General features: G+C 38.3%; 1 pseudogene; it reads left to right on the top strand.

Annotated features, from left to right (window-relative positions):
• Positions 1-24,392: 24,392 nt before the first annotated feature.
• LOC110311320 (NHP2-like protein 1 pseudogene) lies at positions 24,393-45,051 on the top strand (annotated as a pseudogene).
• Positions 45,052-72,089: the final 27,038 nt, after the last annotated feature.

Below are 72,089 nucleotides of genomic sequence, written 5' to 3'. Positions count from 1 at the left end.
GGTTTTATGTGAAGTTCCTTGATCCACTTAGACTTGACCTTAGTACAAGGAGATAGGAATGGATTGATTCACATTCTTCTACATGTTAACAACCAGTTGTGCCAGCACCATTTGTTGAAAATGCTGTCTTTCTTCCACTGGATGTTTTTAGCTCCCTTGTCGAAGATCAAGTGACCGTAGGTGTGTGGGTTCATTTCTGGGTCTTCAATTCTATTCCATTGGTCTATTTGTCTGTCACTATACCAGTACCATGCAGTTTTTATCACAATTGCTCTGTAGTAGAGCTTTAGGTCCGGCATGGTGATTCCACTTAACTATTAATAACAATGAATTTATGAAATTCTTAGGCAAATGGATGTATCTGGAGGATATCTTCCTGAGTGAGGTAACACAATCACAAAAGAACACACATGATATGCACTCAACTGATAAGTGGAAATTAGCCCAGATGCTCAGAATACCCAAGATACAATTTGCAAATCACATGAAACTCAAGAAGAAGGAAGAACAAAGTGTAGATACTTTGATCCTTCTTAGAAGTGGGAACAAAATACCCATGGAAGGTGTTACAGAGACAAAGTGTGGAGCAGAGACTGAAGAAATGACCATCCAGACACTGCCCCACAGGAGATCCATCCCATATACAACCACCAAAAACCCAGACACTATTGAGGAGGCCAATAAGAACTTGCTGACAGGAATCTGATATATGTGTCTCCTGAGAGGATCTGCCAGTGTCTGACAAATACAGAAGTGGATGCTCACAGCCATCCAGTGGACAGAGCACAGGGTCCTCAATGAAGGAGCTAGAGCAAGTACCCAAGGAGCTGAAGGGGTTTGCAGCCCCATAGGAACAACAATATGAACTAACCAGTACCTGCAGAGCTCACTGGGACTAAACCACCAACCAAAGAAAACACATGGTAGGACTCATGACTCCAGCTGCATATGTAGCAGAGGATGACATAGTCGGTCATAAATGTGAGGAGAGCCCTTGGTCCTCTGAATGTTCTATGCCCCAGTATAGGGGAATGCCAGGGCCATTAATTGGGAGTGTGTGGGTTTGGGAGCAAGGGGAGGGAGAGGGGATAGGGAGTTTTCTGAGGGGAAACTAGGAAAGGGAATAACATTTGAAATGTAAATAATGAAAATATCTAATAATTTTTAAAAAAAACACAGTATAAACAACAACTTGATATTTAGGAAAACTGTCATAATAGTGATTAAAAATTGGCCTATTAGATTTTTTTGTTCTTGTTATATCCTGATTTCCCAGAAGGACAAATGGCAACTTAGTTTGGTTGATCCTGTGGCTCTTTAGTGTGAGTGGCTCCTTGTGGATGTGTAACATGCTTTCCAGGGAGCTAGCTCCGAAGCTGGGTCTAAAATAATGGCCTCATATTGTTGTGCAATATTTAATAACTCTATTAGTTCTATTATGACCCAGCCAGCTCTCCCACAATCCAGTCAGAGTCTTACCCCTTTACTTAATCAGCTTTACCATAATTATTGGGTGATTACCTCTAAGCTATTTTTCTACACTAGACAGGTTATTTCTCAGCTCTGCTCTCCAAGTTACTTGCTGTTTGAGTCTTGGCCAGGTTATTTCTGCTCCCTCGGTCTATCCTCAGGATGCTTTTCTCTCCCTGCTCCTGCTCAGTCGCATCTAACGGTCAATCCCATCTCCTTTCCTCTCTGTCTTCTTCCTCTTTCTCTCTCCTCTCTTCTCTGTCATGGTCACTGTCTATCAAAGCCAGCTCTGTAATTGAAGCCCTTCCTGCCTCTATTCTCCCCAGTAACTTGCCTGTCAGCAACTTTAATTGAACCAGTCAGAGAAAATTGGTGAGCAAAGTTTATGCAACATCATTTGATGGACATGAGAATGTACTCACTGGAACTTCACCCAACACTTAGAGACCGGTAATTATCATTTGAATACACAGCAGCACCAGACCAACTCCGAATATTATATGATTTTTATTTATCAGCCATTTCTCACACAAACAGCCTCTGTTTATAATGTCCACATAACTGGTCCATCAGTGTTCAACCTCTTCCTTGATGTGAGCTACTAAGAAAGGCCAATCATAGTCTTTTGTCTGGGGTTGTTGATGCTGCTTAAAAAGACAGGGTCTCTATGCTTCTCTAGATAATGTCTAAGAACCCAAATAAGCTAGAGGCTTTCATGAGCTGTCATGATACCACAGGCAGTGACGTGTCTGAGGCAAGAGTCAAGGAGAGGCTTGATATAATTCTGAGGTTTCGTCCCTGAAAGCAATCCTATGCCATTTTGAATATCTGAATACACTCAAATTATCTTAAAACAATCATTTCATTGGAAGCTATTAGCCACATTTCAAGTGATCATAGTGAACTCGAATTATTCTATAGGATAAGTCAATATTGATGTTATCACATCTTGTATTTCTTCAATGTCATAATGGTCGAAACAGACAGAGCTCTAATTTCATCTGCATACATTTTTTGTTTAATTTCAAATAATGGAAACAATATTTAAGTTCTATCTCTGCTCTTTCAGATTAACAAGCAGAAACAAGTCTTCAGACTTTCCCCATAACCAGGGTCAAAAGAGAATCTATTTTTTTCCCATTTTCCCAATTTCTTCTCATGACCTTTCCTGACAAGAATCCACCTAATCATCTCCTCCAGCTACATTCACACAAACACACAAATGTGCACATACTTACAGGAAAAAGATAGCTGGCACAGGGGTAGGGAAGAGTTGCCACAGGAATAATCTTTGCTATTAACAATGACAAAATGTAAACATCAACATAGTCAAAGCATATTTTTCATCATTAGCTGCCAGCATTACATTTGGTGAAGGAGCTGAGCCTCATTTTGATTAGCACAGAGGAGTCTAGGCAGCCTAGAGCTCTGTGAAAATCTGCCAAGTTGCCAACTATAAGTGTAATTAGCTGAGGTGCCCAGGGGCAGTTCTAGAAGTTGGGAGTCTAGTGACAGGACCCTGTCCTCCTAAAAATTACATTTCATATAAATGGCCTTCAGATCCTTGGATAAGTCCCTCCTACACTGCAGATGACACATGAATCTCAAAGGGGCAGAAAGGACCATTTTAAGACTTCTAAGTACCCACAAGGAGACCTATCATCAGTTGTAGGTCAGTACAAAACATTCATTCAAACAGTTTGTTGTTTTGATAGCTAGTTTTTCAGACAGGATTTCCAAAGGCAGACCTATTTGGCTCAGAGGCATTTCCTCAGGCTGCTAGAGGGCATAGTCAAGTCAAATCAGATCCCAATGCAGAGATTTGAATAATGTGGTTTTGCCAAAAGTTTAATTCTCACTATGTTGATTTTCTTCAGAAGTCACAGCCAAACATATATTGTATAATTTAATCCACAGGCACCTCTCTGATGTTGATATTACTATTTATTTTACAAATACAATAATAATAATATAGTTATTATTACATGTAGTTATTATTATTATTATATAAAAGTTCTGAGGGATTAAATGACTTATCTAGGCCATATACTGAAAACTTAAAATGTATTGGAACCCAGATTTCAGATTAAAGATCGTTTGTTTAGTTACATTACCTAGAACTTTGTCTCCCTACAGATCTTCATAATTCTTAATGCATGTTCGTATAACTAGTTTCTGCAAAAGTGAACATGGCTTTCAATGGCAGGGTCCTAGAGATGTGAATAGGAAGGGGGAGAAAACCCTCACAAAACATCAGAACTGTGTGATTAACAGGCAGCAGGTGTACAGGCTAAAAGTGTGCAACTCACATCCATTGTCATCTCAGCGAATGGATTGGTCCCAAAGTTGCTGAAGGGGGAAATTTGATCATCTTTGCTTCCCCAGAAGACTGATAAATTGAAGTCAGACCGCTATTGTTCCAGATACAGCCGAATCTTCTGCAGGATTTTTATCAGCAGCAGCATTATGTAGCATATGGGAGCGATTTGGCTGAAAGGAGTCTCCAACTGTCACTGGAACATCCGCCCAACATGAAAGGAAAATAATAATATGTAATAATGGTGCTTCCTTATCGAAAGAGCAGCTTCCTTCTGAGAGATTCTGTGGTTTACTGTACTACATCCTTACAACATCCTGTTACTCAAGCAGCAAGCCAATTGGCTACAATCTTGTTTACTGGCTGATTCCAGTAGCATTTTAATATCTTTCATAGCTCTTGCCTTATCCCCAATATAAACCCAACGCCCCATTCTGTTTCCGATTCTTCCTTTCTCTTTATTTAATGATTGACTTTTACCCATTCTTCTTCATCCTTCTGTCCTCTCTCTCTCTCTCTCTCTCTCTCTCTCTCTCTCTCTCTCTCTCTCTCTCTAATTATTAATTTTTTTCCTCATCTTATTCTATAAATGTCTGGAAAAGAAATTAGGATCTATACAGCAATCATATCTACACCTCAATTAGTTTGACCTACATTTCCAAAGCAATAGTCAAATTATGTGTTGTTTCATTAATTCACTCTGTTAGTCATATTTGTTGTATTCACTGAATGTGTGTGGGGATTCAAAGCTGCATCTCACATAGACCTTTCCTGCAAACATGGAAGACAAATAACTAATAGTAATACAAAATGTTGTCATTAAACATAGGAAGCATGCTTGTGCTTGAAGCTTTCAGACTTGACTCCAAGTTCTTCTTTCTGAGTTACATAGAATGGAAGAGGGACTCATTGGTGCAAAGAAGAAACAAAGCAGAAATCTAAAATGAAACATCAAGATTCCTTTGAGTCTTTGAGCCGGGGAACTGATGAATTGGTCAACATCAGTTTTAATCTCTTTAGTTAAAAACATTAGAGGACAGAGGGACAAAGATTGTTAGTGTAAGATTGTTAGTGTAAGTGTAATGGTGAAGGATTGCAACAGTAATTAATTCAGTGAGCAAACCATGTAAGAAGAGATTGTTTTGGGGGCTGGGTAAATACCTCAGTGGGTAAAGCATCTGGTGGTTAAGCATAAAGATCTGAGTTTGAATCCACAGCCATGAACAAAGCTGGGCATGCTGGTTCACAACAGTTCTAGTATTCCAATGGTGAGATGAGACAGAGTCAAGAGGCTCTCCAGAAGACAAAGGGAGAGCTAGCCCAGTAGAGAAAAAACAGTGAGAACCAAGATCTAAGATGGACCTCTGGCTTTTACTAGCATCTCATGGTGGTGTGAGCACCTGTACTCTCACATGCACATAAAAACGTATATTCTACAGGAACATACATCCTACACACACACACACACGTTATAGTCTGCTTTCCTTATCTCTGACCTACTTATCTACATTTTAAAATGGGACTCCCAGAGATACAAGAGCTGCAGTGATATTGCCCTCATAGTATTCTAGCAATACAAGGAATTCCTAAAGTAATGATGCTTGCAAAGGAATGTCTATGATGATTTTGTACAGTGCTTAACATTTAGTAACAGAGAATTTTTCCTTCTAAATCAATAACAGGGAAAAGTAAAACTAAACTATTCCACTAGCATCAACAGAACAATTCAGTCCTGAGTATGCGACTCTATTCTTCTGGGAAACCAGGAGCAATGACACTGAGCTGAGGTTGTCACCTAAGTGTAAAATTAATTAATTAATTGGTTAATTAATTAATTAATCAATAAAAATAAATTTAAGATGTACCATAGACAAGATTGTGAGACTGTGATATATATTATCTTCTCTATTAAATATATAATTTTCTCCCATTTTATCTCCATAGTATCTAAGATGTCATATATGGTGTTTTATGAAAAATGAATAAACAATTAATGAGATACCCTCTTCAAACTTCCAAAACCAAAATAAGAATTATTTATTTACAGTGTTATGAAAATACTATTAATTAGATAAACTATAACCAGAAAACCAACAGAAATTATATAGCAAAAGTTTAATACCTATATGTTGCTCCCCCAAATGTATTGGTTAATAATGGTTTATATCAACATTATAATTACATTATAACATTATATAATTAACATTTTTCACGAATTTTAGACACGAATACTTACATCATTTCTAACCTTTTTCTCTCTACTCAAATTCTTCCTGTGCCTCTCTACATGCCTTGCATTTGTGATCTCTCCTTTAATTGGTATTTTTACATACACATTTATATATATTATATATTCTTATATGTTATACGCATATTTAAATGCAACCTACTGAGTCCCTTTAATCTTGCTCACATGAAAATGTGTTCAGAATAGCCTATCAAGGGATTCATTCCAGGAGAAGACTTTTCCCATTTTTTTAAGATTTATTTTTATCATAAAATAAATACTATGTGTGTTTGTCTGTATGAGTATGTCATAGATATGGGGATACCATCAAGGTCCATCTTTTAAGATCCTCATTGTAAGTTATCTCATGTGAGTGCTTGAAATTGATCTCAAATAGTGTGGAGGAGCAATACACACCACTGAGCTACTACCTCTTGGATCTGTGATTCGCTCTCACTCTTTGCAAGCTTATTCAGGTTTTCTGATTAATTGTTTCAGCAAATATCACCCATGTTCCCCCATTATTCACAGGAGAGTTCTCTTTCCTATGTGTGAGTCCCACCACATGAGTGGATTAGAGGAACAGGAAGCCCTGTGTTGTGAAGCTAAACAGAGTCTCTACTAGTCTGACTTCACTGCTGCTTCTGTCTTCAGTCACTCTCATCAGTTTTAGCGAGGAGGTAGAAGAAGAGAAAAGGATGTTTTTATTTCTCTCTTCTTTTACAACTTAGAATCACAGTGCCTAGAACACAACGTGCTAAGTAAGTGTTACATGTAGAATGTAAACCATGAATGAAACATCGTTTTCAAATGTTCCTCGTACTTCGGACAGGAGTTTGTGGTCCAGGTGGAAAGAGGAGCATGTGTCATGTCTGCCCACATCCCACTTGACAGAACTGTCACTGATTTTATGTTGGCTTCAGGACTTTGTTTCTCAAAATGATGAAGAGGTATAGGCACTGCCAGGTTTTCAAACACAGAAATGACTGAGATGAAAGTGAGGAATTCAACTGGCCATGCTTAACAAAGAATGAGCGTTAGAACTGCAGACAAGGGAGTCTGATAAAGTATTGCAAGAACACGGACAGAATAACAAAATGCTAAACAAGTTAGCAGGATAAACTTAGCTGACCATACAATGCATATGAACTGATTTGTTGAGTGAGCAGAAAAGCACCTTGTCAGATTGTGGACTTTCTTTTTTTTCTTTTTTTTTTTTAAAGATTTATTTATTATATGTAAGCACACTGTAGCTGTCTTCAGACACTCCAGAAGAGGGCGCCAGATCTCGTTACAGATGGTTGTGAGCCACCATGTGGTTGCTGGGATTTGAACTCTGGACCTTCGGAAGAGCAGTCGGGTGCTCTTACCCACTGAGCCATCTCACCAGCCCGTGGACTTTATTTTATACACATTTACACATAAGTATATATTTACATTTGGGTGGTCATTTTCTTAAATGATGGCATGTTTTGTCATTTTCTCTAATGGATTCTGGCAATAAATATTTATTTGTGAAGAAAGACTACTGAGTGCTGCGTCTGTAGGAAGTTGGGGGAAAGCTCAAGGGGCTTTGAAGTCAATGCATGATGCCAAATTAAGCATCAAAAGAGGGAAAATGCATTGTAAACTGCCTCCCCTTTATTTGTTTTGTTGCTGTTAACAACTGTCAACAAGTGAGATACAAATACAATCCTTGAATAAATAATTCCATCTTGGCTGCCCAACTGGTTTATATAATATGTGAATTGGAGGAGTCTCTAAAGATCTTATTTTGAATCTGTAGAAAAGAAAAAACAATGTGCCTGGGGAAGCAACTGGTAACCATTTAATCAGATCATGGAGATTAACCCGTGTCACCCTCTGGTATGTGTTACAGCAAATAACCAGTCATCAGGAAGTCTGAGATACACAATGAAGAGTTCATCAATGGAACAAAGGATGCCATCAGTTCTTAGAAAAACACTTACCTGCACTTTAAACCCTTTTCATCCTTCCAGGGTTATGGGTAACAGACATGTAGAAGTGACTGAGAACATTCAAGCCCCTTCCCTGGTGGTTACAGCCACCAGAAGAAACTACAAGGTGACTGGCATTTCAGTCTCTCACAGAGTCCAGTCTTTCCATATCCCACTAGAAATAATTATCATAGAATTCCAGAGGATATCTGGCATCCTGCTCTATCATTCCACATCCTGCTACCTTTGAGACGAGGTCTTTCACTGACCCTGAAGCTTGATTGGTAGCCAACAAGCCTCAGTGACACTTCTGTCTCAACATTTCATAGAGATGGAGTTACAGGTACATATACTGTTTTATACCTGACTCTGCATTGCTGGCAAGATCCAAACTCAGGTCTTCATAAAGGTCCAACAATTGATGTTACTTGTCCTGCCATGTCTCTAGCTACAGAGAAAGTGTTTGGTTTTTTTCTTAATTTTGCTTCATTTTCTTCAAAGAAACAAGTTCCCATGCCCCGGTATTTTACACATAATTGATAGGCATACTGTCAGACACTCATGCTGTCTCTAGGAAACAAAAAACAATTTATACAAATTTTTCATTAACTTCCCAAAAGTTATAGAATAATCTGCATTTTGAAGTGCTCTATCAAATGACTACCTTGTATCCTACATATGCATAAGGTAGAATCAGAAGTGTTTAAATACATGTTTAATATGCATATTAGTACAGGAATAAATGCAAAAGGGAACAGACGAGCTCTTAAACATATACGACAGCCCCAGAGAATATTTGAAAACTGTGATTCACTCTGCATTAAGCACTCTTTGCCGGAAGCATGTTAGATTAAATGCTTGTAATGATCTCAGTTTGAGAATCAGGAAACTGAGGCAAGAAGAGATAAGGAACTCAATAAGGGCCACACTGAGGAACTCCACTCCCTTAACCGTTTGACTTCTCCTGAGCAAAGAGCACAGAGAATTCTGCCTTAGGCACTCCATGCATAGTTTGTGGGCAGGGTGACAAAATATGACTGAAATAAGCCAAGGAATTAGGAAAGAGCAATAAGCTAGGGTCAGGATGTAACAAAATGGGGTGACAGGATTTATGAAACTCATGATTTCAGTCCGTAAGGTGATAGCAGTCCATTATTGGTGGGAATAAGAGGCTGGATAATGGATAAATAACAGACAGAGCCAAAACCAGGAGCATCTATTTTGAAATATGAGTGATTTTCTTGCTAATCATTAACAAGACTCAATTTTGGCTGAAGTGCCAAAATTTCTGCCCATAGCCTGATTTCAATAGTTGCCATCAAGGGTTTCTCTCACATTAATGATCTGTTTCCTTGGTGGAATTTTTCTGATATACTGTTTTATACCTGAATTTCTGATATTCTCAAGACTTCTCTCAAACTGGGCTCCATTAGTGCATATTTCTATGAAGCCAATTAACTCAGCTCATATCATGACATACTTGGTCAAATTCCAATGTAACTATTGATGCCTATAGATGTATAATCACCTGTGTACATTTTCACTTTTAATGAGGCTACTGATCTTGCAGAGAATGAGAGAAGGTAATGGGGAGCTCTCTAGCACTCTCTCTCTCTCTCTCTCTCTCTCTCTCTCTCTCTCTCTCTCACACACACACACACACGAAAACATTTCACATATTAAATATTTTATAAATTTAAACTATATACATTAGTTTCATGCTCTTTTTAATTAATTAATTTTTACTAACTTTTTAAATTTTTAATATTTTTATTACATATTTTCCACAATTACATTTCCAATGCTATCCCAAAAGTCCCCCATAGCGCCCCCCATTCCCTACCCACCCATTACCATTCTTTTGGCCCTGGCATTCCCCTATATTGGGGCATATAAAGTTTGCAAGTCCAATGGGCCTCTCTTTCCAGTGATGGCCGACTAGGCCATCTTTCGATACATATGCAGCTAGAGACAAGAGCTCCTGGGTACTGGTTAGTTCATCATGTTGTTCCAACTATAGGGTTGCAGATCCCTTTAGCTCCTTGGGTACTTTCTCTAGCTTCTCCATTGGGAGCCCTGTGATACATCCAATAGCTGACTGTGAGCATCCACTCCTGTGTTTGCTAGGCCCCGGCATCTTCTCACAAGAGACATCTATATATGGGTCCTTTCAGCAAAATCTTGCTAATGTATGCAATGGTGTCAGCGTTTAGAAGCTGATTATGGGATGGATCCCTGGATACGGCAGTCTCTAGATGGTCCATCCTTTCATCACAGCTCCAAACTTTGTCTCTGTAACTCCTTCCATGGGTGTTTTGTTCCTAATTCTAAGAAGGGGCACAGTGTCCACACTTTGGTCATCATTCTTCTTGAGTTTCATGCGTTTAGCAAATTGTATCTTATATCTTGGGTATCCTAAGTTTTGGGCTAATATCCACTTATCAGTGAATACATATTGTGTGAGTTCCTTTGTGATAGTGTTACCTCACTCAAGATGATGCCCTCCAGGTCCATCCATTTGGCCAGGAATTTCATAAATTCATTCTTTTTAATAGCTGAGTAGTACTCCATTGTGTAAATGTACCATAATTTCTGTATCCATTCCTCTGTTGAGGGACATCTGGGTTCTTTCCAGCTTCTGGCTATTATAAATAGGGCTGCTATGAACATAGTGGAGCATGTGTCCTTTTTACCGGTTGGGACATCTTCTGGATATATGCCCAGGAGGGGTATTGCTGGATCCTCCGGTAGTACTATGTCGAATTTTCTGAGGAACCGCCAGACAGATTTCCAGAGTGGTTGTACAAGCTTGCAATCCCACCAACAATGGAGGAGTGTTCCTCTTTCTCCACATCCTCACCAGCATCTGCTGTCACCTGAATTTTTGATCTTAGCCATTCTGACTGGTGTGAGGTGGAATCTCAGGGTTGTTTTGATTTGCATTTCCCTGATGATTAAGGATGTTGAACATTTTTTCAGGTGCTTCTCTGCCATTCGGTATTCCTCAGGTGAGAATTCCTTGTTCAGTTCTGAGCCCCATTTTTTAATGGGTTTATTTGACTTTCTGGAGTCCACCTTCTTCAGTTCTTTATATATATTGGATATTAGTCCCTTATCTGATTTAGGATAGGTAAAGATCCTTTCCCAATCTGTTGGTGGTTTTTTTGTCTTATTGATGGTTTCTTTTGTCTTGCAGAAGCTTTGCAGTTTCATGAGGTCCCACTTGTCAATTCTAGATCTTACAGCATAAGCCATTGCTGTTCTATTCAAGAATTTTTCCCCTGTGCCCATATCTTCAAGGCTTTTCCCCACTTTCTCCTCTATAAGTTTCAGTGTCTCTGGTTTTATGTGAAGTTCCTTGATCCACTTAGACTTGACCTTAGTACAAGGAGATAGGAATGGATCGATTCGCATTCTTCTACATGTTAACAACCAGTTGTGCCAGCACCATTTGTTGAAAATGCTGTCTTTCTTCCACTGGATGTTTTTAGCTCCCTTGTGGAAGATCAAGTGACCGTAGGTGTGTGGGTTCATTTCTGGGTCTTCAATTCTATTCCATTGGTCCATTTGTCTGTCACTATACCAGTACCATGTAGTTTTTATCACAATTGCTCTGTAGTAAAGCTTTAGGTCCAGCATGGTGATTCCACCAGAGGTTCTTTTATCCTTGAGAAGAGTTTTTGCTATCCTAGGTTTTTTTGTTATTCCAGATGAATTTGCAGATTGCACCTTCTAATTCGTTGAAGAATTGAGTTGGAATTTTGATGGGGATTGCATTAAATCTGTAGATTGCTTTTGGCAAGATAGCCATTTTTACAATGTTGATCCTGCCAATCCATGAGCATGGGAGATCTTTCCATCTTCTGAGATCTTCTATAATTTCTTTCTTCAGAGACTTGAAGTTTTTATTATACAGATCTTTCACTTCCTTAGTTAGAGTCACGCCAAGATATTTTATATTATTTGTGACTATTGAGAAGGGTGTTGTTTCCCTAATTTCTTTCTCGGCCTGTTTATTCTTTGTGTAGAGAAAGGCCATTGATTTGTTGAGTTAATTTTATATCCAGCTACTTCACCGAAGCTGTTTATCAGGTTTAGGAGATCTCTGGTGGAATTTTTAGGGTCACTTATATATACTATCATATCATCTGCAAAAAGCGATATTTTGACTTCATCTTTTCCAATTTGTATCCCTTTGATCTCCTTTTGTTGTCGAATTGCTCTGGCTAGGACTTCAAGTACAATGTTGAATAGGTATGGAGAAAGTGGACAGCCTTGTCTAGTCCCTGATTTTAGAGGGATTGCTTCAAGCTTCTCACCATTTACTTTGATGTTGGCTACTGGTTTGCTGTAGATTGCTTTTATCATGTTTAGGTATGGGCCTTGAATTCCTGATCTTTCCAAGACTTTTATCATGAATGGGTGTTGGATCTTGTCAAATGCTTTTTCCGCATCTAACGAGATGACCATGTGGTTTTTGTCTTTGAGTTTGTTTATATACTGGATTACGTTGATGGATTTCCGTATATTGAACCATCCCTGCATCCCTGGGATGAAACCTACTTGGTCAGGATGGATGATTGTTTTGATGTGTTCTTGGATTCGGTTAGCAAGAACTTTATTGAGGATTTTTGCATCAATATTCATAAGGGATATTGGTCTGAAGTTTTCTATCTTTGTTGGGTCTTTTTGTGGTTTAGGTATCAGAGTAATTGTGGCTTCATAGAATGAGTTGGGTAGAGTACCTTCTGTTTCTATTTTGTGGAATAGTTTGTGAAGAACTGGGATTAGATCTTCTTTGAAGGTCTGATAGAACTCTGCACTAAACCCATCTGGTCCTGGGCTTTTTTTGGTTGGGAGACTATTAATGACTGCTTCTATTTCTTTGGGGGATATAGGGCTGTTTAGATCATTAACCTGATCTTGATTCAACTTTGGTACCTGGTATCTGTCTAGGAACTTCTCCATTTCATCCAGGTTCTCCAGTTTTGTTGAGTACAGCCTTTGGTAGAAGGATCTGATGGTGTTTTGGATGTCTTCAGGATCTGTTGTTATGTCTCCTTTTTCATTTCTGATTTTGTTAATTAGGATGCTTTCCCTGTGCCCTCTAGTGAGTCTGGCTAAGGGTTTATCTATCTTGTTGATTTTCTCAAAGAACCAGCTCCTTGATTGGTTGATTCTTTGAATAGTTCTTCTTGTTTCCACTTGGTTGATTTCGCCCCTGAGTTTGATTATTTCCTGCCGTCTACTCCTCTTGGGTGAATTTGCTTCTTTTGTTCTAGTGCTTTTAGGTGTGTTGTCAAGCTGCTAATGTGTGCTCTCTCTCTTGTTTCTTTTTGGAGGCACTCAGAGCTATGAGTTTTCCTCTTAGAAATGCTTTCATTGCGTCCCATAAGTTTGGGTATGTTGTGGCTTCATTTTCATTGAACTCTAAAAAGTCCTTAATTTCTTTCTTTATTCCTTCCTTGACCAAGGTATCATTGAGAAGAGTGTTGTTCAGTTTCCACGTGAAGGTTGGCTTTCTATTATTTATTTTGTTATTGAAGATCAGCTTTAGTCCATGGTGATCTGATAGGATGCATGGGACAATTTCAATATTTTTGTATCTGTTGAGGCCTGTTTTGTGACCCATTATGTGGTCAATTTTGGAGAAGGTACCATGAGGTGCTGAGAAGAAGGTATATCCTTTTGTTTTAGGATAGAATGTTCTGTAGATATCTGCCAGATCCATTTGATTCATAACTTCTGTTAGTTTCACTGTTTCCCTGTTTAGTTTCTGTTTCCATGATCTGTCCATTGGTGAAAGTGGTGTGTTGAAGTCTCCCACTATTATTGTATGAGGTGCAATGTGTGCTTTGAGATTTACTAAAGTTTCTTTAATGAATGTGGCTGCCTTTGTATTTGGAGCATAGATATTCAGGATTGATAGTTCCTCTTGGATGATTTTACCTTTGATGAGTATGAAGTGCCCCTCCCTGTCTTTTTTGATGACTTTGGGTTGGAAGTCAATCTTATCAGATATTAGAATGGCTACTCCAGCTTGTTTCTTCATACCATTTGCTTGGAAAATTGTTTTCCAGCCTTTCATTCTGAGGTAGTGTCTATCTTTTTCTCTGAGATGAGTTTCCTGTAAGCAGCAAAATGTTGGGTCTTGTTTGTGTAGTCAGTTTGTTAGTCTATGTCTTTTTATCAGGGAGTTGAGTCCATTGATATTAAGAGATATTAAGGAAAAGTAATTGTTGTTTCCTGTTATTTTTGTTGTTAAAATTGGCATTCTGTTCTTGTGGCTGTCTTCTTTTAGGTTTGTTGAGGGATTACCTTCTTGTTGTTTCTAGGGTGTGGTTCCCGTCCTTGTATTGTTTTTTTCCTGTTATTATCCATTGAAGTGCTGGATTCATGGAGATATAATGTGTGAATTTGGTTTTGTCGTGGAATACTTTGGTTTCTCCATCTATGTTAATTGAGAGTTTGGCTGGGTATAGTAGCCTGGGCTGGAATTTGTGTTCTTTTAGTGTCTGTATAACATCCGTCCAGGATCTTCTGGCTTTCATAGTCTCTGGTGAAAAATCTGGTGTAATTCTGATAGGCTTGCCTTTATATGTTACTTGGCCTTTTTCTCTTACTGCTTTTAGTATTCTATCTTTATTTAGTGCATTTGTTGTTCTGATTATTATGTGTCGGGAGGTATTTCTTTTCTGGTCCAGTCTATTTGGAGTTCTGTAGGCTTCTTGTATGTTCATGGGCATCTCTTTCTTTAGGTTTGGGAAGTTTTCTTCTATAATTTTGTTGAAGATGTTTGCTGGTCCTTTGAGTTGAAAATCTTCATTCTCATCCACTCCTATTATCCGTAGGTTTGGTCTTCTCATTTTGTCCTGTATTTCTTGGATGTTTTGAGTTAGGATCTTTTTGCGTTTTACATTTTCCTTGATTGTTGTGCCGATGTTCTCTATGGAATCTTCTGCACCTGAGATTCTCTCTTCCATCTCTTGTATTCTGTTGCTGATGCTCGGATCTATGGTTCCAAATTTCTTTCCCAGGGTTTCTATCTCCAGTGTTGCCTCTTTTTGGGTTTTCTTTATTGTGTCTACTTCCCTCTTTTGGTCTAGTATGGTTTTGTTCATTTCCATCATTTGTTTGGATGTGTTTTCCTGTTTTTCTTTAAGGACTTCTACCTGTTTGATTGTGTTACCCTGTTTTTCTTTAAGGACTTCTACCTGTTTGATTGTGTTATCCTGTTTTTCTTTAAGGACTTGTAACTCTTTAGCCATGTTCTCCTGTAATTCTTTAAGTGAGTTATTAAAGTCCTTCTTGATGTCCTCTACCATCATCATGAGATATGCTTTTAGATCCGTGTCTAGCTTTTCTGGTGTGTTGGGGTGCCCTGGACTGGGCGAAGTGGGAGTGCTGGGTTCTGATGATGGTGAGTGGTCTTGGTTTCTGTTAGTAAGATTATTACGTTTACCTTTCGCCATCTGGTAATCTCTGGGGTTAGTTGTTATCATTGTCACTGTTTAAAGATTGGAGCAGACTCTGTGTTCCACTCACCCGAAGTCTCAAAATCCTGTGGTGGGTGTCGTGGGTAGCTGGAGGGTGTCAGCCGACCCTGTGCTCTAGCTACCCCGGTGCTGGTCAGGCCGGAAGAGGCCTGTGGCCCTACTCAGGTCCAATTTCTGCCTCCCCAACCAAAGCAGTCTCAGGTCCCACGTGATTGGACTGGAGCAGAAGCTGTGTTCCACTCACCAGAAGTCTGAAAATCCTTTGGCGGGGGTCGTGGGTAGCTGGAGGGTGTCAGCCGACCCTGTGCTCTAGCTACCCCTGTGCTGGTCAGGCCGGAAGAGGCCTGTGGCCCTACTCAGGCCGGTTTTCTGCTTCCCTAACTAATGCAGTCTCACGTCCCGCGCGCAATTGGATTGGAGCAGAAGCTGTGTTCCACTCACCAGAAGTCTTAAGATCCTGTGGAGGGTGTTGTGGGTAGTTGGTGAGTGTCAGCCGACCCTGCGCCCTAGCTACCCCGGTGCTGTTCTGACCGGAAGAGGCTTGTAGCCCTACTCCTAATTTTTACTAACTTTTAAAATTTTTAAGCTTTCTTAGTATGGTGGAAAAATAGATAGATAGATACCTACTACATGTACAAAGATACCTACATTCATAACCATTCACTAGGAAGCACTGATATGAAGATAAGCATTTCAGGGGAAATATCAGGAAGTGAACACAGAAGGAAAGAAAAACAGAGAACTAAATATTACACAATGAGTTAAGTAGAGCTGTCATTTGGTCTCATAAAATCTACAGGTGGCCACATTACTTAGGGATTGCTTTTCTGCATTGCTGAAAATTGATGTAAGGAACCTGGATACAATCATGTTTCCTAGTTTTGTTCATGTTGATAAGGTCACAAGCATCATTCCTCCTACAAGGGGAAATGGTCACAGGTGACTTGTCATCTAAATAAGTTAAGGACTTTCTTCTAATGGCATGCTTAGGTCCCATATGAATAACTTATTTGTGCCTAAAAGGGGATCTGAGTGACACATCAGAGAATATGCCACATACAGAGACAATAACCTTGTAATACAGATAAATAACACACTAGAGCATATACATCTGTAGTACTTACATATGTATGCATCTATAGTATATATTTAAAATATTAAATTTATTAACATTAAATATATTAAATTTGTATGTATATCTAGATTAGAAGATAACAAAACATTTGGTGCTCTACCCTATCTACATATTATTTATTCAACCATTGAAAATTGTCTTTTGGGTGTAGGTGCATATGCATGTTTGTATATATGTATAAGAGCTACATGTATAAGGTGGTTCATGGTGTGCCTATATGAGCATGCATAGAGAGCCCACAGAGCAATCATGATTGTATTTTCTCAGGCACTGACCACTTTTGTCCTTTGTATTTGTAAGTCACAGTCTCTCAAAGACCTGGGATTTGTCAAGAAGATCAAGATGTTCAGCCACATAGCCCCAGGATCTGTCTGATTCTGCCTTGCTGGTGCTCATGGCCACAAATCTGTATTTTATTTGTTTTGTTTTAAACATAGATTCTGAGGAACAAACCCAGGTTCTCAAAAGGCACAAACTTACAACCCAAGTTCTTTCCCAAGCTCCAAAAGATTATCTATTTTAAGGAAAAAAACAAATTATTTTTTATATTTAAGTTGATTTGAAAAAAATTAAAATTGTACATATTAGGAAATACCATTTACTGATAAATACATTTGTATGTTGCATAATGCTTAAATAAAAGTAGATATAATTGTTTCCTTGAATATTTGTTAGTTTACTGTGGCAAAAAGCGTTTAAAATATGTTTTCTCTAGCATTTTTAATTTTCTTTCCAATTCAACTTCTCTTGATTATTTTTGGTAAAAGAACAGAATCTGTGAAGTTATACAAGCTCATCTTATTGGCAATCGGTCAACAGTCTTGGCCACTTTGCCAATGAACTTCGCCTAAAGTTTTTTACACAGAAGTTATTCCAAAACTGTGTTCATTATGAAAAAATTAATTAAGAAAATCAAGACATTGCTCTGACGCATTGGGTATTAATCAATCTCACTAATCATTCCTGCAAGTTGACTTATTATAGTCATGTGTGTGCAGGATATTTTTTATTCTTTATTGATTTGTTCTTTGCCAATTATGTAATGCCAGAGCATTCTCTCCTGTGCATCGTCTTATCTTCCTTCATCATAGATAACAACCTGCTCTGAGTCCCTGTCTCAGTTTCATGACTTGTAGGCTTGTTTTGTGACTCACTTACTTTGACCAGGCCCATCTGTGTGACCACTGGATTGGAGCAATTCACTGGAACTAGTGGGTTCTGAATCCATCAGTAGCAAATAGTCCAGCAGTGTCAGGTTGGGATCTCCTGAGCCATTCATTCACCAATGCCTGGATACTAAGAGTCCCATCCTTGTCTAAACCCAATGCCTTCATTAGAACTTGTTGACAGCTCATGGTTGCAATTGACTGGGTATTGACAAGATGATGGAATCTCACATCCCTTCTCCCTATATTCTGGCTCTGGCATTCCTTCAATGCCTCCTCTACTTGTGCAACCTTGAATTTCTATACTTACCACCATTCACTAGAAAGAGGCTTCTCCAATTAACCCCATGAGTAACATTTGTCAATGCATGTAACCACAAGTATCTAAAGGGCAGTTTGATGCTATGTCAACTTAGAAAAACCAAACAGTGTTCAACTTACCTTAGGACTTAATGACCCCCAACCACAGAGTTTTGAAAAGATTTACATTATTAGACATAATTTTCCTCCCGTAGAATGGGTGTCAAATACAATCAGAAATCAATTGTTCACTCACCAATAATAGTACTGTTGGTATTAAACAGTTGGGTACATCATCCTGTCACATCGGTCTCATAGTTCAGAGGATTTCCAACTAGATAAAATCAATAATGTCTTTGTCCCACAGAACCCTCCATAGCACCTTCTGAGATTATAAAAGCCAGGTGGCTAAAAAGAAACTTAGAAAGATTAGTTTTTAATAACATGATTTAATATAAGTTTGAAATCTTTAATTTACTAAAGGTCCTGAAAATTATAGTTCACTTATCACATCTGGAAGATAATTACTGCTAATATTAAATTGTTAAGAGTATTTCTTAATTTAGTTAAACACATCTTGTTATTTTAATTCTTTAAATTTGTGGGAATAATGTTACCTTTCTGATGAGCATATTAGTATAAGAAGTTTTAATAAACTCACAAAGATAAAAGACAGAAGAAAACATACAGGTGTTTTAATAGAAAATTGTCAATCCAGTCAGACTTGTCAAGAATCTACTTTAATTATAGAAACTGTGATGTGAAATGTGTGTGTGTGTGTGTGTGTATACACATATGTGTGTGTATGAACACATAAATGCAAGTTTAAAGGGGCATTACCATTGAAAAATATTTTAAGTGTGTTATATCCATTATATAATTTTCTAAGCTGATTTTTTACCAGTTCTTATGGTCCCTTGTATTAGGATTTCATATGAGTTTCATGTATACAATCAAAATAACATTCCTTATCTTAAAAAGATTTTTATATCGAATTAACTTATTCCCCAGAGATAAAGCTATATCTCAAATGCACAATAAGAGATAAAGTCTTGTTATAATTGAAAACACAGAGACTTTTAGCTAATTTCCAGTATTCTTTCTATACCTTTGGCCATGGATTCAAATAAACATGGACTCACAAATATAGATCACAAACACCAAATCTCTTTTGTAGCAGGTCAGTTTATTATTGAACAAAAGAAAAAATTCTGACATCTGTCACCAAACAGAAAAAGTTTCTACCTAGAAAAGAAAATAAAATAGTCAAGGTAAAAAAAAAAAAAAAAAATTCACAAACACTGCAGTATAAGGGAGAGAGGACACCAAGAAAACTAGGCCCTCTAAATCAACATGATCAAATTTCATATGAACTCACAGAAACTGAGGCCATATGCACAGAGCCTACACTAGTCTGCACCAGGTCCTTTGATATGTATTATGGTTTCTAGTTTAGTGATTTTATGGGACTCCTGAGTATGCGAACTAATGGAACTCTGATTCGTGGGCCTTCTTGGGTTTTTATTTTCTTCTGTTTGTCCAATTTCAATGGTTTCTGTTTTGTTTTGTATTATTGTGTGTTATTTTATTATCCCTTAGATGTCTGTTTGTTTTGTAATAAGAAACAGAAAGGGAGTGGATCTGGATTAGAAAGAAGTTGGGTGTACTGGTTAGTTCATATTGTTGTTCCACCTATATGGTTGCAGGCCCCTTCAGCTCCTTGGGTGTTTTCTCTAGAAAGAAGTTGGGGAGAAACTCAGAAGAATAGAGACAGGGGAAGCTGTAATGAAGTATAGTATGTGAAAATTTCAATTAAGAAATAAAAATATGTAGGCAAGTACAGTGATGCATGCCTGCTCATTTTGCCAATACCTGGGAAGCTGAAGCATAAGAATTGAGAGTTCTAATCCAGCTTGAGCTACAGGCTGCATTTGAAGCCAGAAAAGCCTATATCTCCAAGGAAAAGAAGAGGAGACACAGAGAGAGAGAGAGACAGAGACAGAGACAGAGACAGAGACAGAGACAGAGACAGAGACAGAGAGACAGGGACTGAGACAAAGTTGGAGATGGAGACCGAGAAAGAAAGAGAGAGAATGGAAGAAAGGGAGGGAGGGAGTAAGAAAGAAAAAAGAATGAAATTTATAAGTGATTTCTAAAAAAACCCAAATGAACAGAAGTACAAGATCAGGTAAATTAGGGAGCATCAGAAAATCAGCAGGCTAGAGGGGTGGTGCTCACTCACTCCTGTAATCCTAGCACTTGGAAGGCTGAGGCAGAAAGGATTCCTGTGAGCTGAGTAAAGCCTGGACTACACAATGAGTTCAAAGGCAGCCTGGGCTAATGAGTGACATGTTCCTTCAATACCAAGAAGTACATTTAAAAGTTTAGCAAGGATAAAGTTCCATTGTCATTTAGAGTCTTCTGCTGTAGCCAAGAAGACATTTTGGCTTCTTGGAGCACAGGTGTCATCCAGGAGTGATATAACTGTAGCCAAAGTATAGTGGATATATGCCCATCGACCAAAATACAATTTATCAATAGTCAAAATGTGAGTTAGAATGGATATATGAAATATTTATCCATTTATATCAATTAAGGAACTGGGAAGGCAGAAAGTCTGATTTGCATTATATTTATAGCAAATTAAAAGTAAATGCCTTAGCCCAGAAGTCTCTTCCCAAGAGAATGCATTCGTCTTGCTAGGTTCAGCATCAGAGCCGGTTGCTCATTCTCTTTGTTCATCCTAATGAAAGTGTTGGCACAGAGATCCACCATTCCCATGCTCGGCCACCCAGATCATCTTCTCAGCTCAGTAAACTCAGTCTTGCTGGGCTACCTTCCTGGCTTGTTGCACTTATTTCCTGAAACAAGTGCCATTGCTTTTGTGAGTACTTTGGTGCCCTCTTCAGTTCTATGTCTCTATGGATGTGCAGACTTCTGTCTTTGCAGATTATATAAATTTCAGAGAATGCACAGGACACTGTGTAGAGCACTGATCTTCTCTTTGATGGTTAGTTCTTTTATATAAAAAGAAAAAATAAACTGCCTAAACTCAATATTTGATGGGCTAAGAAGAAAATGTATTCAAGTGTCTTCGTAGAAGAAACAAAGATTCATGAGCATCTTTCATCTAGAGTCTACACAGATGGGAAAATACCCACACATGTTGACTTGTCTCCCTCCTTCAGTCTTACAAACCAGAGCATCACTTGACCACTACAAAGAGAGAATATAGAAGCTCTAGATGTTTCAAGAATTATATTCTTTTAAATCAAAAAACACATCTCACACTAATTTTGAAATTCTTTTCTGATGTAAAGTTTCTGACACAGCATGCTATGGTTGATTGTGCCAATGGATTTCCCCCCTTTAGGAAAAAAAACTGCAAAGCAATAATTACCTAATTAAGATTTGCATAATTATGATTACTAAATTCCAAGAGAACTGTTGTAGTAACAGTATAACAACTTATCTAAGGCCAATTAGCTTGTATTTCCTTTCTGACTTAATTTATTTTAATTCAGAGGAGCTATAAACAGGATGTGTCTAGTTGGTGATTTAATTAGGTACAATATATTAAGAGATTAGAAATTGTTATGATGCAGACAACCTCAATGTCCTTCAAAGTGGTATTTTTATTCCTTATTTCCAAAATAGTTAGAATTGGCAATATTTTCAAAGCTATGTTCATATCCTAAGTTAAGATCAATATTCCATAGAGCTATAGTTCTAGGCTGTTATTTCCATGATGGAGAAAAGAACAGGATAAATGCATTTTTAGTAAGATGAAAACAGATTAATGCCTTTGATTGTTTATACTGGAAACACAGGCATGCTAACTTGATTCTCCATTTATTTTCTGAAATGAACAAATTCATTCAAGGATGTAGAAAGAACATCAAAATGGAGGTTTGAGATAGATTTTGTTCAGGCTTTGATTTGTGTGGTTTAAAAACACCTCAGGACTGTGCATGATATTGACAAGAAGAAGGTGATGTTAAATCTTTCAATGTATTCACAATCTAAACAAAAGGTGCTGAGATAATTCAAAAGGAAGGAAATCCTCTGGGAACCATTGCACCAAGACCAACCATAATGATGAGAATTTGTACTACAACTTATACTACAGAGCTATAGTAATGAAAACAGTATGGTATTATAATAAAACTGGCAGATTGCTCCATAGAATTAAAGTCCATGACATAACTCCATGCACTATTGAACATCTGATTAAAAAGGGAAAGGTAGACAGAAATACATCTGGGAAAAAGGCAGAATGTTCAACAAGTGGTGCTAGCCAAATCAAATGGCTATAATATAGAAGAATACAAATAAACTCATGATTATTACCTTGTACAAGACTCAACTTCAAATAGGAGAGGACCTCCCCTTAAGGCCAGGTACACTGAATCCAACAGAAAAGAAAGTAACGAATACTCTTGAATCATTGCCACAGAAAAATACTGATCAAAACACAAAAATGCAGGCACTAATATCAATAGGAAATAAATTGGACCTCTGAAACTGAAAAGCTTCTTCATGGCAAAAGAAAAAGTGGCATTCTACAGAATAGGAAAAGATCTTTCCCAACTACACAACTGATAACATTTTAATATCTAAAATATATAAAGAACTTTATATTACTGAACATCAATAAAACAAATCATTTAATTTATAAATGGTGTGCAAAATTAAGCAGAGTCTTCAAATGGAAGTCAAATAGCTGAGGAGCACTTAAACAAATATTCAATGTCCTCTGTTATCAGGGAAATGCAAACTAAAACTGCTTTGAAATTTCGTATTACACCAGTCAGAATGGCCAAGGTCAATAAAAGAAATTACAGTTCATGTTGTCAGGGATTCAAAGTAGGGAACACTCATCCATTGCTGGTGGGTGTGCAAACTTGTACAACTATGGGAATCAGTGTGGCAGTTCCTCAAGACGCTGGTAATAGCTCTACCTCAAAATCTAGCTATACCACTCTTAGTCATATACACATACATAGGATGTTCATCCTACTACAAAGATACTTGCTCATCTATGTTCATCTTTATTCTGCTCATAATAGCCAAAAATATCAAACAAATATATCCACTAGCAGATGAATACTTTAAAATTATGTGGTGCATTTCCACAATATGAATTATTCAGGTGTTGTTAAAAGAAGAAATTGTGAGATTTGCAGATAAATTATCCTGTGTGAGGTAAACCAGACCAGAAAAATGTGGTATTTATTACTTTACCTGTGTACATTACCTTTGATAAGTACACTACGGTCTCTATAACTATAGAGAATAGGTATAAAGTAGGGGAATAGAAGGGAGGGAAGGTTCTCTCAAGGAAGGGGAAACAAAATATGTAGAGAGACAAGGGAGAGACTTGAGCAGGAGAAGTCAATGGAGAGGGAGTGAAAAAAGATTGAGGGAGGAAATATGAGGAGGGTCAACTAACACTAAGTACCATTTAAAAATTCTACTCAGACTCATATGTAACAGAGGATGGCCTAGTTGATCATCAATGGGAGGAGAGGCCCTAGGTCTGGTGTTCCAGTGTAGGGCCAGGAAGTGAGTGTAGGTGGGTTGGTGGAGAATGTGTCTGTCTGTGTGATAAGGAGTCTCGCCGGCGAGGACACACACACAGGACACAATCGGATCCTTCTGCAGCTTAAGCTTTAATACATCTCAAGAGATAGATGATCAGCTTCTGGGGAGGAGGAGACCCAGAACACAGGAAACCCGTCCCTTTTATAGACCACAAGAGCAGTTGGATACATATTTTACCCTGACTGGTTGCTCACTATCAGCCCAGCTGACGCCATGGGACAGGCAGGGCACAAGGAATGGAAAAATACCCCAGCACATGCGCTGACTACTTGTTTACCAGTCAGAACACCGGATATCAGCGCCATCTTGAAATGGCGATTGCAAGGGCGGCTCCCCACATGTGTCCTTATTACATGTTGGAGCACTTTCTGGGTATATGGCCAGGAGTGGTATTAGGGGGGTCCTCAGGTAGTATTATGGTGAGCAGGGGGAGGGGATGAGAGGTTTTCTGAGGGGAAACCAGGAAAGGGGACAATATTTGAATTGAAATGAAAATAAAGTAAATATCAAAAAGAAAGAAAGAAAGAAAGAAAGAAAGAAAGAAAGGAAGGAAGGAAGGAAGGAAGGAAGGAAGGAAGGAAGGAAGGAAGAAAGAAAGAAAGAAAGAAAGAAAGAAAGAAAGAAAGAAAGAAAGAAAGAAAGAAAGAAAGAAAGAAAGAAAGAGAAGAATTCTACTCCCGTCTGTTGTCGAGTTGCAGGAAGGCCAGTGCACCGCAGCCATGACAGAGCCTGATGTAAACCCAAAGGCCTATCCCCTCACAGATGCCCACCTCACCAAGCAGCTGCTGGACTTTGTTGAGCAGTCATGTGACTACGAGCAGCTTCAAAAGGAGCCAGTGAAGCCACCAAAACCCTCAACAGAGACATCTTTGGGTTCATTGTGATGGCAGCAGACACTGAGACCTTGGAGATCATCCTGTACCTCACTCCCTCTGCTGTGCGAAGACAAGAATGTGCCATATGCATTTGAGTGCTCCAAGCAGGCTTTAGGATGGGCCTGTGGCGTCTCCAGACCAGTCATCGCCTGTTTTGACCATCAAAGAAGGTCCTCAACTAAAGCAGCAGATCCAGTCCATTCAGCAGTCTATCGAAAGGCTCTTGGTGCAGGCTGTGACCTCTGCCTTTTCCTGTCTACTCCTACCTTGTTTGTCTACAATGTTGTCTGCTAGTATGTACTATTTTCAGCCAGTTTCTATAATATTGTACCATTTCTGGGAAAAAGATTCTACTCATATGGAAACCTACCTAGTTCTAACCTGGTATAGAAGCTTCTTAAAATACATACACACATGGAAGAAATCTAAATGGATTCATGAAATAATGGGGCAGAAAATGCCCCAACTACACACCTTTCACTGCCAAGTTAAATATCCTGTGCTGGGAATTGGTTATATCTAGTTAAATTTGGGGCCTAAGGGATCTCATGGGAATCCCTAAACATCTCAGGCTATTGCCGAACTTACGGGTTACTTTCCACAAATTGATGGTAAGGTTCTATTGCTGAATACATACTACATATCTCACTGAGCATGGAGTAGTTGAGCTGATTCCAGACAATGCCTCTGCTACATATGCAACTGGAGCCATGGGTCCCTCCATGTGTACTCTTTGGTTGGTGGTTAATCACTGGGAGCTCTGGGGGATCTGTTTGGTTGATATTGTTGTTCTTCCTATGGGGCTGCAAACCCCTTCCCCTTCAGCTCTTTTAGTTCTTTCTCTAACTCCTCCATTGCTAGGTTCAGCATCAGGGCCAGTTGCACATTCTCTGTGTGTTCATCCTAATGAAAGTGTTGGCACAGAGACCCATTATTCCCATGCTTGGCAACCCAGATCATCTTCTCTGTGTTTGTCAGGCTCTGGCAGAGCCTCTCAGGACACCGCTATAACAGGCTCCTGACAGCAAGCACTTTTTGGCATCCACAATAGTGTCTAGGTTTGGTGACTATATATGGGATGGATCCCTAGGTGGGGCGGTGTCTGGATGGTCTTTTCTTTAGTCTCTACTCCACTCTTTGTCCCTCCATTTCCTTTAGACACTAGGAATTCTAGGTTAATATTTTTGAGATGGGTAGGTGTTCCCATCCCCCTAACCTCCAGACATGGCCTCTACAAGTTCTCTCTGCCTTTGTTGGGTGTTTAGACTAATGGCATCCTCGTTGGTTCCTGGGAGCATCTAGCTTTTCTGGTATCTTGGGCTTTCTAGTGGCTACCCCCAGTTCCCCATTCCCTACTGCTACACATCTCTGTTCAAATTCCTGACCCTCTGGACTTCTCCCCTGTCTCCTCCCACACCTGATCCTGCCCCCCTTTCCTCCCCCTCCTCTCTCCTTCCCAGATCCCTCCCTCCCTCTACCGCTCTTGATTATTTTGTTCCCTCTTCTAAGTAGAACTTAAACTTCCACACTTTGGTCTTCCTTCTTCTTGAGCTTCATATGGTCTGTGAGTTGTATCGTGGGTATTCCGAGCTTTACAGCTAATATCCACTTATCAGTGAGTACATACCATGTGTGTTCTTTTGTGACTGGGTTACCTCATTCAGGATGATATTTTCTAGTTCCATCCATTTGCATGTGAATTTCATGAAGTTGTTGTTTTTAATAGCTGAGTAGTACTCCATTGTGTAAATGAACCACATTTTCTGTATCCATTCCTTTGTTGAGGGCCATCTGGGTTGTTTCCAGCCTCTGGTTATTATAAATAAGGCTGCTATGAATATAGGGGAGAATGTTTGGGCATATTTTGACTTACTTGTCTTTTGCTTGTATATTATGGTTTCTGATTTTGTGGTGTATGTGTGTGTGTGTTTCTGGGTTTTCCTTTTCAGTTTTTTATTCTGTTTTTTTTTTCCTTTCCCTCACTGTTTTCTAAAGAAAGAGACAAAAAAGGTATAGTGTTGGGGAGGTAAGGTAGTGGGGAGAATTTGGGAGGAATGGGAAGGGAAAAAACCATGCTCAGAATATATTGTATTACAAATTATTTTCAACAAAACAAGTGTTATATAAATAATAATATCAACCCAAAAAAGTGTGTTGGTTTCATAGCTGTCAAACATATAACCACATAATCCCTCATGTGTTCTAAGAAAATGACACAGAGAGCTTTCACATTATTCTTGTCACCAGTGTCTGACTCTTTGGTTACCTTTTTTTAATGCATATATATCCTGATTTGTGAGTTCCTTTTCTTTTCAGAGATAATCTGGCATGTTCCTTTTACTTGCTTTCACGTTAAGAATGTGTGGCCTCCCTGTGGGGATGCATTTAGCTTTAAAAAAAATCATCAAAAAGTTCTTATTAAATTCAAGAGAATTGCATTCACTTTCTTGAGAGCCATCCATGTTTAACATTTCTCAAGGACAATGAGTTCACACAGTTTCACAAAGCTGTCATGAGTGACATTTTAAAGATATTTGTCCTGATCATTTCGAACTATAAGAAAACTTTGATATTTAACCAAAATATCATCAACAGGGTCTGGTACCATTATTCAATCTTTTAGCATTTATTAACATTCTAAGCATTTGTTTCCTATTTCTCATCTATTTGGATGCATTCTTGATTATCTTTTATTTAATATATACAATTACCTCCAAAATAATCACAGCTACCATAGTCCAGATGTTAAAGGTCAAACACAGACAGAGATGAGGAGATCTACATTTGCTCAATGGACTGTTTGTTCTGTTGTTTTCTCGATACTCTTATAAACAAAGCTGGAAGAATTCATATCCCTGACTATTACCTCTGAATTGTACAAAAGCCTTACTGCCTCTCAGGGGAAAATCATGGTTTTCATTTCTTCTCCCCTTGATATTTTGACTCAAAATATGTCAGAAATGCAGTACTCGCTGTAATGGGAAGCTGTCACCACTAGTGAATCTCTTGGGGAACCAAACATTTTTTTTAATAGTTTTGAGTAAACTATTTTTAGAACTGGAAGCTACTTGGTTAAGATTGGTAGCACAGGTTTGGATTAAACCTCTAATGCCTTTCCTCTCTGCTATCAAGTCAAATTAATTTCTCTAGGCTTTTTAGTTTCCTAGAACGTTTTTCTTTCTTGCATTCTTCTATTCATTTTCCTCTTACCCTACTTCTGCAAATTCTAATTCTGGTTTGCATACTTATAAGGTTGTGTGATTGTCATTTAAAAAAGGAGTGTTCTTCAGAGCACTATTTAACATATATGAAGAATGTTGATCTTAAATGTATAATCAAAAACCAGTGAGGAGCATGAATGTGTGTGCACACACAAACACACACACACACACAAACACACACATACACACTCTTTTTTTTGTATTTACTTAAGAAAGAGAAAAGTCATAGTAAAGAAAGAAGTTCTGAGGGGTCAATATAATTCTCTTCCTTGAAGTATCATTTTTGGGATTGACAGGAACCCTATATTTCTTTCTTGCCTCACGGAAACAATCCAACTCTGACAGTGTGGGGAAAGAATACGGAATTACAGAAAAAAAAAAATAAATCCATCATCTGAAAGCAGTTGGGATATATGTGTGTTTGTGTGTGTATAACATGGTTTTGAGAATAATTACTGTTTTTGAACAGATTCTACATTGCAGCATTTTTTCTATAGTTTCTCGTTTTGAATTAGAAACTTAATATCTTTCATTCGAAACTCCAAATCAAGGAAAATGGAGAACTTTAAAAACACAGATGTTCATGACTTAACAGTTTCAACATGCACACTATTTTCAGATTATTTAGAACATTCACATTTTGCTCAGAAATCTTTGCAATGAGTCAAAGACTTGTGAATCAAGGATACTGCAACAGTTAGTGTTGATTGTCAACAGGACAGAATCTAGAATCACTTAGAGGACAGGCCTCCAGGCAGACCTGTGAAGGTCTCTGGATTCGGGTTAGGCCCTAAGAATGTCTGTGAGCAGTTATCTTGACTGGATTATTTCATCTGGGAAGACCCATTTTAACTGTGGACCTGACCATTACTTGAGCATAGATCTTGGGTTGGATAAAGAAGAGCACAGAATCTGAGTACAGGTGTTCCCTGTTCGCTGCTTGCTGATTGCAGCACAATTTGACCAGCTGCTTCAGGCTATTGCTGCCTTGACTCCTCTGCCATGCCCTATACCCCAGAATTATGAGCTAAAATAAACCATCTCTTCCATGACTTGCTTTGATCAGGGTATCTTATCACAGCAAAAGGAAAAGGACGTGAGACTGAAATTAAAATAAAGACACAAAATGTAAGCCTTTTATAAAAACTGTCATTAAGGAATCAGTGGGTATAACAATGGCCCTTCTCAGACTGTACTTAAGGAAAAGTAAGTTTAATGGATGTTTGACACTCAACTTACATGTAGTCACATTGACATAATCAGCAAGTCAAAATGTTTGTTAATTATGAAAAATCATGGATTTTATTGTTTTAAATGGTATGATACAAATATTAAAAAATATTTTTCTGTTACACATATCAGTGACTTGTTTAGAGATTAATGCATATTGTCAATTAAACACATCATTTAATACTCCATTTCTTCAAAGACAATTTTTTAATTTAAGTGTATCTTTGACATATTAGAGACTGCTGTTTCTCTCTCTTGATCTCTTAAAAAAATGAGCTATTCACCAAAAAAAATTTCTATTTTTTCAAAGAAAAATATAATTTTCAGCCCTTCACACTTAATTTTTGTTTAATAAAATAATATAATTTTGTATCTTTTATTAAATAACTATTAAGAATCTACGATATAAACATTGTGTTGGCCCTCAAGGTGCTTGTAGTTTAGTGCTATGGGAAATTAGAACATGAGGGTAGTTGAGTCTAAGTAGATGTCTTAGGTAATGTTCTATTGTTATGAAGAGACACCATGAAGCAGTCAACATATAGAAGACATCATTTCATTGGATGCTTGCTTACAGTTTTATAGAGTTTGTCCATTTTTTCATTATTCTCATGGTGGGAAGAAGACAGGCATGGCACTGGAGCAGTAGCTGACAGTTTTATATCATGATCTGAAGGCAGTGGGAAGAAAGAGGGGAAGGAAGGAAGGAAGGAAGGAAGGAAGGAAGGAAGGAAGGAAGGAAGGAAGAAGAGAGGGAGGGAGGGAGGGACGGAGGGAGGGAGGCTGGGCCTGGCATGGCTTTTGAAATCTCAACCCACCTCCAGTGATCCATCTCTTCTGACAAGGCCACACCTCTTAATTCTTCCCTAAACAGTCCACCAACTTAGAACCCAGACATTTAAACATATGAGGCTGTGGGCTATTCCCATTCCACGCCCACCTTGGATATGTCGGTAGTGGCAGGGATGGAAACAGAGCTCCACAATTTTGCCTGATGCCTCCTGAGCAGCTTTTGTCAAAGACCTCTACACAGGCAACTAGACAACTCTTAGCTTTGATGAAAAAAAAAATTAAATATAAGCCAGTATAAATCAGAGTTGGAGTTTATTTAAAAAGATTTTAATATAGATTATAGGCATAAGGTTAAAGGCAGGAGAGCTGCTCAAAAAGAAAGACACACACCCAAAGCATGGATGCGGCTTTCTCAGAGGATCATCACATTGTCACATGTTATTGTCTTTACACTCGTCACAGGTAGGAAGTTACTGTGCTCAATTGGTTGCTAAGGAATTTAAATGACATTTCAGTGTGATTCATGATCAGCACTGGACAGGATTGTATCTTATCAATTAAAACTCCAGATCACAGGGATGCAGGAAGTTACGATGTCTCCGTTTCAAACAGAATTAATAGTCTTGATTATGAGATTCCCAGAAAGTATCTTGGAGATGAATTGAGCCCAAACAAAGGTCCTAGGGTCGGGCGGGGTGACCCATGCTTTTAATCCCAGCACTTGGGAGACACAGGCAGGCAGATTTCTGAATTCAAGGCCAGCCCGGTCTACAAAGTGAGTTCCAGGACAGTCAGGGCTATACAGAGAAACCCTGCCTCAAAAAAAAACAAAAAACAAAAACAAACAGAAAAAAACAGAAAACAAAGGTCCTAGGCCTTCAGGCCTTAAATTTGCTTCGTGGTTATTTTCACAGGAAGTATCTGCTTATAAAAGGATTATCATCTTTATGTTGGCATGTTGGGGGTTAGTCCGGCGCTGCTTTGTATTCGAATGCTATATACTGGCTCCCAATATTTGGTTGCAGTCTAGACAAACACTTTCTCAAGTACACCAAATGATGTGTAAACTTTGCTCCGTTTTACTCTGACAGCAAACTACTGGGGAGAATAGAGATCGGTGAGGCTCTGGTTCCTGGGGTGGGAGGTCGCAGGTAGGGACCAGGAGAGAGGAGAGAGAGAAGGAGGAAGAAGATGGAAAAAGCATGGGTCTCCATTAGACTAGATGGACCAGGAGCACATGGCTGAGAGAATGCACCTTGAGAACAGTCTGGTGGAGCAAAGCACACTGGGTAAGACTCAGGAAGTATCACGTGGTTTATGACTGGAACGTAAATTAGAAGAGCATAAAATCCACCCAATTTGGCTTACAGTTTGTAAATGAAATTCCAGGTTTTTGTGTCTTTTATACAGCCTACCTAGAATATACAATTCCTTTTACTTTGGCAACTTCCCCAGGAAACATTGTCGTTTTTGCTGGAATACCTACTTCTAAGATAGGGAACGGCTTCAACCAGACTTTAGAGGGAGGGGACTCCTGTTTGTTACAAAATGTATTACAGGACATTTAACCTGAACTCACGGGAGAGGACAGGAACCTACAAGAGAACAGCAGTTAGATAAGAAGCTGAGAAAATCAACTTCCAGGCAGGGAATCACACTAACTGCATGTGGAAGAGTCCCGAGAAGGAGGAAGCACACCCTAGGATATAAAGAGCAACTGCGAGGCAGGTTGAAGGGGAAGCCAAGAGCCTCTATAACTCAGTGTGCAGGAACTTTATACCTTGTTTTGAAAGTACTTTCATTTCATCCAAACATCCATAAAGAGACTATGGGGCTTTGGGTAGGTGTGGGGTGATTCTGTTTTCTGTTTACAAAGGACGGATGAGGATGCTTAGAGGCCATTAGCCTAGCTGCCATGTGGAGAATGGCTTAAAGGGGAGCCATCCTAGAGTACAGGCTGTTTGTAGTCTGATGTCAAAATCTATGGAACTGAAAAAAGAGTGGCCCACGTTGAGGACTGTCTGTGCAAGTGGGAGGGTAATTATAAGGGCATTGAAGTTAATTTAATTTGTACATTTATTTATTTGGGGAGATAAAAATTCACACGTGACTCTTCCTTTCACTTTGGCAGAGGTCATAGGAATGTGGCATTAATAAATGGTGCAAAGGTTGGAGCACAGTAAAATTTGAGATGTCTTCCAGTAATTTGTGTAAAAATTCAATCACCTAATAAAACTTGTAACAGACATTTCTAGCTTCCCCCTTGAGAATGATCCCAACTGTCAAGAAAAAAAAAAAAAAGCCTAAGTAGTCTCAGTAATTAAAAAGGGGATGGTATTAAATTGGAAAGGAGTATTAAAAAGAAATAGCCACACATTCAAGTAATAAAAACAAGACAAGATAGAATTACAGAATCCAAAAAGAGCAAATGCTATATTTGATAAACAAAGCAATGGTACCCAAAAGACATTCATGTTCCAATACCCAATACAAAAGTGCATAATACATTGTATGACAAAGGAACTTTGTGAGTACACTTAAGTTAGAGATCCTGAGATGTGATATTTTACTAGACTGTTACATGGATGTGGTGGTTTGAATGAGACATGTCACCAATGGCTTTCAGTAACTGAACCTTTGGCTCTTAGGTGGTGATACTATTTGAGGAGGCTTAAGAGGTAATGCAGCCTTGCTGGAAGAAATACATCATTGAGAGTTGCTTGGTCGTCAATAAGCTTGCCCAATTGTCAGTTTGCTCTCTGATTTGTCTTTGCCCCTAAAAATTACTGATTTCTCAGCTTCCAACTCAGGTTGCCATGCTCTTTCCTCAACTTATCCATGAGTCAACATATTCTTTCTTCCGTGAATCCCTCTTAGTGATTGTGTTTTATCACAGCAACAGAAAAGCAACTAACACAGAAAATGCAGAATGAATAGTGACAATGGTTCTTTAGAGAGTGATAGAAAAGCCAGAGTCAAATAAGAGATGGAGTAAACAATGGGGAAAAAAACCATGTGACTGTGGGAGAGAGACAGAAAACACACGCACACAGGCACACACATACACATGCAAACACACAAGTGCAGGGAAAGAGAAAGATGACTGCAAGTCATACAGAAAACCTGTAGCGGCAAGAAAAGGATTTTCCTCTAGAGCAGTGGTTCCTAATGCTATGACTCTACAATTTTTCATATTGTGGAAACCCTCAACCATAGAATTACTCTGTTACTACTTTATAATGTACTGCTACTACTATTTTGCTACTTTTATCATAATGCTATATAACCTAATAGAACAATCATAGTGTAAATATCTGTAGGCAGAATATCTGATATGTGACCCCATAGGGGTCATAACAGACAGATTGAGACCCTCTGCTCTAGAGAGAAGGATCTCTGCCCCGACAATCCATTTCATCTTCCAGCCTCCAGGACTGAGAGAGAAAAAAAAAATCACTCTCTTGTTTGAAACCACAAATGCTGTGGTAACTCATTATAACAGCAAAGAGAAAATAATGTTCGAAGAGGCTTAACGTTTGCAGCATAGAATTTATTAATAAAAGAGATTTAATTAAGAAGAAGTAATGACTTATGTGTATTCTCCTTTGATATCTCTCTCTCCATGGTATTACAAGCTGCTGGCATTTCAGCTCAAATTATGACATTTCTGAGGTGAAATGAAAACTCTATCATTTCTTGGTCTCCTGACTGGTTACCTCTTCCAACATTCAGAGTCCTTTTGTGATCATATTATATATAAGGTTCTGGGATTTTAGCTCTGCTTGGTGGAATGAAGTGAAGAAAATTTACCAAAGTGATTTTTAAGTGTATCATTTATTCCTTACGAGATTGCTTCTCAGGAAAAATAGTCTTAGCTTGATCCAATCCAAAGTTTTATTTACCAGGAAATTATTTTCTTACAAAAACTTACTTACACTGTCTGGAAACACCTATTCATTGCCTATAGAATACAATGTGAAAATACCCTGAATGCTTTCATGCTAAACTTACCTTACCAATCACTTTTGTGCCCATAGTTTCTTCTTCTATCTGATAGTTACTATCACCCAAACCAAGCATATCCTATATCCCAATGCTTTTAAGAAAGATGGAAAATCTAATATTAAATCATATGAAATATTATGACTTTTCTGACTCTAAGGATACATTTCTTCATTAAATAGCTAATGGAAATAAATAAAAGATACCAGAGGTCTTATGACTGAAATCACATACAGATCTTCAGCAATGTCCTCACCATCAATTGCTGTGAGATCTTCACTTCGGGCTCTGCAGCTAGACTGTGATTGAGACAAAAACTGTGAAGCATGACTAATAAACATCTGCCATGATTCTAAGATGATTCAGTGACCTACCAGAAACTAAGTACTTCATGCCTTAGGCATAAGGAAATTCAAATAAGAATCGTACAGCATACTAACCCAATTCCCTATTTGTATTAAAATATTTTTAGAAAGAAAACGTAATTTAGCTTTCTCAATCCTCTCGGCATTGAGAAACAAAACATCCTGTGACTAACAATAGAATCTCTGCTGCATTTGCTGTACCATCTTGCAGCATTTAGATAACCGTGGCAGAGCTGTGTAATGAGATACTGCTAACAGTTATTACTTGGAAAAGTACATTACAAATATTAAAATCACATACATTTTGATCTTGCTGCTGAAACCTGAAAGTTTCAAGCTGGAAATGGTGACTCATACCTATAATTTTAATGTGAAGGATGCTGAGAAATGAGGATTATCATGAATTTTTAGCCAGAAGTCTGAACTATGAAGTGAGACTCTGTGTCAAAAAATATCTATAAAATAGAAAAATAAACATATTTACTGTAAAATACATTATCTCTACACAATTATATATATATATGTATATATATTATATATATAATAGATATCAACATAGAAATAGATATATGTGCATATGATTTGGGTAAAATTATTTTGTGACAATGAAAAAATATTTTGTACTATTTAGTATATATGTTTAAATTTATAGACCTAACCCAAAACCAGGTAGAAGTTTGAGGTAGTAAATTGACCAAAGCGAAAGGGGAAAACATAGATGGCTTTATAGCTTGGACCTAGGCTACAATTGCATTCTTGGTGCAACTGTGGAAAATGGTTGAAGATATAATAGAGAGAACTTATTAAAATCATATTCACATGAAGCTACTCATTGGAGATGTCAGCATTTAACTTCAAACTGACGTCTTAAACCAAGCCATTCTCTGTCCTATGGTTCAAATGTGCTTAAATTATGTGTCTCCTTAAGGTACCTATGCTAAAGGCTTGGTCCCCAAGTGACAGGATACAATTTATAACCTCTGTAGGTGGAATCTTATTGTACATTCATAGGTCATAGGTAGAATGTCCTCAAAAAGAAATGCAGGCCTTCTCATCCTCTTCATCACTCTACCAAAGTCCCTAATATGATTCTTTGATGCCTTAGAAATTCCTGTCCTACATGTCTTCATTGGCCACCTAGTGACCCACCATCATTGGGAGCCAGTGCAGATGACAATTCTTTGAACCTCCAAATCTGTATGTCACATGTGCCTTTCCTCTTCATGAAATTGTTGCTTCAGGTGCTTATCATAATGACAAAAATCTGAAATATGATGTTTGATATATCAAAAGCCCTTCTTTAAAAAGGGAAAATTAATTGCTGTTATTGATCCTTCTTTAAAAAGGAAATCTAGGAATGGCCACAAGAAGTCTAGATCGTCAGAATGAAAACAGAGAGAGAAAACAATCTTAACGTAGAATGCAAAAGAAAGCTCAGACCTGTGCTTAAAAAGAGCTAGTGCTGCAAAACACTAAGCCAAACAAAAGAAAACAAACAAGAGTAAATAGTTAACACAGACTGAGTCTCCTCATTTGTTTTCTTTTGCTGAAGATAAACATTACCAAAAACAAGTTGGGGAGAAAAGAGTTGATTTGGTTAATAGTATACAGTCATCAAGAAAAACCAAGGCAAAACTCCAGCAGCGAGCTGAAGGTAGAAACTAAAGCAGAGATCATTGAGGAATAGAACTTACAGACTGTCCCTTCTTGGTTGCTTTCTTATACAACTGGAGCCCAACTCTGTGGGCTTGCTACCACCTGCAGAGGCTGGACCCTCCCACTTTAATTATTAATCAAAAAAATTACCCATCGACATTTCTATAAGCCAATCTGATGAAAGCAATTACTCAAGTGATTTTTTCCTCTTTCAGAATGACTCTAGTTTCTGTCAAATTGACAAAAACTAATCAACAATTAAACAAGATGGAAACTGAGTATTAACTATCAGTAACCACTTCAGGGGACAATCATTTTGGGAGTAATTTCCTGACTCGCAATATAAATATATATAAATATAACATCTGTTTCAAGACGTATTTTATATGACATGAAATAAAAATAAACCAGTTGGAGTATGGGTATTGAGTTAGTCACTAAAGAGCTTGCCACACAAGCATGAAGACTTGAGTTTAGATCAGTAGCACTCCTATGGCACAAAATATAAAGAAATTACTTAGTGGGCACAATGTTCTTTATAAACATGAGGGATGGCATTTTTATTTCCAGAACCCACATAAAGCTAGATGCAATGTAATCCCTATGTGCCTTTGGTGAAATGAGGTAAAGACAGAAGAATGGCCCTCCCCAAGCCCTGAGGATCAACCAGCCTGCTGTTTCATGAACAAAGTTCAAGGTAAGGACCAGCATCCCAGGATTGCCTTCCATGTGCACATCGGCACATCCACATTCTCAACATGAACATTCATACACAGGGATATGCACACACAAAATCAAGACACACACAGAGTCATGCACACACAACCAGAGAAACGACAATCCACTCCTATAACTACAAGACTGCGAGGCAGAGACAAAACTAGAAAAACCATAAATTATATTAGTTCACAATTGTACTGGCTGGTTTTGTATGTCAACTTGACACAGCTGGAGTTATCACAGAGAAAGGAGCTTCAGTTGAGGAAATGCCTCCATGAGATCCAACTGTAAGGCATTTTCTCAATTAGTGATCAAGGGGGAAAGGCCCCTTGTGGGTGGGACCATCTCTGGGCTGGTAGTCTTGGTTCTATAAGAGAGAAGGCTGAGCAAGCCAGGGGAGGCAAGCCAGTAAAGAACATCCCTCCATGGCCTCTGCATCAGCTCCTGCTTTCTGACCTGCTTGAGTTCCAGTCCTGACTTCCTTTGGTGATGAACAGCAGTATGGAAGTGTAAGCTGAATAAACCCTTTCCTCCCCAACTTGCTTCTTGGTCATGATGTTTGTGCAGGAATAGAAACCCTGACTAAGACAAATTGGTACCAGGAGTGGGGTATTCCTGTGACAACCTGACCATGTTTTGGGGAGGACTGTGGAAGGACTTTGGAACTTTGGGCTTGAAGATCCATTCATTGTTAAGAGCTCTGTCAGATGTTGTGTAGGAGCTTGGAAGATAATGTTGAGAACAGTGCAGAAGATGGAGGTCTGGTTTGTGAAATTTCAGAGGGAAAATTAAAGACTCTTTTCAGGGCCATTGCTGTTTTGGTTGTGAAGATTTTGTAATTCTGGTTAGCTGGGGCTGAAGAATCAGCTGTGATTAACAAGATACCAGAACTACTAAAGCAAAAACTTTGCATTACTGGGACTATTGATGCTGGTTAGCTGGAACTAAGAAATTAGCAATGATTAAGAAGAGACCAGCATCGTTGAGGTGACATCTTCTGGGAAGTGTTTTCTGAAAGCACAAAGAGGCTGTGTTCCAGAGATAGGCAAGGTTGTACTCCTTCTGCAGCGGGACTTGGTAATGTGTAAGGGTCACCCAGGTGATACTGGTTTTGAAGGCATGAAGGGGTCACATAGAGCAGCTGAGGCTCGGCACTGTGAGAGGCCATGGAAGGCCATTGGTGAAGGTGCAGCCTCAGTTGCAATTGAAGGCCCAGGACTGAAGGGGTCATGCAGTGTTTTGGAGATGCCAGTACCATGAGATGACCACCAAGAGCAGCAGCAGCAGTGGAGTACAGGCATCTGGAGCCCAGAGGATGACGTGTGTGCTACAAAGGGCATGGCTGGAGAAGTGACCCAAGCCCTTGGAGGAGCCCAGAAGATCGTGAGTTGGATCCCAGACATTGGACGGTTGGAGATTGATTTTTGCTTTGATTGTGACTGTGCCCTGATATTTTCCCTCTTGAAGGAAGAAACTGTTTTAATGGAGCCCACAGTTAAGAGACTTTTAATTGTAAAAAGACTTTGGATTTTAAAAGAGATGGATATTTTAAAGAGATTGAAATTTTAAGAATATGTAAAGACTGTGGGACTTTTAAAGTTATTTAGACCTTGGGGATAAATAAGAATGTAAGGGTTGAGGCTTACTAGTGATGTGTTCGTGTGTCAAGTTGACAAGGGGTCAATTGTACTGGCTGGTTTTGTGTGTCAACTTGACACAGCTGGAGTTATCACAGAGAAAGGAGCTTCAGTTGAGGAAATGCCTCCATGAGAACCAACTGTAAGGAATTTTCTCAATTAGTGATCAAGGGGGAAAGGCCCCTTGTGGGTGGGACCATCTCTGGGCTGGTAGTCTTGGTTCTATAAGAGAGCAGGCTGAGCAAGCCAGGGGAGGCAAGCCAGTAAAGAACATCAATGGAATAAAACCAGAAATCAACAGGAAGAAACAGTGCAGAAATTATACAAAAGTAGAGAGAATGTACTAAATCCTTTTAAGTAATCAGTGAGTTACCCATGAAAAGTCCCCAGATTTTAATACACAACTTACCAGAAAACAAGACATATAATGAAAATTGTTTTACCTATAGCTATTCTGCTAAATGGACACATTACAGAATTGCCAGGAGTGATGCCCCTGGCTGGGTCCTTTCTGGAAGGCAGCCAATTGGGTGGACTATTGGCAGGGCCAAGACTTGGTCTTGCAAGAATAAAGGTTGCTTATTACAAAATAACATCTTGTCTCTAAGTTACTCTGAGGCCAGGAGCAGCAGGCCTCTGGCAATTAACTCTCAATTGTAAAACAAGGGATTAAGAAAAAGATTAGCTTTAAAGGCTCTTTTCTCTATTGCCCAGAGCCTCACCTCTCACTGGCCAGTCAATGCTTAGAGCAATTAACTTCTATTCAATTAGGAAAAGAGTCATACCCACAGAAAGAAAAACTCTTACAAAAGCAAATGTACATAGAAACACATATACATTCATACACACATTCACCTTTTCGTTGAACAATCTTATCACATCAATTTACACACACACAGATGCACTCACACAAACCTCTACTTACATATGCATATATATGCAACTGCCAGTACAGAAAGAATTCACTCATTCTGGATGAAAAATAAGCTTCAACCTTTATTGCAAAGAGAAAGAAAAAGCTTCTACCTTTCTATTGCTAAATGAGAAAAACCGAAGTCCATTAGGAAAACCTCCTGTCCTTATCAGTATGAAGAAGCAAGTCTGACTGTTAAGAAAAGCCTGTGTCCTGGTGAGAAGGAGCCTCCCTGTTGCTCTCTGCTCTCTCTGCAGCTCTTTGTTCCACCTTACCTCTCCTTTCCCCAGCTCTTCAGCTCATTGGCTCTGTTAGATTCTTCTTTGTCTCTTCTCTTTCTCCTTAGCTCTATTATAGTCTCCTACATTCTGCTGTCTCTTCTGCTTCTATCTTGTTTCTATTCTGCATTTCTTCTTTTCTTCTTCTGCCTCTTTAATGTCATCGTTCCTCGTTTTTATACTCTTTTAGGATATTCATTAGATATTCTAAGCATCTTTTTTTTCCTCAAATGTTCCCAAAAATTCAAACATAAATTCAAATCTTAGACTGAATAAAAAGTAGCAATAGAGATGTTTACATGTGTTTCCACTCACAGGCAAATGGATGGACCTAGAAAATATCATCCTGACTGAGGTAACCCAGACACAAAAGAACATACATGGTATGTACTCACTAATAAGTGGATACTAACCCAAAAGCTTACAATGAATATGATACAACCTACAGACCTTAGGGAGTGTTTTAGGAAGGAAGACCAGTGGGTGGACGCTTCAGTCCTGCGTTGAAGGGGGAACAGGGTGATAGTGGGAGACAGAAGGAGAGACGGACAAGGGAGGGAGAAAGGAGGAGGAGGAAATAAGAGTGGCAGTATCAGAATATGGGGGAGACATGAAAGAGGTACAGAAGATCAGGAAATCAAATAAAAAGAGGTAGCAGTGGGGGAGGAGGGGAGGAACTGGGCTTAGCCACTGCAAGGTCCCAAACACCTGAGAAACATGAGGCTCCCAGTACCCAGTGGGATTGACTTTAGCTGTAATGCACAGAGAAGGGGGGTCATAGAACCTGTGGAGACCACCTCCAGTAGATAGGCACAGCCTCTGGTAGAGGGATGCAGCCATCCACCCACCTCAAAGTTGGTTTTTTGTTTGTTTGTTGTTTTTTCTTTTCTCCCCCAGAAATGTTCCTGTCCAAAGGAAGAACGGAGACAAAAAAAAAAAAAAAAAAAGAATAGAAAAGGAAGAGACTGAAAGAAGGGCTATCCGAGGACTGCCTCATCAGAGGGATCCATTATATATTCAGACACCAAACCCAATACTCTTACGGAAGTCAAGAAGTGCTCGTCGACAGCCGGGCATGGTGGCCCACGCCTTTAATCCCAGCACTTGGGAGGCAGAGGCAGGTGGATTTCTGAATTCGAGGCCAGCCTGGTTGGTCTACAAAGTGAGTTCCAGGACAGCCAGAGCGATAGAGAGAAACCCTGTCTCGAAAACCAAAAAAAAAAAAAAAAAGAAGAAGAAGAAGAAGTGCTTGTTGACAGCTCCATCAGGCTGAACTCATGAAACCTGGTGGGGGAGCTGGCAGAAGGACTGGAGGAGCAGAGGAGGATTACAACCCCATTGGAAGAACACCCAGTTCTCCCAGAAACTAGACCACCAACCAAGGAGTGTACCTGGAGAGATCCATTGCTCCAGATACATATGTAGCAGAGGATGGCCTTGCGGGACGGCAACGGGAGGGGAAGTCCTCCTCCGTCCCAGAGAGGTTTGATGCCCCCAGAGTAAGGGGATGCTGGAGCGGAGAGTGTGGGTGGATGGGGGGACACTCTCATATAAGCAAAAGGGAGATGGGAGGGCAGATGTCGGATCTGAGCATGGTGGAGGGGTAACCTGGGAAGTGGAATATTATGGGATGAGGGGTTGGTGGAGGGGGTAACCAGGAAGTTAACATTTAAGATGTAAACGAATGGAATGATTAATAATAATAAAAGAAATATAAAGACTAGCTATCTAATGAAATATTCTATTCATTATCTGCCACTAGCTCCACAGGTTCATTGCAAGTTTAAAACTATAATTCTTAGATTTCAGTTAGCAAATCATCTGCCTAGTGTTTCATTAGCATTGAAGTTTTGTATAGAGAAATTCAATCAATATTTTAACTTCTGTCCTTGCACCTATAATAAACTATTCATTCCCGGTTTATGGCCTTTAGTTATCAGATAATAGTTTTACAACTAGCCCAGAAAGGAACTTTAGACTATAAATCTGCTACATGCCTGTTTTCTATCTTAGTGCAATTAACTCATGACATGTGAAGACTTGCAGAACCTTAATTGCAGCCCTTTGTATAAATGGTTCAACAATTACTAGTATAAACTTAGAAAATCTATAGAGTTGTTATAAGGAATTAAAAATCATCTATTTGTCTACATAGCATCTCTACAAAACAGTACATCTTCATTGACCTGCAGGAAATCTTAATTAATTTAATAATGACAAGAAAGGCATATCAATAGCAAGAATCACTCCTGAGATGAAGTGATTCCAAGAGCTCCTTGCTTCCGAGAGCTCATCCATCACAGACCATGCAAAAATGGTAGACAACTTCAGGAAAGTCATCTGCTAACCTTTACCCTTTCCTAGATGGCTTCTGACACAAAATCAGCCTCTGGATTTGTACCTGTGACCCCATAGACGACTGCAGGTCTTAAACCTGACCAGATTCTTGTGTGCAATGGATGATGATGAACTGAATAATTCATAGCTGGCCAAAGTGCAGAGAATAAATGTCCATAGAGTGATCAGCCACATACAGAACATCTATACCTTGCCACCAACACAACCCTCCAAAGTTCAATAAACATCTCCAAAGATGGGATGGAGAGGTTGACAGAGCCAGTGGTTGGGGTGGGCTGGAGCAAGACAATGTCTTCTGGAATTGACAGGAGGGTTGCACTCATGAAATCACAGCAGATGTGGCTACCTGCATAAAATAAATCCAATTAGTGTTCACTCCGCATAGGGGAGGAACTCAGCAGACCAACTTCTAATGAGTATGACCTTTAGAAGGTAGATGATACTCCAGTGTATAGGCCCACATACAGCAGTATATAGTCACCACAAATTCAACTTGCTGAATTATTTTTTAAAAGAAAGAAAGAAGAGGAAAGAAAAGGAAAGGAAAGGAAAGGAAATAAGGAAGGAAGGAAGGAAGGAAGGAAGGAAGGAAGGAAGGAAGGAAGGAAGGAAGGGGAAGGGAAGGGAAGGAAGGAAGAGGAGAGAAGAGAAGAGAAGAGAAGAGAAGAGAAGAGAAGAGAAGAGAAGAGAAGAGAAGAGAAGAGAAGAGAAGAGAAGAGAAGAGAGAAAGAACACAAGGAAGAAGATTATAGATATGGGAATAGTTAAGTGGAGGAATGGGGCCTACTCTAGTCAAAAATATATTCTTCTCAGAAGACCTACAAGGACATATTGCTGTCCTATCTTCCTCCTTCAACTACTTGGAGCCTTAGGCTATGTTTGTATCTTTCCTTGCCTGGATTCATAGACAGAATCCTAGCATAACTGTTCTCTAAAAGGCTCCACCCAACAGCTGACTGAAACACATGCAGAGAACCACAACCAAACATTAGATGGAACTCAGGGAGTCTGTGGAAGAATTGGGAGAATGATTGAACCTAGAGGTGATAGGGACTCCACAAGAAAACCAACAGAGGCAACTAACCTGGACCCCTAGAGGCTCCCAGAGGCTGAACAAACAAGCAAAGAGAATGCAAGGGCTCTACTTGGACTCTGTGCACATATGTAGTAAACATGCAGCTTTGTCTTCATACAGATTACCCAACAACTGGAGCAGTGGTTATCCGAAATCTCTTGCCATTCTATGTATCTTGTTCTCCTAACTGGGCAGTCTTGTCTGGTATCAGTGAGAGAGGGTATGCCTATTCCTGCAGTGACTTAAGGTGCCAGAGTGGAATGGTTAAATAAATTAAGAGAAAAAAATAATAAAAATTTCAAATGATGGAGGAAAGAGAGGGGGGAAGGAGGGAGAGAGAAAGGAGGGAGGGGAGAGGAAGAAGTGGAGGAAGAAGAGGAAGAGGAGAGGGAGAGGGGTAGGGGAAGGGAAAGGAGGAGGAGGAGAAAGAAGGGGAAGGAGAAGGGGAAGGAGAAGGGGAAGGGGAAGAAGGGGAAAAAGAAGGGAAAGAAGGGGAAGAAGGGGAAGAAGGGGAAGAAGGGGAGGAAGAAGAAGAAGAAGAAGAAGAAGAAGAAGAAGAAGAAGAAGAAGAAGAAGAAGAAGAAGAAGAAGAAGAAGAAGAAGAAGAAGAAGAAGAAGAAGAAGAAGAAGAAGAAGAGGAGGAGGAGGAAGGGGAAGAGGGGGAAGAAGAAGGGGAAGAAGAAAAGGAAGAAGAAGGGGAAGAAGAAGGGGAAGAAGAAGGGGAAGAAGAAGGAGGAGAAGGAGAAGGAGAAGGAGAAGGAGAAGGAGGAGGAGGAGGAGGAGGAGGAGGAGGAGGAGAAGGAGAAGGAGAAGGAGAAGGAGAAGGAGAAGGAGAAGAAGAAGAAGAAGAAGAAGAAGAAGAAGAAGAAGAAGAAGAAGAAGAAGAAGAAGAAGAAGAAGAAGAAGAAGAAGAAGAAGAAGAAGAGGAGGAGGAGGAGGAAGGGGAAGAGGGGGAAGAAGAAGGGGAAGAAGAAAAGGAAGAAGAAGGGGAAGAAGAAGGGGAAGAAGAAGGGGAAGAAGAAGGAGGAGAAGGAGAAGGAGAAGGAGAAGGAGGAGGAGGAGGAGGAGGAGGAGGAGGAGGAGGAGGAGGAGGAGGAGGAGGAGGAGGAGGAGGAGGAGAAGGAGAAGGAGAAGGAGAAGGAGAAGGAGAAGGAGAAGAAGAAGAAGAAGAAGAAGAAGAAGAAGAAGAAGAAGAAGAAGAAGAAGAAGAAGAAGAAGAAGAAGAAGAAGAAGAAGAAGAAGAAGAAGAAGAAGAAGAAGAAGAAGAAGAAGAAGAAGAAGAAGAAGAAGAAGAAGAAGAAGAAGAAGAAGAAGAAGGGGGCTGGTGAGATGGCTCAGTGGGTAAGAGCACCCGACTGCTCTTCCGAAGGTCCAGAGTTCAAATCCCAGCAACCACATGGTGGCTCACAACCATCCGTAACGAGATCTGGCGCCCTCTTCTGGAGTGTCTGAAGACAGCTACAGTGTACTTACATATAATAAATAAATAAATCTTTAAAAAAAAAAAAAGAAGAAGAAGAAGACGACGACGACGACGACGATGTCGTCCTTGGTTCAAGATAAAATTTCTTACTGAAATATTAAGTTAATTTGCTAAAACCTGCTGAAGCACAATTGAAATAATAGTCTATAGCAAATGTTACTGATGAGATATTGGAAGTATTTTTCCTCAGCTAAATGTTAGAATTTCTAAATCATGATATAAAACCAGAAGAAAAGGGTAAAAGATATAGGATGTAAAAGGAACGAATATTTATTATTTACAGATATTAAGACTGAGAAGACCCAAATGACCTACCTAAAAGTCTAAGGAGCTGACAAAATTATATCTAGATTGAATTTTTAAGGTTAATATGAAAAACTATTGTGATTTTATGCTTTGTCGATAAACAGGAGGGAAAGCTTGTAAAATAGTATATTTATGCAACCAACAAATGTAAGGTTCCTAGGAAAAGTTCTTATATTACAAATGTCACACAAAGAATGTGCAATTATTATAAAGGTCATGTAGGCAATAAACTAGTGAGGACACAGCCCCCATTTTCTTCCTATTAGCAGATGCTGCATTCCTAGTCAAAATCACTATAAGATTTGATTTAAAATTTGATAAACTTTTCTAAAATGTTTATAGATGATCAGAGAGGAGGTGTACCCAAGGCACCAATGAAGAAAAAGAATTCAGCAGAGAATGTGCTGCTGGATCTGTTACACTGGATCTGTTGGATGTGGGCTGTTCCTCAAAGATTCACTTGCTAGAATTCTGCACACCTTTAGTGCAGTAGCAGAACCTTCAAAATGAAGTCAAAGGCAATCTTAGGTCATGAGGTTCGCAGCTGCATGAGGAGTAATGTTGTTTTGTGGAAGCGGGCATTTCTGGAATAGTCGTCGTGATAGGTTCTGTAAAGCAAGGACACCCAGGTGTTTGGCCCTGTGCTTATAGCTGGTTCATTTAACAGTTCCCAAATACGTTGTTGCATAGCCAAGGAGCTCTTGCCAAAGTAACAGCAATGGGCCATTTAGATTTTCTAGTCACCAGAATTGAGGGTCAAATAAATGTCTTTCCTCAAAGTAAGATAAATTGAGACAATGTGATGTGGTGTCAGAAAATAACCAAAATCCTGTGGGATAGAGTCCTGTTGGGGAGCTTCTAAATAGCTTCACGTACAAATAGAGGTGATGCAGGAGAACGGTGGCATCTGGAACTCTGGAGATTAAGATTCTATCCAAGGAATAATTGCAACAGTCTCCCACACACAAAAGCTATTCATATAAATTCCTGCCTTAAATGTACAAAACTAAAATTTAGACTTTTTAAACCAAATACATGAAAAAATCTTTATGCTTCATAATTCAAAACTTATTTGAGTATATACTCAAAAAGCTATGAGAATAAAAAGTTAAATTTTCCCATTATTTTTAATGAGTCACATGAATGTATAGACACTAACTTTACTTGCCCAAAATAATAGGACTTTACATTTCAAGGCAGATACTTCCTAAGTTGTTAGAAGCTGACTTCAAAACATTTTCAAGAATAAATCTCAGAACAAATAACTCCTACTGATAAAAATAATCTATCAATAGTCAATATTAATTTTCTAGAGAAAAGCTAAATAATATATATGCATATATATATATGACAGTAACAGAAAAATGATAGATTTGAATTGTAATGCAGACTTTTCATTCTTATTATGAAATGAATGTTATGAATGCTGTTCTACTGTCAACATTGAGGCTATTTTTCTTAATCCTAAAATTTCGTCTTTCTAAATAAACTATGACCCAATTGCCAGAGCTTCATAAAAAAAAAAACCAAAAAATAAATAAAACAACAACAAAAAAAAAACAATGACTTTAGGACAGATATTAAGAGAAAAATAATAATTGCTTCCTTTTTCCATTGTATTTTAAAAAGTAGGGTTTTAAAAATTATCAAATGGCATTATTATAAAATCTGAATTGTCTGTTTTCAAGTTTTGGAAACTTTTTTCTATGCATTTAGTCATTACATGTTTAAATCCCACTTAATTCTTTAAGTTACTGAGATTTTCTCAGTAACTCAATCCTATTCTCAGAAATCTTGTTCTTAGAAATAGAGGAAGGGATATAACTCGGTGCTAATAAGAAAGGGTTAGAGCCTTGTAAAGGGCACTCACTGGCCATATCTTTGTATCTATATCCTACCCCCTCCTTGTTTTGATGTCATTGAGGCTAAACTCTTTAATATCCAGCTTCTCCTAGCCAATCAGTAAAGAAAAGCCATTTTACCTCTGAACCTTCAAAGCCACAATCAGCCAAAAAGCGACTAAAGTAATCCTAGGTGCTGTAACTCCACATGATGTAACTCTACTGGTAGCATTCAACCAATAAGAAAGACTACAAAGGAAACTTGCTCCCAGTGGATATTACTCCTGAAAAGGAAACTTGGTCCTAGTGGACATTACTCCTGAAGGCAGCTGTCACCTGGGCATAGTTGCTGTTGATGAGATAGCCTGAGGCCTAATTTAAATCAAAAGGTAAAAATAACCAAAGCTTCCCCAACAATTCCTAACTCACAAAGAGGTTGCCCCAGCAGAACCCCGCTGTGGTTCTCCCTCACCACGATGCCAACTCTCTTCCTCACCATGCACTGACACTCTCTACATAAAACTTTTTGATGGCTGGCCTGCTGTATCATTCTATAAATTCTTTTAATCACAAGACCAAGAATCTGAACAAAAAGAGATCCATTGTTAAAAAAGGGCTTTTTTTAAATTGAAAAAAAAAGGGCTCCATTGTTATTCTTTGTCACAACACCATTTTCCAGGCATGTCTTAGGACATTGATTCAATTTCCAGCATCAAATTCAAAATACAAACTAGGTATTAAAATTCTTCCTAACATTCTACCAATGTTTGCAAGTATAATCAGAAGGAAATCACTGTAAATATCATTTTTTTCAAACTCATTGGCCATTGACATTAGATATCTACTCCATTTTGTAAGTGTTGTCACATGTATACATGTGTAATTTTGTCTGTAGCTTAAAGGGCACTTTGGAAAGTAGCTGCAAAAATGTCTAAATAAATAGGTTTATAAATATGAGTTTTCAGTCTATTAACTTAGAAATGGGCAAAAAAAGAAGACAACTGAATATATTTCACCGAAATATATAAACTATTACAGGGATTATTCTCAACCTCCTTACACTCTAGGAATGTATTCACATTCATCTCTTTCATAGCCTTTGCCTTTTCATTGATAATACCAAAATTAATTTTAAAAAAAGGACAGGCAATATTGATTTGTAAGGATTGAAAAGGGCTTTAAAAATAGTGAAGTGTTAGTGACTTAGTAATTTAAAATATCAGTTGTTATTTAAACTCATCTCTACTTTGCTTTATTGACTTTAAAACATTGAGAGCCAAATGATATCGGTGAACTGGTTGTCACCTTGCCTACCCTATAAGCCATCTGACCATATTTGCAATATTTTCCACCTGAAGGAAAGGTCATTCCGCTGACTCTTTCCAACTAAAGCCCGGGTCCTCAAAAGCAGGACCATTTCCTGGGGTTTTACTATTTTGATTTTCTTACTTAATTTTTCTTATGTATCACTAATTGGAAAAAGAAATAAAATAAAATGAAATTGAACAGTGGATCACGATGCTATCTTATGAAGTTCTTTTAAGTTTAGCCTCTTCTACTCAACCAATCAGCATATCATTTAAAAAGAAACCTGGTAAGTTTAAAGCCTTACTCTCTCAGGCTTCATATAGTCACACACACACACACAAAAAAAAAAATTGGTTCTAGTGTACTGGTTAAAGTGATAAATATATATATTCACACACACACACATATGAGGTAGTTTTAGCTTCTCTTTCTAAGATAATTGCACACACACACACACACACACACACACACTAAATAGCCAAACCTTCTGGGCTATTGGTTCCATATAAAATATACAGGGATGTGGTATCACATTGGGCACACACTTTAACTACAGCTCTTTGGCATTTAAACCTCTTTTGAGTTCAGATGCTTTAACAGCTGAGATTTTATTCCTTCAAGTAAATAATAGGCATCTCTCTCTTCAACAAGATAAAGTAAATGCTGTAATTGCATCTTTGCACTGGGCAAAGTCATTTGAGCTCTGGTTGGTAGCTTGTGCTTAAATAAATAACTATAACTTTAAATGTGGTCTAGTACTAGCCTTCCCTTTCATAAAATCCCCTGCTTTTATAATTTCCTATTCCCTGAAATAAAACAGATACAGAAATCAGAGCCTACACAACTCAGGAAGACAGTGTCTTCCTGCCTGCCTTCATCAAGCATTGTGAATTCTGTAGACTTTCCTGTATTCATATGCTTTTTTAAAAGCCCTCCATAAGTAGGATGACATTGGGAAGTATGCTCTTCTGTGATATCTTGGCATAAAATTCATTAGCCTCTAGTCTGAATTCTTTCAGCATCGTTTATGGCTCCAAGAAAAACCAGCAGCAGCTACAAAGGAAGGAAAGGAGCGGTGAGCTCAGAAACTCATCTCTTATTCATTTGGATAAGAGGCCTTGCTCATCACAGTGAGGTTTTGGCATGCAGCCACAGCAGCGGTGAGTTCATCTCCTGGATTCTCTTTTGCCCAGTGGAAAAGGCCCTTTTCACAGAAGCTCTTTCTGTGGTTCTATCATTAAATTGTAACAAAATCTCTCATTTTTCAGACTCATGGAGGTACAGCTTACAAAAAGTGGCCATATGAGGACTAAATTTTTTTTAATGAGTCATTTAACCTTGTGTCCAATAATGCTAACATCCTTGTTTTGAAGCCATTTAACTATTATGTGTTAATTGTGCTTACATTGTTCTTGAAAATTTGCTGAATTATATTTTATACGATACTCAAGGATTCGTTGTTCAAATGACCGTATAAATGTTTCACAAATCATATGCACAGTCTTTTAGCAGCACCTGCCTGTTCCAGTTCTCTCAAACTGCACAGGAAGCTTCCTCCTAGTCATATCATGTTTAGTATTAAACTTAGAAAAGAAATTTCAAACCAAAAGAGAAGATACATTTCTCATCTTAATTTAATGGTATCCAAATGATACCAGCTACCCTCCGAAAGATAGACAGTGAACAGCAGCAGAATATTTTATTCTTAGCGTCTTAGCCTCTTAAAATTTATATATATATATATGCAAGGAAGTCAAGAAAATCATATCTATGTGTGTGTATTTATGATTTATATATACACATACAATTTGTGATACACACACACAATTTGTGATTTTTACTTATATTACAACTTTTTAAGTTTATAAAAGGTATCTTAATATTGTTAGGCTAAATAAAATAAACTCCATCTTGCATGAAGTATTTCCTTGGAGTTTATTTTGTACCTCATAAAGGTTCAGATGAAATACTGAGGAACATAGTGGACTACTCATCAAAAGTAGAGGCCTAACAACCTAGAAAAAGCAAAGTTATGGCTTAAATTCATTTCATTTGCTAATGTTATACCCCTGAGATTTATATCTATAAAATGTGTCCGAGTAAAGAAGATGCAGAATGCAATTAGCTACTAAATTGTACTCTGTACTTAATATTGCAAGCAAATGTAAATAGAAATAAATTTTTCCTTAGCCTGAGGAAATATGTGGACTACCTAAAATGTACTTGGAGTTAAATGAGAAAGGTAGTCACCCCAAGACTGATACCTGGTAACATTGAACAGGACTGTAGTGTTGTTGGAGTGTTCATAATTTAATGAATGAAATGGACAATGACCAATAATAAATACATCGTATAAAAATTGTTACTGACATGGTGTGTACTTAATGAAGGTTAAGAAAACTTTTACCAAAAAAAAAAAAAAAATGTTCTAGATGCTCTTAAAAAAATTAACAAACACTGTGAGACAAGTACAAGGCTTGGAAACTAAGAATCAGTCATTTAAACAAAAATTCAATAAATGTGTGGATTTTTCTTTAAAGTTATGTGTAAAGTAATGATGATAAATACCCAGGATGTAGGCCAGAGATATAACTTGACATCCTCCTCCACAGATAGCTTGTTCAGCTATGGTCAATGATACTCTATTCCCAGTAAGTAGGAATGAAAAGAGCCTAACTATCCTTCCACTGGTGAGTGGAAAATGAAAATGTGGTGTGTGTATACGCAATGGAATACTCTTCAGCTGTACAGAAAAGTGAAATTTGCAGGTGAATGGATGGAAATAGAAAAAGGACTGAGTAAATTTAGTCAGATCCGGAAGGACAGATATGCCATGTTCTCTCTCATCTGCAGTTCCTAGCTACAAATCTTCAGATATAAGTACACAGTATGGGATGATGGTAGAAATCAAGAAAATCTTGCATTGCAGAAGGGGCTTGAGAAAACAATAGTGGGATATAGGCAATATGAATAGAGATTGGGTGATAAAGATGAGTTGAAAAATTAACAGGAAATTTAGAAATCAAAATATACTTAAATGGCATTGCACAAAGATGGAAAGGGCAACACCTAGAGTGACCTGCCCGCAGGAATGACAGAAGGAAGTAAACACGCTGCTCCACTGTGAGATTTTCTGAGCCAGAGCTTATGGTGGGGGAAGGGCTCTTTGGGTTGAGAGTGAATCCCACCAACCTTCACCAAGTCCTTTGCTTTGAGGTTCTGAATTCTAATAGTCACCCTGTGAATCAGCCAATCCCTCCTGTAGAACAAGCTTCATATCTAATCAGAAAGCAGTTGTTTACCTCATAATTGTTATGCCACTCTTTCATAAGTGGACACATCTTGCCAGGCTGGAGAGAATTGTAGGATGCATGGTCCAGGGTTAGGTGGCCTCATCAGTGTCTTTTCTCCCCTACAGCCTGAATAGCACTTTCTGTCTAGATGTAAGCTGGCCAGCAAAGAGAGACTTTCCTGTTTAAAGCCAGTATAAAGTTGATTTCTCCATGTCTTGTATTCAAAGTGATAGGGAAGGCACATCTTAACTGTGGATGGGATATGTGTGTGCATGTGTTAATTCATTGCTTTCTACTCTTGACTGTGGATATAATGTTGTTAAGGACTTCAAGTCTCTATTACCTTGAATACCACACAATCAATATAACATGAAATTGTGAAATAAATAAGCTCTTTATCTCTCTTTTTTTAAAAAGATTTATTTATTATATATGTAAGTACACTGTAGCTGTCTTTAGACACTCCAGAAGAGGACGTCAGATCTCATTATGGATGGTTGTGAAACACCATGTGGTTGCTGGGAATTAAACTCTGGACCTTTGGAAGAGCAGTCGGTACTCTTAACCTCTGAGCCATCTCTCCAGCCCAATAAGCCCTTTCTCCATTAAGTGGCCTTTACTCAAAATATTATGTCACAGAAACAGGAAATGAAACTAAGGCGTCCATTACAATAGACAACTGCCTGTGAGCAACCACTTCTGTGTTTGCTAGGCCCCGGCATAGTCTCACAAGAGACAGCTATATCAGGGTCCTTTCAGCAAAATCTTGCCAGTGTATGCAATGGTGTCAGCGTTTGGAGGCTGATTGTGGGATGAATCCCTGGGTATGGCAGTCTTTAGATGGTCCATCCTTTCGTCTCAGCTCCAAGCTTTGTCTCTGTAACTCCTTCCATGGGTACTTTATTCCCAATTCTAAGAAAGGGCAAAGTGTCCATACTTTGGTCTTTGTTCTTCTTGAGTTTCATGTGTTTCACAAATTGTATCTTATATCTTGGGTATTCTAAGTTTCTGGGCTAATATCCACTTATCAGTGAGTACATATCATGTGAGTTCTTTTGCGATTGGGTTACCTCACTCAGGATGATGCCCTCCAGGTCCATCCATTTGCCTAAGAATTTCATAAATTCATTCTTTTTAATAGCTGAGTAGTACTCCATTGTGTAAATGTACCACATTTTCTGTATCCATTCCTCTGTTGAGGGGCATCTGGGTTCTTTCCAGCTTCTGGCTATTATAAATTAGGCTACTATGAACATAGTGGACCATGTGTCCTTCTTACCGGTTGGAACATCTTCTGGATATATGCCCAGGAGAGGTATTGTCGGATCCTCCAGTATTACTATGTCCAATTTTCTGAGGAACCACCAGACTGATTTTCAGAGTGGTTGTACAAGCTTGCAATTCCACCAACAATGGAGGAGTGTTCCTCTTTCTCCACATCCTTGCCAGCATCTGCTGTCACCTGAGATTTTGATCTTAGCCATTCTGACTGGTGTGAGGTGGAATATCAGGGTTGTTTTGATTTGCATTTCCCTGATGATTAAGGATGCTGAACATTTTTTCAGGTGCTTCTTAGCCATTCGGTATTCCTCAGGTGAGAATTCTTTGTTTAGCTCTGAGCCCCATTTTTAATGGGATTATTTGATTTTCTGGAGTCCACCTGCTTCAGTACAGGGGAATGCCAGGGCCAAGAAGTGGAAGTGGGTGTGTAGGGGAGTGGGAAGGGAGGGTATGGGGTATTTTGGGGATAGCATTGGAAATGTAAATGAAGAAAATACCTAATTAAAAAAAAAAGCCTTAATGGGAAAAAAAAAGATAGACAATTGTCAGTGCTGATCAGAAGAAGCAGTTATATATTGAAGATACTATATTCAACCATTTATATTAGTTTTCTTCCATACTTCAAGTATTATGGTAAAGTCATATTTCATCATGTTTGTGTCCAGGATGTGCTTCTATGAGTAACAAGACAACATGCTTCTAGAAAACCAGTTCAGTTTCCCCATGGAAAAGACCTTGCATAGACAAATAAATCCGATTGATAGATTATGTGTTGGCTCCACATTGTATTCTTGACACTAGGCTGGAATAGCATCCTAATAACTAGAGGAGTGCGCCAAGAAGACCTTCCAACATCAATAGGAAATGTCACTCTACATTTGGGATCTGCATGGTAGAGGATGATGGATATCATTATTCAATATAGCCCCTTTATACATGTTGGCAATTGTGTGCTGCATAGAAAACAACCTATTTAAGGATATCAGTTCCTTTTCTAAGAGGAGTAGTAATTATTATCATTTTGAATTGTGACTCTGGCAAAGAAAGAACATTTAAAAATACACTACAACAATCATAAAATATATATATTATTAGTTATGATATTATATAAGACATAACCCACAGTAATAAATGCCCACGCATCAATGACACCCCTCAGTTGTATGGGAAGTGGAGGGTTTTTTTTTCTGTCCTAGTATAATTATGAGACTCAATGAGGAGTCTTTAAAGAAGATAAGGATATGAGAGTCCCCAGTCATGAGTCAATTAAAAGTGCCAAAACCTGTAGAAACCTCAGAGCAAGATGGGTCTACTGTTCTGTATTCCATTCCTTTTATCTACAGCACCCACCTGCCTTCTTTGTGTTTCAGATTAGTTCACTTTATAAGCAAACACTTCTAGATAATAAAATTCTTGATTCCTTTGTGTGCATGAAAGTTAGAGGTGCATCCTTGCCCTACCCAATTCAAAGTTTCAGTTCCATATCTGATAGACACACCCTAAACCTTTGAGATTGTAAACACCATCCATCAGATGTCTCATCCACTCCCCAAATTTCAGCAGTACCATGTAGAAACCGGAGTACCATAGACAATAGTGAAATATTGAAAGACTCCAGCATAAGTAGAAAATGTAACCTTCAAACATTTAAAAGAACACCTCTGCTGGGTGACACATCATATACTGATATGCCAAGGACCAGCCTCAGCTTGGAGAGGGTTCTAAGAGAAAGAGTACCTGGAAGCATGAAAACAAATGACTCAGAATCAAATCCTGTGCTACAAGCTCTCAGTCTATTTTCTATTCAAAACAGCTTTCCATAATTCATTTTCTCTCTCTCTCTCTCTCTCTCTCTCTCTCTCTCTCTCTCTCTCTCTCTCTCTCTCTCTCTCTCTCTCTCTCTCTCCTGCTCAAGACAGCTTTCAGACTGCTATCTCTCTGTCTAGTCAAGACAACTCTTCCTTGCTAGACTAAAACCTATGTGGATAGCTCATTTCTTGAAGAGCAAAATCCAGTTTTTTATTTATATATCAATTCAGTCATTATGGCCAGATTCCCTTTTGATTTATCCCATGACTCAGCACCCCAGGACTTCTGCCTCGTGAGTCTTAGAAAGAGACAGTAAGCACAAGCACAGACAATAAGACAGCTGGGTAGGACCCTGCCCTGAAATTACTATTCTAAATAAGCCAGAAGCTAAATTATCTCCGTCTCAGGCCGACCTTGAACTCAAGAAGTGACCTGCCTTTGTAAGCATAAACAACAACAACAACAACAACAAAAAACCTTAGTTGGGTCTTCCCTTGGGATTTCCACTCCCTAAATCTCTTTATATCCTTCCCTAGTGTCTTTCTGACAAACTGGCTCATAGTGCAGATGCCTCTGGTCTTTTAAATCTGTGAAGCTCCTTATACAATTCATATTGCATACTTACATTTTACATAGTTGAGAAATTATATATTTTTGAATTTATGTTTTTGGTGTTCTTTCCTACAGCCTTAATGGCTGTCCTGAAGGTTACACCATTCTATCTTTTTGCTGAGACAAAGATACACCTTGCCTCTTAGATTTATGCTGTCTTTGATTATCCTGGAGTCATTAACTTTGACAGAAAGGACATTTCTCTAAGGGGAACATGAAAATTTGTACACTATTATACCAACAAATCTTATACCCACAGCAATCATCAACATTTAAGGAGGCCCTTCTGGCTCTGTTCCAGGGGCAGGAAAACATGTTATATTGCCCATGGTATGGCCAAGCCAGACTCAGCACTGATAGCTACTGTAAAAAAAAATTATGATTTCGTGACTGAATGACAGTAGTCAAAAGTTAGAATTTGGTGGATTTAGTCAGTTCTGGGCTTGTGACTTATTCTATGGCCACATTACTTCGCCTTTCTCTTTTAAAAATAATTCCCTTTGCCTCTCAATCTGTAGTTGTGTAGTCACAACTAGACCTGCTTATGTGATTCTGTGCCCTCAGAGCCCTTAACTGTATGTGTATTTAGCTGATAGTTACAGGTTTTGAGGATTTAACAGACAAGCATAAACTTAAAGACACACAATTTCACACACCCCCAGCCCCCAAAAAAACTTCTGCATAATTCACTTATTTCCCCTTTATAAAAATGGCTGGTCTGAGTAATATAATACCTTGCTGGATAATATAAGTCATTTTACAAGACTGTTTGTCTTAGTCAGTGTGCTATTACTATGAAGAGAAACTGTGACAACTGGAACACTTTTTTTTTGATTTTTAATATTTTTATTACATATTTTCCTCAATTACATTTCCAAAAGTCCCCCATAGCGCCCCCCACTTCCCTACCCACCCATTCCCATTCTTTTGGCGCTGGCATTCCCCTATATTGGGGCATATAAAGTTTGCAAGTCCAATGGGCCTCTCTTTCCATTGATGGCCGACTAGGCCATCTTTCCATACATATGCAGCTAGAGACAAGAGCTCCGGGGTTCTGGTTAGTACATGTTGTTCCAACAATAGGGTTGCAGATCCCTTTAGCTCCTTGGGTACTTTCTCTAGCTTCTCCATTGGGAGCCCTGTGATACATCCAATAGCTGACTGTGAACATCCACTCCTGTGTTTGCTAGGCCCCGGCATCGTCTCACAAGAGACAGCTCTATCTGGGTCCTTTCAGCAAAATCTTGCTAGTGTATGCAATGGTGTCAGCGTTTAGAAACTGATTATGGGATGGATCCCTGGATACGGCAGTCTCTAAATGGTCCATCCTTTCATCACAGCTCCAAACTTTGTCTCTGTAACTCCTTCCCTGGGTGTTTTGTTCCCAATTCTAAGAAGGTGCACTGTGTCCACACTTTGGTCTTCATTCTTCTTGAGTTTCATGCGTTTATCAAATTGTATCTTATATCTTGGGTATCCTAAGTTTTGGGTTAATATCCACTTATCAGTGAATACATATTGTGTGAGTTCTTTTGTGATTGTGTTACTTCACTCAAGATGATACCCTCCAGGTCCATCCATTTGGCTAGGAATTTCATAAATTCATTCTTTTTTTTTTTGGATGCTCTTTTTTTTTGATTTTTAATATTTTTATTACATATTTTCCTGAAATTACATTTCCAATGCTATCCCAAAAGTCCCCCATAGCGCCCCCCACTTCCCTACCCACCCATTCCCATTCTTTTGGCCCTGGCATTCCCCTATATTGGGGCATACAAAGTTTGCAAGTCCAATGGGCCTCTCTTTCCATTGATGGCCGACTGGGCCATCTTTCGATACATATGCAGCTAGAGACAAGAGCTCCGGGGTTCTGGTTAGTACATCATGTTGTTCCAACAATAGGGTTGCAGATCCCTTTAGCTCCTTGGGTACTTTCTCTAGCTTCTCCATTGGGAGCCCTGTGATACATCCAATAGCTGACTGTGAACATCCACTCCTGTGTTTGCTAGGCCCCGGCATGGTCTCACAAGAGACAGCTCTATCTGGGTCCTTTCAGCAAAATCTTGCTAGTGTATGCAATGGTGTCAGCGTTTAGAAGCTGATTATGGGATGGGTCCCTGGATACGGCAGTCTCTAAATGGTCCATTCTTTCATCACAGCTACGAACTTTGTCTCTGTAACTCCTTCCCTGGGTGTTTTGTTCCCAATTCTAAGAAGGTGCACAGTGTCCACACTTTGGTCTTCATTCTTCTTGAGTTTCATGCGTTTATCAAATTGTATCTTATATCTTGGGTATCCTAAGATTTGGGCTAATATCCACTTATCAGAGAATACATATTGTGTGAGTTCTTTTGTGATTGTGTTATTACACACAAATTCATTCTTTTTAATAGCTGAGTAGTACTCCATTGTGTAAATGTACCATAATTTCTGTATCCATTCCTCTGTTGAGGGACATCTGGGTTCTTTCCAGCTTCTGGCTATTATAAATAGGGCTGCTATGAAGATAGTGGAGCATGTGTCCTTTTTACCGGTTGGGACATCTTCTGGATATATGACCAGGAGAGGTATTGCTGGATCCACCGGTAGTACTATGTCCAATTTTCTGAGGAACCGCCAGACTGATTTCCAGAGTGGTTGTACAAGCTTGCAATCCCACCAACAATGGAGGAGTGTTCCTCTTTCTCCACATCCTCGCCAGCATCTGCTGTCACCTGAATTTTTGATCTTAGCCATTCTGACTGGTGTGAGGTGGAATCTCAGGGTTGTTTTGATTTGCATTTCCCTAATGATTAAGGATGTTGAACATTTTTTCAGGTGTTTCTCTGCCATTCGGTATTCCTCAGGTGAGAATTCTTTGTTCAGTTCTGAGCCCCATTTTTTAATGGGGTTATTTGACTTTCTGGAGTCCACCTTCTTGACTTCTTTATATATATTGGATATTAGTCCCTTATCTGATTTAGGATAGGTGAAGATCCTTTCCCAATCTGTTGGCGGTTTTTTTGTCTTATTGATGGTGTCTTTAGCCTTGCAGAAGCTTTGTAGTTTCATGAGGTCCCACTTGTCAATTCTCGATCTTACAGCACAAGCCATTACTGTTCTATTCAGGAATTTTTCCCCTGTGCCCATATCTTCAAGGCTTTTCCCCACTTTCTCCTCTATAAGTTTCAGTGTCTCTGGTTTTATGTGAAGTTCCTTGATCCACTTAGACTTTGACCTTAGTACAAGGAGATAGGAATGGATCGATTCGCATTCTTCTACATGTTAACAACCAGTTGTGCCAGCACCATTTGTTGAAAATGCTGTCTTTCTTCCACTGGATGTTTTTAGCTCCCTTGTCGAAGATCAAGTGACCGTAGGTGTGTGGGTTCATTTCTGGGTCTTCAATTCTATTCCATTGGTCTACTTGTCTGTCACTATACCAGTACCATGCAGTTTTTATCACAATTGCTCTGTAGTAGAGCTTTAGGTCCGGCATGGTGATTCCACCAGAGGTTCTTTTATCCTTAAAAAGAGTTTTTGCTATCCTAGGTTTTTTGTTATTCCAGATGAATTTACAGATTGCACTTTCTAATTCGTTGAAGAATTGATTTGGAATTTTGATGGGGATTGCATTGAATCTGTAGATTGCTTTTGGCAAGATAGCCATTTTTACAATGTTGATCCTGCCAATCCATGAGCACGGGAGATCTTTCCATCTTCTGAGATCTTCTATAATTTCTTTCTTCAGAGACTTGAAGTTTTTATTATACAGATCTTTCACTTCCTTAGTTAGAGTCACGCCAAGATATTTTATATTATTTGTGACTATTGAGAAGGGTGTTGTTTCCCTAATTTCTTTCTCAGCCTGTTTATTCTTTGTGTAGAGAAAGGCCATTGATTTGTTTGAGTTAATTTTATATCCAGCTACTTCACCGAAGCTGTTTATCAGGCTTAGGAGTTCTCTGGTGGTATTTTTAGGGTCACTTATATATACTATCATATCATCTGCAAAAAGTGATATTTTGACTTCATCTTTTCCAATTTGTATCCCTTTGATCTCCTTTTGTTGTCGAATTGCTCTGGCTAGGACTTCAAGTACAATGTTGAATAAGTATGGAGAAAGTGGACAGCCTTGTCTAGTCCCTGATTTTAGAGGGATTGCTTCAAGCTTCTCACCATTTACTTTGATGTTGGCTACTGGTTTGCTGTACATTGCTTTTATCATGTTTAGGTATGGGCCTTGAATTCCTGATCTTTCCAAGACTTTTATCATGAATGGGTGTTGGATCTTGTCAAATGCTTTTTCCGCATCTAAAGAGATGACCATGTGGTTTTTGTCTTTGAGTTTGTTTATATACTGGATTACGTTGATGGATTTCCGTATATTGAACCATCCCTGCATTCCTGGGATGAAACCTACTTGGTCAGGATGGATGATTGTTTTGATGTGTTCTTGGATTCGGTTAGCAAGAACTTTATTGAGGATTTTTGTATCAATATTCATAAGGGATATTGGTCTGAAGTTTTCTATCTTTGTTGGGTCTTTTTGTGGTTTAGGTATCAGAGTAATTGTGGCTTCATAGAATGAGTTGGGTAGAGTACCTTCTGTTTCTATTTTGTGGAATAGTTTGTGAAGAACTGGGATTAGATCTTCTTTGAAGGTCTGATAGAACTCTGCACTAAACCCATCTGGTCCTGGGCTTTTTTTAGTTGGGAGACTATTAATGACTGCTTCTATTTCTTTGGGGGATATAGGGCTGTTTAGATCATTAACCTGATCTTGATTCAACTTTGGTACCTGGTATCTGTCTAGGAACTTCTCCATTTCATCCAGGTTCTCCAGTTTTGTTGAGTATAGCCTTTGGTAGAAGGATCTGATGGTGTTTTGGATGTCTTCAGGATCTGTTGTTATGTCTCCTTTTTCATTTCTGATTTTGTTAATTAGGATGCTTTCCCTGTGCCCTCTAGTGAGTCTGGCTAAGGGTTTATCTATCTTGTTGATTTTCTCAAAGAACCAGCTCCTTGATTGGTTGATTCTTTGAATAGTTTTTCTTGTTTCCACTTGGTTGATTTCACCCCTGAGTTTGATTATTTCCTGCCGTCTACTCCTCTTGGGTGAATTTGCTTCCTTTTGTTCTAGTGCTTTTAGGTGTGTTGTCAAGCTGCTAATGTGTGCTCTCTCTAGTTTCCTTTTGGAGGCACTCAGAGCTATGAGTTTTCCTCTTAGAAATGCTTTCATTGTGTCCCATAAGTTTGGGTATGTTGTGGCTTCATTTTCATTGAACTCTAAAAAGTTCTTAATTTCTTTCTTTATTCCTTCCTTGACCAAGGTATCATTGAGAAGAGTGTTGTTCAGTTTCCACGTGAAGGTTGGCTTTCTATTATTTATTTTGTTATTGAAGATCAGCTTTAGTCCATGGTGATCTGATAGGATGCATGGGACAATTTCAATATTTTTGTATCTGTTGAGGCCTGTTTTGTGACCAATTATGTGGTCAATTTTGGAGAAGGTGCCATGAGGTGCTGAGAAGAAGGTATATCCTTTTGTTTTAGGATAGAATGTTCTGTAGATATCTGCCAGATCCATTTGATTCATAATTTCTCTTAGTTTCACTGTGTCCCTGTTTAGTTTCTGTTTCCATGATCTGTCCATTGGTGAAAGTGGTGTGTTGAAGTCTCCCACTATTATTGTATGAGGTGCAATGTGTGCTTTGAGATTTACTAAAGTTTCTTTAATGAATGTGGCTGCCTTTGTATTTGGAGCATAGATATTCAGGATTGATATTTCCTCTTGGAGGATTTTACCTTTGATGAGTATGAAGTGTCCCTCCCTGTCTTTTTTAATGACTTTGGGTTGGAAGTCAATCTTATCAGATATTAGAATGGCTACTCCAGCTTGTTTCTTCATACCATTTGCTTGGAAAATTGTTTTCCAGCCTTTCATTCTGAGGTAGTGTCTATCTTTTTCTCTGAGATGAGTTTCCTGTAAGCAGCAAAATGTTGGGTCTTGTTTGTGTAGCCAGTTTGTTAGTCTATGTCTTTTTATCGGGGAGTTGAGTCCATTGATATTAAGAGATATTAAGGAAAAGTAATTGTTGTTTCCTGTTATTTTTGTTGTTAAAGTTGGCATTCTGTTCTTGTGGCTGTCTTCTTTTAGGTTTGTTGAGGGATTACCTTCTTGTTGTTTCTAGGGCGTGGTTCCTGTCCTTGTATTGGTTTTTTTCTGTTATTATCCTTTGAAGGGCTGGATTCGTGGAGAGATAATGTGTGAATTTGGTTTTGTCGTGGAATACTTTGGTTTCTCCATCTATGTTAATTGAGAGTTTGGCTGGGTATAGTAGCCTGGGCTGGAATTTGTGTTCTTTTAGTGTCTGTATAACATCTGTCCAGGATCTTCTGGCTTTCATAGTCTCTGGTGAAAAATCTGGTGTAATTCTGATAGGCTTGCCTTTATATGTTACTTGGCCTTTTTCTCTTACTGCTTTTAGTATTCTATCTTTATTTAGAGCATTTGTTGTTCTGATTATTATGTGTCGGGAGGTATTTCTTTTCTGGTCCAGTCTATTTGGAGTTCTGTAGGCTTCTTGTATGTTCATGGGCATCTCTTTCTTTAGATTTGGGAAGTTTTCTTCTATAATTTTGTTGAAGATGTTTGCTGGTCCTTTGAGTTGAAAATCTTCATTCTCATCCACTCCTATTATCCGTAGGTTTGGTCTTCTCATTTTGTCCTGTATTTCTTGGATGTTTTGAGTTAGGATCTTTTTGCATTTTCCATTTTCCTTGATTGTTGTGCCGATATTCTCTATGGAATCTTCTGCACCTGAGATTCTCTCTTCCATCTCTTGTATTCTGTTGCTGATGCTCGTATATATGGTTCCAGATTTCTTTCCTAGGGTTTCTATCTCCAGTGTTGCCTCGTTTTGGGTTTTCTTTATTGTGTCTACTTCCCTTTTTAGGTCTAGTATGGTTTTGTTCATTTCCATCATCTGTTTGGATGTGTTTTCCTGTTTTTCTGTAAGGACTTCTACCTGTTTGATTGTGTTATCCTGTTTTTCTTTAAGGACTTCTACCTGTTTGATTGTGTTATCCTGTTTTTCTTTAAGGACTTCTACCTGTTTGATTGTGTTATCCTGTTTTTCTTTAAGGACTTGTAACTCTTTAGCCATGTTCTCCTGTAATTCTTTAAGTGAGTTATTAAAGTCCTTCTTGATGTCCTCTACCATCATCATGAGATATGCTTTTAGATCCGTGTCTAGCTTTTCTGGTGTGTTGGGGAGCCCTGGACTGGGCGAAGTGGGGGTGCTGGGTTCTGATGATGGTGAGTGGTCTTGGTTTCTGTTAGTAAGATTATTACGTTTACCTTTCGCCATCTGGTACTCTCTGGGGTTAGTTGTTATCATTGTCACTGTTTAAAGATTGGAGCAGAAGCTGTGTTCCACTCACCAGCAATCTCAAAATCCTGCGTCGGGGGTCGTGGGTAGCTGGCGGTACCCCGGTGCTGGTCCAGCCGGAAGAGGCCTGTGGTCCTACTCAGGCCGGTTTTCTGCTTCCCTAACTAATGCAGTCTCTGGTCCCGCGTGCAATTGTATTGGAGCAGAAGCTGTGTTCCACTCACCAGAAGTCTTAAGATCCTGTGGCGGGTATTGTGGGTAGCTGGCGAGTGTCAGCAGACCCTGCGCCCTGACTACCCCGGTGCTTTTCTGACCGGAAGAGGCTTGTGGCCCTACGTAGGCCGGATTTCTGCCTCCCCAACCAAAGCAGTCTCAGGACCCGCGTGATTGGACTGGATCAGAAGCTGTGTTCCACTCACCAGCAGTCTCAAAATCCTGTCGGGGGTCGTGGGTAGCTGGCGGGTGTCAGGCGACCCTGCGCTCAAGCTACCCCTGTGCTGATCCGGCCGGATGAAGCCTGTGGCCCTACTCAGGCCGGTTTCTGCTTCCCTAACTAATGCAGTCTCAGGTCCTGCGCGCAATTGGATTGGAGCAGAAGCTGTGTTCCACTCACCAGAAGTCTTAAGATCCTGTGGCGGGTGTTGTGGGTAGCTGGGGAGTGTCAGCCGACCCTGCGCCCTAGCTGCCCCGGTGCTTTTCTGACCGGAAGAGCGATAACTGGAACTCTTACAAAGGAATGCAGTTAATTTGGCCTTGCTTACAATTTCAGAGATTTATTCCATTGTATTCCTGGCAGTAAGCAGAGCAGCATGCAGGCAGACATGGTACTGGAGAAGTAGCTAAGAGTTCTACATCCAAATCTGTAGGCATCAGTAAGATTGAACTTTCTTGGCCTTTGAAACCTCAAAGCCCATCCCCAGTGACACACTTCCTACAACAAGGCCAAACCTACTACAACAAGACCATACTTCCCATTCCCTCCCAAGTAATACCACTCTCTGATGACCAAGCATTCAAACATAAGAGCCTACGGGGACCATTCTCATCCAAACCATCACATGCTCTCATGGTATCAAATACTTTAAAAACATGGCATGGCAATTACAAAGAGAACAATGAGGCCTTTATATTATTGATATAATTCCTAAGATATATGTCTATGGATTTATTGTAGATATTATTTTTGTTATTATTAATGATAGAAATGGCATTTACCTCTACAGTTTTAGCTGCTAAATCTATAGAATTATATGTAGTGACATGTTACAAAATTAAATGGCAAAGGAAATTCCCTGAAAATTGCCCACAATAATTGAAAAGTATAAAGTTTTAGATTTAAGAAGATAGATAGATAGATAGATAGATAGATAGATAGATAGATAGATAGATAGATAATCAGGCCTAAATCAAAGAAACTATCTTATAAGCATTCAGAGAAAAAGACAGAATTATAGTCAAATAAATAAAAGCAGGTTTTTAGAAAGCTGCTGGTGAGTTACAATAAAGGGAGGGGAATGTTGAACTTTCAAGGGCTGAGTTAAAATATTCCTTCTGAAATTCCAGCAGAGATAAATGACAACACAGAATCAAAGCAAAAGGAAAATATATTCAATCTTTTAAGATTACTACTCACAAATACTTATCAAAGAAATGATTAGAAGACAATTCAAGAAGGAGGTTAGAAATTTATGTTAATGAGGAAGTAGGAGGCAAGAAACAATGGTAAGCAGAGAAATCAGCAAGCATAATAAATCTAATCAAGTATTGTGGAAAACACTAATTATAATGAATACACTAGGGATAAAAAGCTAACAAATAAAATACTAAAGCATGATGGCTATTACATTTCTATGTGTTAGAACTTCCTTAAATATATGTATAATATAGTTTGATCCTCATAACAAATTTGTGAGAGCATTATTAATAACAGGCTCACTTACTGATGGAGAGAGCAAGCCAGAATAGACTTACTAGCCTGATTAAAAAAACTACATTTGGAAAACAGCAGACCCAGGGTCTGAGCTCATTATTCATCAATATCCTGATCTACTACTGGGAGTTAGTAAAATAGAAAAAAACACTCTAAATAAAGGGGATTAAACATGCAGGAATACTTGCATTAATATGGAGAAGAGTGATTGTAATTAAAGATTTGCATCATTCAGAGAGAAATTAGAGGCACTGATTACAGCTAAGCCTTTCTCCAAAAACTAGGGAAAACAAACCAGTTCCTTTCTAAGTAGTCAGGAGGGGGTATTGAGTAGATATTCAGTATGTACATTTTCTATGGTGAACTCCTTCTATTGAGGTCTGGTTTGTTGCTATGTATTGTAATGCTTAATACTAGTCCCCAAGATCTGGTTGCCCCCTGTGAGAAGATCCTCATGTGCATAAAGTGATACTATGTAATCTTGCCCCCTCCCCCAAGTTATCCATGATTGGTCAATACAGATGCCTAAAGCCTATAGCTGGGCAGAAGAGAGGTAGCAGCATTTTAGTTCCAAGGGCTTGGGATCTGAAACACAGACCAAAGAAGGAAGTAGGTGCCATGAGGTAGGTGGATCATGACAGCAAGGCCAAGAGGGCTGGCTAGTTGGAGTAGGAATAGCCCAGGTGGAACATGGCAAGTTGTGTCTTGGGGTTCTTGACTGGGAAGTAGAAAAAATACCATCGAGGTTTGATATCTGCTCAGCGGTAGTCCTTTAATGTTCATTATAAATATAAAAGTTTTGTGTCTTTTATTTGGGAATGAAAGAAAGTGGGATAGCAACCTCCAATTAATATTTACCACAACATCCTTCTGTTCATGAGTCTGTACCAGAAATTTTTACACCTATACTATAAGATGTGTGTGTGTGTGTGTGTGCATGTGTGCACGCATGCATGTGAGTATATGTGTGTGCATATTGTGTAATATATATTACATATATGTGCATATATGTAATATATATATATAATTTGTATTGAAAACTCAGAACGAAAATTTTTATATACTCAGTAATGTATCATCATGAATCAGTACAAAGAAATAAGCTCCTAACATCTCTCAGTATGAAGAAAATTGGACATCATTATTAATATTAAAAAGGTAAATAGAGAGGTTGCTGAGTTGATACAGAATGAGCATCCCTAGCCTAAACATCACAAGCTCCAAAATTCTCCCAGATTTTGAACTTACTGCTAAAGCATTTCAGAACATTTTGGACTGGCAATGTTTATATTTATTGGGATCTTTAACTAATAAAAAAAATCTATGCAAGCATTCTAAAATTTGAAGTCAAATCTGAAACATTGCTGGTCCTCAGCATTTCATACAAGAGGCACATGACCTATATTGCTATGTTGAACTGTGAAATGAGGCAACCTATTAGTTTGGGCACATAGAATAAAATATCATAAAGAAATGCAAAGTTAAGATGAAAGAATACAAGGATGAAAGAGGGAACACATAAATGTACAAGACCTATTTTGATGCTGTGTCTCTCCAACTGCTTGGTAGTTTCTTCCCCATGTGAATGGTCATATCAACTGCATCTGGTTGGTACAAGTGATGAGTGTGTGTCACTAGCCAAGAAGAATGACTTCCTAAAACTGTAGGACATTGGAAAAACATAAGTTCATAGATGACTACTCCATGACAAAAACCAGATTTAAAAAAAAAAAAAAAAGAAGGAAAGAAAGAAAGAAACACTCAAATTCAATTACTCTGTGCCTCATAGGATTGGGGGAATTTCACAAGAAGATGCAATCTTAAAGGATAGGTAACCCTAAATGTTTTTATAGTGATATAGTGGGCAGTAGTAGAAAAATATAATGCTGAAAAATCATATGAGCTGATGGTAATAAAAGGAGAGAAACTCAGCAATACCAATTTGTTCAGATTTTTTCTATATTTGGAAACAGAATCTTCGGAGGTAAAAATGTTCCTGCATCTAGGTTTGCAGAGGGCACTCTTATATGAGGGTTTTAAAACCGACTTCACTGCCAGACGATGCAATCCATCCTAGGATTTATTCCGTGCTTTAGAAAATAAGAATGGGGGAAGGTCAAGGACATCCTTGGTTCTCTATGAGTTTTTCTGAAATTCTCCCAGTTTACAGTGGTTTGGGTATCATATTCTGAATCTCATCATAAAAGTGCATTTATTGCCCATGGGAAATGCCAAGGCATGACAAGCCCCGAGTAGCTGGCCATTCCTTAAAGAGGCCTCACAGATGGAATCTAAGAAGGATCCAAAATGAAATCATGTAGGAGCTGGTAATAAACAATAAATCCTGTCCTTATTCATTCAAGTTACTCAAAGACTCACTAGGGGAAGAAAATGAGTTTTCTGGCTTCAGGTTCCAATTCTGCTATCAAGCCACATTGTGAGTTGAAGTGTAATTATACTTAATGGCTTTACAGAGTAATTAGGTCACTTGTGAATCCATAATCCTCATCATATCTGTGAAATACAGTATAGTAATACATTTTACTTCTCTTACAATTTACTAATGAAATACCTGAAGATGGGTAGCCATTATTACTATTATTACTACTGGTGGTATTCAGTATATTTATGATAAGAATGTTAGTATCCTTTGATATAATAGAGCATTGGTCTCATATATTATTCAATGTGATAGTTACTTGGTGTTTTTAGTGTAGAATTCCAAGACTCAACTTTAGTTATTATGACTCCCCTCTTCTCAAATTAAAGAATAGCTATGAAAACTCACCCAAACAGTTCTACTGAAGATTGTACTTAGAAAATACTTTTACATATAATCAGAAATATCTATAATAAATCAACCAATTGACCAGAGAACAGTATGGAACTTTATATACTTACTTGATATATTTATAGTCCAGTGACTGTAAGCTACTTGGACATTTCCAACCCACCACAGTATCATCTATCCAATTTTAAAATGTGACATTCAATATATACATTTGAACCTAGGTCCAAATATTCAAACCTAAGCCTGAAGTTCAAAAATTGGATACATTTCTGAAAGGGTCCATACCAGGACTCTGTAAGCCATGCAACACTGTTGGCTTAGCCTCTTCCCCAAGAATTTCAAAGACTAATACCAAAGATAAATGTGAAATTCAGTGTCTGTAATCAACCATGAATTGCCAGATGGATGTATCTAATCCTGTTCTTTGAGATATCAGATTTTATGGAAAAGGAACAAGTTTAAAAAGACAAATGAGAATTTAAACCAGAAGAAACAGAAAGAAAAAATAAGGGCACAGATATATGGAGTCCTGAGGCCAAGACCATAGAAGGGTAACGATTCCACAGCAAGAATTAGTTGGATCGAGGCACATGTCAGAAATTTCAACACTTCCCTCAACCCTCTCTGGCCAAGACATGAGATGACCATAGCATGGCAAGTTAATTTGTACACACCCTGGGAAAGTAGAATTCCACAGGTACTTCACAAGACTGCCTATAACTTTCTAAATACTTCAACATATATACAGACTCAGATTAAATTTATTTTTACTAATATTAAATTCACAGAAAAATTACCTTCACATAACTTATTTTCCTTTCTTCTGCAATTCCATACATGAGTATTTTGAAATGGCTTGAGAGAACCTCCTATCTTATTAACTCAAGTTAACTGGATATGAAATAACCAAAAATACAGAAGATGCTAAAAATTAACTTCCAAATTCACTATCAAATTAATTCTGCCTATTTCTTTTTCCTAATGTGTAAGTCCTGTTCTCCCTCACTGCCTTCTTCGGAGAAAGCTTTTTGAATAACATGCAGCCCAATGGTGTCATCCCTTACATTTCTGCTCCTCCTTTAGAGACCCAGCTAACTAAGGTAGAAGCCCTTTGTCCTGTGCCTTACAAACAGAAGACACCACAAAACATGCTGTGTTATTTTGAGCTTCACTCATTTACCTTAAAATGTTTTTTAAGATTTGTCTGTGAGATTTTATTTAAATTTCATCTCTCTCTCTCTCTCTCTGTCTCTCTCTCTCTCTCTCTTTCTCACACACACACACACACACACTCTCATATGGAAAATGTAGACTAGAAACATAAAGTCTCCTAGCTAGTCTTAGGGACACACATCAGTTATGTTGAAGTAAGGAACATAATTAGTAGTAGTCACCAACATCTTGAAGATGTGAGATAGCTAGAAGAATAAAAATGTCCACTTCAGCCAATAACTTCTTTCTTGCCTGAGCCAAGGTCATGGAAAAGAAGCTAGTGCAAATATGACCATCTATGTAAAAGTATCTTATGAATCAAACATCCTTGTAAAATGATCTTAAATTTCTGTACTCCAGAAAACATCACTGTTAAAGTGCCCTTACATAATTCTTAATAGTATTGACATTCAAACTCCTACAATTTCTAATGTTAATAAACCAACCAAACTATAAATGCTGGTAGTAACAAATAATATTCATTAAATATTCATGGGTCTATATATGCTTTGTGTGTATTGACTTTGTTCTCTATTTTGATATATATATATATATATATATACATATGTGTGTATACACATATATAGTACACACATATATGTGTGTATAATAGTTCTTTATATACTATATATAGAACTCATATATATCATATGTTAGTATTTTACATATATTACTTACTGTATACATATAATACCTATATGAATATACATATAATAAATATATAATATATATTAATATTATCTCATGTTACACATAAGAACTAAAGCACTGAGACACTAAATGACTTGTCCATGGTTGTAAAAGTTATGAGAAGAAGAACCAAGTTTTTTACACCACATGCTTGGACTCCAAATTCCATAAGTCTCACATTGAATGTCACTTATGATATAAGTGCATAGCAATGCTTCCTAATAAGGATGGAGTTGCTATTATTTTTCCATTTTACAAATGAGAGCACACATACTGAGCCAGAGAGACATTGCAAGATGATAGATATATATTGGAAAATCTAAGATCATAAATTCAAGTAGTCTAGCTTCAGAATATGTGTTGTATATTATTCTCTGAGGGATTTTAGAAATTAAGATTCTGAAATATTTAACAAAGCCCAGTAGAAATAAATTTTGGAGTCTGTGTGTCTTACATCATCCGTGCATTTTTTTAATACTCTCGTATGCGTATTACTCCAGTAGAAACACTGCCCACCTGTAAGACACAAATATCATCTTCCATTTTCTGAAACTGAGACTTATATAGTTTAATGGGACAACTTTGATGTCATAAATCTTGTGTTAAACTTGGGCCTTCACTGTTTCCTTTTCTTCTAATTTCTTTATTTTTTGATGTCAGTATAACACCATTAAAATGTAGAAATATGTCATTTTTCCTGTAAGAAATTTTGATTTGTCAAATAATTTAACAATGTCTCAACCTTGGGAACCAAGAGGGAGGAGGAGTTACCAGGTGGAAATAAACTCCAGTAAGTGTACCCTTGAAAAGCACACTTAGCTGTTGTCTACAGCACAAAGCAGTAGACTTTGGCTAAAATATTTGATCTTTAAAGTTCAGGAATTAGAAACACAAAAAATTTAAATATTTCTCCAGTGTTTAACTTACCTAAAAATGCATGATCTTCTCCATACTGAGAAACCACTTATATTTCAAATAAGAAAGGACAACCACATTGACTGCCTAGTGTTTCACTCATTATTCCCTACAAGGAAGAATAACAATCAACACGCAGCATATTTGTAAAAAGAGTCAAATAGGTTGTATGGACACATGGAGAAACACACATAAAAACAGGGCTGCACACTGAATGATCTGAATGATGTATTATTTGAAATATATTATTATTCAATATTTTATTGTTTAAAAACCATACCCAACATACAGCATGACTTAACTGTTTTAGCTTCTTTTTCATCCTAGCATCCTCTTTTTCAAACTAGCAAATCTCTGCATTTTGTAAATGCAGGCAATGTAAATGCAGTTATTCACTATGAGTCTTTTGAAATACACCTTTCTTTAGTTCTTTAGTATCAACAAGGTTGATATGTGTATCAATATTGCATTCTTGTTCATTTCTGAGGATTATTATACAGATGTGACTTAGAGTAGCTATTCATCCATTGAAGGATTTTGAACCACAGCAGTAATGGTAACCATAGTTTATCAAATAACCAAAAATTTAGCACCCCTTTTACTCTATTAATGAATGTAAATTTGTTGTGTTTGGGGGAATATACAGTGAAGAGTGGGCAGAAAGGGAAGTCATTGGTTAAGCATAGGTAATGCCAATCTTGCCAATCTAAAAAAAATAGGGGTTTGTGTGCAAAACTGTAAAATTGCTGCTCTCAGCTACTGTGCTGTGAGATTTTTGATTTCTTAAAACAAACACAGAAATACTATAATAAGTTTTGAACCCAGGTGTGGGATATGGGGCTGGTTCAGATTGTCTCCAGCAGCTGACTATGATTTACCTCATGCTCTAGCAGAGGCATAGTTTTACCCGCTGCAAATAGTCTCTGTAATTATGTGATGCTTGGAATTCGGGAAACTTTTCAAGTTGGTATGTAAAGGGTAGGGCCCCAGAAAGGTTGAGTTGGCCATTATTCGTGGGTTGTTGATTGTTGGTTGTTGGTTGTTGGTTGTGTTGGTTGGTTACTGTAGGAAGCAGTTTGTTAAATAGTTGTGCAGAAAGGAAGAGGAGGAGCAAAGAAGGAAAAAGAAGGAGGAGGAAGAGGAGGAGGAAGAGGAGGAGCAGGAGCAGGAGCAGGAGCAGGAGCAGGAGGAGAAATTAGATATCCTGACAGTGAAGATCAAATTTAGCTCATAAAACTCTATGCCCCTAATGAGCAAGAAGTAGTCTAATGATAATATCCCACCCTTTCTCCTCTATCTTTTTTTCTCTCCTATTTAGTGTTAGGAGGTTGAAAGGATAAAAGAAGAGGATGGAGAAGGATGGAAGACTGAAGAACACACAAAGTAGCGAAAAGAATGGCTACACTACTCTGATGCCTTTAGTACAAACTTGGCTTCCTGTGAACAGCCTCAGTAAAGAGCTACTATAATTCATGTTTATATAGTTGCAAGAATTAAGAATTAAGCATTGTGAAAGTGTAAACATAGAAATATAGGAAAAAGTCAGAGGTTTTCAAAAAGAAGGAAAACTATACAATCACTGCACCTACTAGAATCACAGGGCAATAAGTGGGCCAGTAGCTTCATCATCAGTGGTGAGTGACCCAAGTTATGTGAAACAAGAGATTTTTAAAAGTAGTTCTAGTAAAGAAAGCACCTGAATTTATTATTATTTTACTCTGCTGGAGAGAAGTTAACTACATTAGTTTTGTCTAAATTTAAACCATTTTCAATTTTTGCTTCCATTGTCTTTGAAATGCACATCAATGAGGAAATATTTTATATACTTAATGCAAATTGATTCTAATAAGGATTTCCCAATAGTCTCAAAGCTCAAGGGTCAATTGCTATGTATTTTTTTCTTAACATCATTTCATCAGATCATTGCCCCAAGCTTTTATGTGATAAAAGTAATTCTAAATTTCACATGATAATTAATCTAAACTCTAAAGCTGGAAAGTATACTAGGAACATTTAAAAACTGGGTCACAGTGGGTATTTCATTTCAACTGTTTGTTTTTCTTCTGAAATTGCTGGGGGAATAAGCAGAGTTAAAGCCAATGACTTCCAACTAGGAGAGTCCCACAAAAAGTGAAAGACATAATAGGAACATCAGTACTGACATAATTGTTCTTACAAAGCTTTAAACACATATAAACACATAAGAGTAAGTAGGTTGATTCCTCATGACACATGCTTTTCAAATCATAAATCCAAGTATACAGAAAATTCTGAAAAAAAAACAAAACAAGAAAATAAACATATAGAGTAACATCATTAAATTAATGTGATGGGTTATATTTTCCTAAACTTAATTAAAATTCACAACATAATATGGCACTGAATGATCTTCTGCAAGTCCATTAAGGTCAATCAGCTAGTGGCACTGGAGTACACAGATCACCACTGTC

The sequence above is a fragment of the Mus caroli genome, unplaced genomic scaffold (genome assembly GCF_978045245.1).
Source record: "Mus caroli unplaced genomic scaffold, Mus_caroli_1 scaffold_17, whole genome shotgun sequence".
In the NCBI taxonomy this organism is placed as follows: Eukaryota; Metazoa; Chordata; class Mammalia; order Rodentia; family Muridae; genus Mus; species Mus caroli.
Note: the sequence above shows the minus strand (reverse complement) of the source record. Positions and strands in the feature narration are given on the sequence as shown.